At 33.0% G+C, this 71,565-nt stretch overlaps 7 protein-coding genes across 19 annotated transcripts in view; 5 read left to right on the forward strand and 2 right to left on the reverse strand.

Moving 5' to 3' along the window:
- Eip63e (cyclin dependent kinase Eip63E) overlaps positions 1–250 on the forward strand; it is a 7,401-nt gene extending 7,151 nt beyond the window's left edge. For all 5 annotated transcript variants that reach the window (XM_076894555.1, XM_076894553.1, XM_076894552.1 and 2 more), the window contains one exon: positions 108–250. In XM_076894555.1, the coding sequence (XP_076750670.1) occupies positions 108–199 (92 nt within the window). In that variant the 3' untranslated portion in view covers positions 200–250. The remainder of the gene's footprint in view (positions 1–107) is intronic.
- A 2,316-nt stretch (positions 251–2,566) lies between these two features.
- Positions 2,567–11,403, forward strand: LOC143423302 (RAB11-binding protein RELCH homolog). 2 transcript variants are annotated; one of them, XM_076894530.1, is made up of 16 exons: positions 2,567–2,815; positions 3,105–3,305; positions 3,592–3,750; positions 3,835–4,187; positions 4,888–4,998; positions 5,085–5,329; positions 6,678–6,988; positions 7,070–7,356; positions 7,661–7,979; positions 8,075–8,228; positions 8,328–8,451; positions 8,518–8,788; positions 8,898–9,033; positions 9,378–9,577; positions 9,653–9,914; positions 10,608–11,403. In XM_076894530.1, exons 1-16 carry the CDS (start codon positions 2,764–2,766, stop codon positions 10,753–10,755), a joined length of 3,333 nt encoding a protein of 1,110 aa, XP_076750645.1. In that variant the 5' UTR covers positions 2,567–2,763; the 3' UTR covers positions 10,756–11,403. The 2 variants fall into 2 exon arrangements, with proteins under 2 accessions (XP_076750645.1, XP_076750646.1); XM_076894531.1 differs by lacking the exon at positions 2,567–2,815 and having other exon boundaries at positions 3,170–3,305; positions 3,596–3,750.
- Positions 11,404–13,670: 2,267 nt separating this feature from the next.
- Lpcat (lysophosphatidylcholine acyltransferase) lies at positions 13,671–44,155 on the reverse strand. Of its 2 annotated transcripts, none has more exons than XM_076894559.1 (11): positions 43,998–44,155; positions 28,072–28,217; positions 18,637–18,851; positions 17,150–17,262; positions 16,555–16,709; positions 16,336–16,473; positions 15,758–15,883; positions 15,379–15,526; positions 14,685–14,783; positions 14,469–14,613; positions 13,671–14,116 (listed from the first exon to the last, which is right to left on the reverse strand). In XM_076894559.1, the coding sequence occupies exons 1-11, from the start codon at positions 44,121–44,123 to the stop codon at positions 14,031–14,033; spliced, it is 1,497 nt and encodes a 498-aa protein (XP_076750674.1). In that variant the 5' UTR covers positions 44,124–44,155; the 3' UTR covers positions 13,671–14,030. The 2 variants fall into 2 exon arrangements, with proteins under 2 accessions (XP_076750674.1, XP_076750673.1); XM_076894558.1 differs by lacking the exon at positions 18,637–18,851 and adding an exon at positions 22,121–22,338.
- Positions 44,156–50,256: 6,101 nt separating this feature from the next.
- Positions 50,257–51,468, forward strand: LOC143422907 (uncharacterized). Its single transcript, XM_076893884.1, has 5 exons — positions 50,257–50,459; positions 50,617–50,752; positions 50,957–51,114; positions 51,196–51,308; positions 51,370–51,468. The coding sequence occupies exons 1-5, from the start codon at positions 50,314–50,316 to the stop codon at positions 51,414–51,416; spliced, it is 600 nt and encodes a 199-aa protein (XP_076749999.1). The 5' UTR covers positions 50,257–50,313; the 3' UTR covers positions 51,417–51,468.
- Positions 51,469–52,757: 1,289 nt separating this feature from the next.
- Positions 52,758–60,227, forward strand: LOC143423305 (sodium-dependent neutral amino acid transporter B(0)AT3). 2 transcript variants are annotated; one of them, XM_076894543.1, is made up of 14 exons: positions 52,758–52,811; positions 54,426–54,695; positions 54,914–55,109; positions 55,236–55,351; positions 55,444–55,551; positions 55,701–55,784; positions 55,869–56,030; positions 56,138–56,248; positions 56,697–56,898; positions 56,976–57,178; positions 58,017–58,218; positions 58,293–58,452; positions 59,142–59,405; positions 59,493–60,227. In XM_076894543.1, the coding sequence occupies exons 2-14, from the start codon at positions 54,510–54,512 to the stop codon at positions 59,686–59,688; spliced, it is 2,190 nt and encodes a 729-aa protein (XP_076750658.1). In that variant the 5' UTR covers positions 52,758–52,811; positions 54,426–54,509; the 3' UTR covers positions 59,689–60,227. The 2 variants fall into 2 exon arrangements, with proteins under 2 accessions (XP_076750658.1, XP_076750660.1); XM_076894545.1 differs by lacking the exon at positions 52,758–52,811 and adding an exon at positions 53,055–53,160.
- A 5,797-nt stretch (positions 60,228–66,024) lies between these two features.
- On the forward strand, positions 66,025–69,705 carry Art7 (arginine methyltransferase 7). Of its 3 annotated transcripts, XM_076893827.1 has the most exons (10): positions 66,025–66,084; positions 66,669–66,886; positions 66,966–67,115; positions 67,218–67,439; positions 67,516–67,748; positions 67,837–67,966; positions 68,276–68,502; positions 68,580–69,138; positions 69,213–69,373; positions 69,450–69,705. In XM_076893827.1, exons 2-10 carry the CDS (start codon positions 66,713–66,715, stop codon positions 69,703–69,705), a joined length of 2,112 nt encoding a protein of 703 aa, XP_076749942.1. In that variant the 5' UTR covers positions 66,025–66,084; positions 66,669–66,712. The 3 variants fall into 3 exon arrangements, with proteins under 3 accessions (XP_076749942.1, XP_076749943.1, XP_076749944.1); XM_076893828.1 differs by lacking the exons at positions 66,025–66,084; positions 66,669–66,886 and having other exon boundaries at positions 66,978–67,115; positions 67,206–67,439; XM_076893829.1 differs by lacking the exons at positions 66,025–66,084; positions 66,669–66,886 and having other exon boundaries at positions 67,005–67,115; positions 67,192–67,439.
- On the reverse strand, positions 69,564–71,307 carry Dtwd2 (DTW domain containing 2). 4 transcript variants are annotated; one of them, XM_076893831.1, is made up of 5 exons: positions 71,138–71,307; positions 70,829–70,990; positions 70,573–70,753; positions 70,093–70,295; positions 69,564–70,026 (listed from the first exon to the last, which is right to left on the reverse strand). In XM_076893831.1, exons 1-5 carry the CDS (start codon positions 71,218–71,220, stop codon positions 69,897–69,899), a joined length of 759 nt encoding a protein of 252 aa, XP_076749946.1. In that variant the 5' UTR covers positions 71,221–71,307; the 3' UTR covers positions 69,564–69,896. The 4 variants fall into 4 exon arrangements, with proteins under 4 accessions (XP_076749946.1, XP_076749945.1, XP_076749947.1 ...); XM_076893830.1 differs by having other exon boundaries at positions 70,573–70,768; XM_076893832.1 differs by having other exon boundaries at positions 70,573–70,768; positions 71,142–71,284.
- Positions 71,308–71,565: the final 258 nt, after the last annotated feature.

The following is a 71,565-nucleotide window of genomic DNA, read 5'->3' on the forward strand; positions in this document are numbered from 1 at the left end:
TGACGTCGTCCAGTTAGGTGAATCACCTGATGTTTGAATTTAAAATACATCAATGAATTATAATATATTGTTTACGATTGATTGTTTTTTTTTTTATTTCTTTACAGAAGTATCGATATTTAGTGTTGAAGGTTGTCATTTATATACAAATTCGAGGCACGGGTGTGCAGATTCGCGTCACACAGCTCTTAAGACTTGAGGTTAAAAGTACATATAATGAAGAAAAAAAATAAGTAAATAATAAGTAATTCCCAAATTCACATGTTCAGTGAAGCGTTCTCATATGGATCAAAAATTCACATACAGGGGCAAGAGATTGTCTTAACTAACACTCACGCTACACACTATTTCCACGCGCGTCAGTCGCTCTTTCTCAGGGCTGCTCTACAAATTCCAATCATTCTTCACAACACGTACACGCATCTAGGCATGAACATCTAGACACACGCATATACGCATATGATTACGACATTCGTGTTATTCATTTTTCTTTCTTTTCGTCCCTTCCTTCTTTAAAAGACTAGTATAATACATACACATACGTATCAAATGAACTTACGAAGATAAATTATTAACTGGCGATGAAAATACGAGAGTAAGTTATCTGTGGCTAAATGAAGTAAAAAAACAAAAAAAAAAGACGATTTTATGAGATTCGCACGCTCGATTTAGAAAGCAAAAGCACGCACGACCCATCCTCGCACTTCGTCCAAATACTAGATTTAAATCAATACCAATCAAAAATCGGAAAAAAAGTAATGCACCGCCTTACGTCTCTTGATCCCAGCCTGAATCAAGTCTGGAGATAGGCGGCCGTTGGTTAGAGAAAATATAATAAAATAATTATAACTTGGAAAAATTCTGGAAGACCTGTAATACTTTATATAAATTTTATGATGTTTTTGACTTTACCGTTGGTTGCTGAGACAATTGAATATATTGGTATGTAATGAGAAAGAAATCATTGTTCGAATTAAAACTAGTTGTTAATTATATGACCGTGATGATAGGAAATAAATAGATATCTAAGGAAATAGAATATCAAGTACGGATCGAGTGTCTGTGGCTATAAACACCACGGAACATGGCAGGACTAACGGAAACAATGAAAAAAAGGAGAAAATAAAAAAAAATAAAGGAAAACTTATCGTTGATAGTATCGGCGGTAGTGATCTAGTTGTAAGAATTAATATTAGCATGCTAGCGTCGATCAAAATGATCATTATTGACATTTGCAGAGTAGTATCTATCGATGACAGAAAATCGAAAAAGAAGTAATAATTTTAGATGTAATCAAATCAAATTTGTTCAATCGCTCTATCATTATATTAAACAGTCAATGGTGCTTGAACGAATTGTAGTGGTTAATACGTTAATAATTTTTTAATTAGTTATTTAGAATGAGATCGTTCGGCCCACCTTGTTTCTAAATGGTTTCCCCAGAAACCATTTATATCTAAACGAACCAACTTCAATATTGTTGCAATAGTAGTGTAGGATAATGTAAGAAACGGTGTTACAGTCCTTCCGAGTTTTCTCTAAGCTACGACGATTATTACGGTAAAGAAAATATTACTCCTTTAGTAGTTACATTTATACCGATTTTTCAGCACACTTATAAAAATATGAACGAGGCGAAAGTAAAGAAAAAAGAAATTAAAAAATATTTCGAAAAAATTTGAGACACGTTATTACTACTATTACTACTTATTAAAAAAAAATTATTATTATTATTATTATTATTATTATTATTATTATTATTATTATGACTATTATTATTATTATTATTATTATTATTATTATTGTTATTATTATTATTATTATTATTATTTGACAAAAGATGCGTAGAAGGTAGACTGTATATACAATAGAACAACAGGTTCGTATTATTGATGATGCTGAGACAGCTGAGCTGAGACTAATAAATGTGACTTTGTAATAAATTAAAGCGTAGTTCGGTGCACTTCAGACCCTATTGTCTTTGCTGGATTTTCCACGTGTAACAAATTCACAATAGAGCCGTTTAGCTTTTTAAGCGTAACTTAATGCAAAAGCCACTTGTAATATTTGTTCTGCTTAAGTATTGATTTTATACACATTCATTTCGTTACAGTTACATTTTATTTGTAATTTTTCTAAGAGGTAATTGATATTCCAATCGCTTCGAACTTGTACTGAGAAAGATAAAGAACTATGTTTTTAAATTTATATCTTGTATTATTTAATACAGCATGCAATACTAGAACCTTTTTCTTTCTATAGATACACAAGAATTATAAAGGTATTAACGAAAAGATTCTGTACTTTCTGTACTTTATGCACAGTACCGACAGTATATAATATTAAAATTATATGAAACTAGTTTAATTTAATCTTTTGTATATTCATATACAGTTATTTATATTATTTATTTAAGGAGTAATTTTTCATCAAATTTAATTTAATAGAATGTAATATTAGTTATATAAATATGTAAATGTTTAAACGGTATATAAATTATTACCGTGAACTTTGAAATAATTTTAGTTGGTATTTAGAGTAGCCGTTCGAAAGGCGCGAGACTGACAGTACGGAGGGTAACATGGCTTTGTTTTCATCGTGAATGATGTTCTGTGTCGCTTAGAGTGTGTGGTCAACTGATTTCTATTAATACGCTTAATTAAATTAATGAAAGCATGGCACGCGTTTAAGTGGGTTACTATTTTATTCATCAACCTAGATGGACATGTCATTTTCTGTTAACGTACGAACAAAGTGAAAGCTATGGCTGGTGCTGTACAGGAGGTTAGGGACCCTCTGTCTGTAGACAATAAAGGTAACAATCCCTTTTCAATAATTAATTTCATTGAAAGAAGAACCTACCTATACTTGACTTTTAAATATCTAAATCTGAATCTGTTGCGTAAAATTAATACCCGAGATGAACCGAGATAACCGTTTTAACGAGCACAAATTGTGTCACTAGTAGTTGCACGTAAAAATATATACACGTCATCGACAGTCAAGTTGGAGTGCATAAATTCTCGTAGAATCTCGTATTTTAAACGATATGACATCTTTGTCAGAAGAATATTATAATATAAAATGTTCATCTATTATTTTAGGATATGTTACCGCAAAAACGTCGATATCTTACGAAGAAATCGCTAATAAACTTTTGAACGAAAAGCTTTTGTTAACGGCCTTGGAGTTACATGCAGAATTATGCGAAGCTGGAAAAGAATTATCTATTTTGAAAGAGTTCTTCTCGAATCCAAGTCATTTTGAGAGTCAAAATATTAAACCAGAACCGTATACTCCTATGCGTATGTACAATGTTATAGGACTTATTTATTCTGTCATAGAAATTTATTAACAATGAAAATAATATAATTAAGGAATAGTTAAAACTTGTACCAGCTCAAAAGTGCAGTGTAACTTGGATGGTACAAATTAATTTTTATCACTGTATTAATCGAAACAGATCAAAAAGTATAAAATTCCTGGAAGGACCATATTAGAACATATATATTTCATGCCTTTTTTTATTTTATGCAAGTATATAATGATGAGATATCGCAGAAATTATACATATAAATATTAATTTATTAGCTAGGTCCTCTAGTCAGGCTACTTTAGATTCGCTTGACATGACAAGATATTCAGAAGATGGGGCAGGGGTCGATGAAAGAGTAGCAATCTTAGAATTTGAACTGAGGAAGGCCAGGGAAAGTATTTCTGCGCTCAGAGCAAATCTAACTGTAGTAACAGGTTTCTTGCGCTTTAATTATTGTAACTTGATAATGGAAGTTATGATATATAATATAAATGAATATGTCTTTTTTAACATTTTAGAGTCAGAAGGCACCACACCTGATAAATGTTCTGATAAGCATTTAATTAGCGAATCACCCATAAAACCTCATGAACAAAGAGCTCTAAATTTTCTTGTCAATGAATATTTACTAGCATGTTCTTACAAACTAACATCGATCACATTTAGCGATGAAAATGAGAATCAAGATTTTGAGGATTGGCAGGATGTGGGATTAAATATCTCAAAACCAGCAGAATTGTTACATATTTATAGGGATTATATGAGAGCAAATGGATATGATAAATCATCTTCCGTAAGTGTCGGCGTGCAAACAGATTTATGCGATTTAGAATTGGAGGCAGAATTAGACAAGGACGAATTTAAAGAAATGGTATGTAAAAATTACATGCACAGTAATGCGCCGCTTAATGTCAAAAATATATTTTGGAAAATGCATCGTCCGCCGGCGAGCGCCATAAGATACGACCAGGTGTAATATAACGCGCAACGCAATATGAACTACAATGTAACCTCGTGTATTAGACCTTTCGTCGAACTTGCACGTGCCACGTCACACGAACGAATTGTATTGCATAGCATATTGCAATTATTCGTTCAGACATGCCTATCAAGTGTACTTACATCAGTCTGAACAATCTACTATATAGACACCATTTAAATTACGTGTTATCATTGCCATTACCAATACCACTCATATAGGCAAACGAAATTTACATACACTTTTCAAATAAAATAAAGAGATAAAACACTTAGGAGCAACACCCGGATATAAAATATTTTAACATTTTGTGAACCGACAATGTTTCTAATAGTTTTTATACAATGAATTTCTTACAAAAATCACAGTATAGAGATAGTTTTTCCTTTTTCTCTTTTCCATATAAATAAATACATTGCTATATTGCATTATAAATTCACGATAATATCCATGTCATTAGGTAATGGAGTCCATCGCACATGCGATTTATCCTTAACCAAAACGTCGTTAAGTGACGCATTACTGCATTTGAAACTTATATATGATCCTAGTCAGGAGGATTTGTTACAGATATGGTATTATTATAATATAGGTGAAAAAAGTGGAAGAACTTAAACAACAAGCTGCCCTATTAGAACAGGAAAAATTAGATTTGCAACAGATTATTGCTACAAATGAAAATTTATCAGAAAATCCAATTAAGGTATGATCATTAAAATGATACATACATGTGCGTATATAAAAGAAATTATTTTGTAGATTTCAATAATTGACATATTTTTTATGTAGCAAGGTAGTACTGGAACAATACAAACAATAAATTCAAATTCTACTACCCCAGATAAGTTTGAACTTCTCGAAACTCCAGCACGCGATGCATCGACCGTCACTCAAGAACCTGAAGAAGATGACAGTGTTTCTGTTGTTGTTAGTCTTGGTGAAACAGATCCTGGGGATAAGGAATGGACTAGAATTCAGTTACCCAGGGTAGATGTTACAGAAGGATCGTCTATCCTTCCGAATCCACCATCGAGGTATTGTATTTATTGAGAATATAGTGCATATCCTTCTTGGAAAAAAAATCTTGTATAGAAAATAAAAATAAATTGCGCTGCATAGGAAGGAATCTGTTTATTCAGTAATAAAATGTGTATATTGGTCAATGGGAAAAAGATAATAGTAATGAATTTTATGTTATAAAGTTAAGTTTATTATACAGGGTGATTGGTAACTGGCGGTATAACTGAAAGGGGGGTAATTTTACATGAAAAAATAAGTCAAAAATATAGAATAACAATTTTTCATCTGAGGCTTTGTTTTCGAGAAAATCGACTTTAAATTTTCACCGGGTACGGGTACAATTGATCATGTCTCGTTCAAATAGATCTCACTGTAAATCGTTGTCTTGATGGGACATGTAAATTACGAACACGTAATGAAATAGAATGTTTGAAACAAAGTTTGAAGTTTGTAACAAAGTTTATTCTTACAGAAACTGCTGAAAATGTTGCCCATCCTGCCAAAAACATAATTCTGCCCTTCTGATTAAATTTCTATGAACGCTCTCTAAGGTATTTGGTTGTATTAATGTATGGCTACAATAATCTTTTCTTTCGATTGCTCGCAACTTGTGATTTCTTCAGAATACACAGTTGATTTAATATGACTCCAAAAGTGAAAGTCAAGCGGAGTTAAGTCAGGAGAGCATGGTGGCCAAGCTATTGTTGCAGCACGACCAATCCAATCTTAGTAATGTTGGTTCAAAAAATCTCACGGCTAGGAAAACATTTCCGTGATATTGGAAGTGTTTGTCAACATAATCTAAATCGAGACAATGATCTGCAGTGAGATCTATTATATCGAGACGTGATCAAGTGTACCCGTACCCGGCGAAAATTCAAAGTAGATTTTCTCGAAAACAAAGCCTCAAATGAAAAATTGTTATTCTATATTTTCGACTTGTTTTTTCATGTAGAATTACCCCCCTTTTGATTGTATGACCAGTTACTGATCACCCTGTATAACAACAGTATACAACAACAGTTGAGAAACATTTAAATGGGTATTTCAGAACCAATACCTTAGAGCAACGTAATTGAATGAATAAATAATTTTTCTATTACTATATATATTTGTGTCATTTTATGTTATTATATGTAGTGAAATTGTATCCTGATATCTTAGTATAGGTTTTTAGTGGTTTCTAGTTAATTCTGATTTACATTGCTATGTACAAAAACGTTCACTGATGCTGATTTTTGCATGGACAAGTTCTTTTTGTAAAATGCAGTTTAAAAATGGAAGATAAATATTAATATTTTTGAATAAATACTTTTTATAAAATATTATTGGAATACATAGAAGAAATATATTTTTTTCCAGACATTTGCCATTGAAGTTCAAAATGGAAGTAATAGCGCATTGTTTAGTAAATGTGCCAAGTTCAATAATTTCTACGGTGGAAGATGTTTTCAAGAACGGAGTTACACGTGATACTATCGTACAAATATTAGCTCAAACGTTACCCCGTATTGTACCTAATATTATCCTAAATAAACGCGAAGAAGTAATACCATTAATATTAAGTGCGATTCGACTTCATAAAGACTGTGCAGAGAGGGAAAAACTGTTACAACTGCTATTCAATCTGAAGAAGAGACCACAGGAAGATGAAAGACAACTGATATTAGCTGGTTAATGCATAATTATTACGATTGGTGTAACTGATGTACTTTAAATTGAATAATTTGTTTACCTGGCACTTTTAATGGTAGGTTTCGTTGCTATGGCAAAACTTGAAGATGAACCAATGGAAGGTGAAGAGATACTGACCATTTGTTGGGAACAAAGTCAGCACAAGTACCCTGAAAAAAGATTGTTAGCTGTTGAGTGCTGTTCCGTGTTAGCTCCATATATGTCACTTGGCATAAGAAATTCTTTAATGCTTTCTATGCTCCAACAAATGTTACTTGAGGATAAAGATCCCATAGTTAGAGCTAGCGTGATAAAAAGTCTTGCATTGCTGATTGCTTTAATGGATGATCCTGATAAATACTTTCAGGTACTAAATACAATATAAATATAAATAGTGACACTCTTCATTTCACATGGCATAACATCTATTACATGTACATAAGGTGGTACAAAGTTAAAAAATAAAATTTTTGTATTTGAGACTTCGTTTCGAAGAGAAATAATTTTTGCTAACTATTTTAGAAATCAAGTTAACAGATCTTTGTTTTTCTACTAGTTTTTCAAGGAAAAGAAAGCAAAAATATCTAAGCAAAGCGATATACATTTTTAATACTATATCACTAAAATTATTTGTAAGTGTTACATTTTAAAGATTAAACAATTTTTTTCAGTGCGAAGAATTGGCATTGACAGCACTCCACGATACATCACCAATCGTTGTTGAAGTCGCATCGTCTACGCTTTTGCCGGTCTTAGGTCAGTGGGCACTCACGCTCAAAAGATTGCAGACACATTTATTACCCCGTATAATATCTAAAGTAAAGAGTCACTTGAAGTCGGGACATTCACCTAACAAAGATCACATAGACGAAGGAAGAATAGTATCATCAATTGGTGTATTACAACATTTACTTCCGCATATGGTTGTCTGCATAGCAGACACCGATTCGGTTAAAGCTTACATTGAACACGGAGTATCGTCTAATTTACGTGAGTACACATACACATAATATGAATTTGTAGATAAAGTATTTGTAAACAATCGTAATGTTATTTAACATTTTTACTCGTATGTTATCGTGTAGCCGATGTGTTCCTGAACTTGTGTCACTCGAATATCGTTAATCCAAGAGTATTTTATGATGGCGACATAGACGTAGGCGCTCTACTAAACGCGTTTTTCACGAACACGTGGGAAAATGATTTATGGCCAGAATTAGAGTGGTTTACAAATAAATTGTACTTAATCTTCCTTTTCTTTTTCAATATTTATCGAATATTTTTGACACTTTTCTGTACTTTTTGTGTACTCACCTGCGATTAACTCTCTTCTTGCAGAGCGTTGGATATTTTGGAAATGGTTAAATCCGTTGAAATTGTACAAGAAACCATTTTAAATGCTCTTCTGACCTATATTCATTCATTATGCTTCGGTTTTGGACGATACATCACACAAACGCGGGTAAATAGCTTTAGTTGCACTTCACGCTTAAACCTGCTTAAACTGAGAATATCGTGTGTCTTTTAGATTCAACCAATATTCGCATCTGAAGTAACTGAACTTGAGAAACAATTAACGACATTGTCAATGCATAAAAAAAGTATGAATTTAACGTTAATTCCGGCATATTTAATTATATTGTCTACTTTAAATGGTACAGATGTTTCTAAGTGTTTAAAAGAGTTCCTTGTTGCGTTATCAATGAGCGGTACCAGTATTACTAGTTTACAGGTCGCAATCGTTGTGTTGTGCGCTCAAGAATGTACGCAAGAGTACGTTCTTAGTGGTTTGTGGGATGGTTAGTTCCACTGATATTTTTCAGTACTTGTTGTTGTTGTTTTTCTTTGTTTATCAAAATTATAAATTTTTATTATTTAAAATTATTATATCTCCCTCCCTTTTTATAGGGGTAGTGCATCAAAGACCGATCGTAAGATGCGCAACCGCGACACTATTTGGCTACGTAATAGCTCACGTTTCCGATCAGTTAGTAAGTGCTAAGGTAGTTCCTGCAATTGTAACACTCGTTAGCGATCCCGATATGTAAGATATCTTCGCAAATATTTCATTTATATTTCAAACTTTATTCAGAATTCAAGGATCTACCGATTGAGTTGTCCGTTTTGAAATAACACGTACAACTCGATTATAGCCAAAAGCGCCAGGGTAGATCGTTCAAGGACACTTTCTGTCGCAGTGTGCTTCGGGGATTGTTGGCAGATTTCTGCCAACATACATCTGTACACAATGTAAACATATAGAGCGCATCGATGCTGACAAATTTCTGATTCCCCAAACGCGCAAAAGTAGAAAATGACCTTGACCTTGTCTATATTATCGGTGCCCATTGCTATAGTTTAATTAATACAGTCACCTTTCACTTTTAGTACTGTTCGATCTGCTGCAATTCCTTCGCTTGGCCGTTTAATAACGGAATGTAAAGTAAGAGAGATGCGCGATAAGGCACGTTTAACTTTAGAAACTATTGCTAAAGAACCTCAGGGTGTACCGGCTACGTTGGCACTCCCTTTAGTTTCGACGATGGCGTTTATCGCTCCAAATTGTCCCCAAAATTACATAGAAGATGGTGAGATTTTATCTAAGTATTTATTTTCTATATCATTAACTCTTCTAACTTGCATAAGATTTTTATTTTGTACAGTTATAGCTACACAATTAATGGGAATAACTTCATCCGCGTTACAACAAGGTCGCAAAATCGATCTTCTTGTCGCTTTAGTCGAGGCGTATTCTGTCTTAGTGTATTGCCCGCTAAGTAATCAGTGTGTTTCCGGCGTGTTGCTACCGGGACTGAGATGTCTCGAACAGTTGGTCAATCAATATTTACCTCAACAGAAAGAAGCTGTTCGATCACTCTTAAGAGAAACAGAATCTCGACAAGATCTAACAAAACCAATGGAAAGGTAAATGTATAAAACGATAAGTTTCACTTGGCTTAGTGGTCCTGACTAGCGTTTTGCAATACATATATAAGAGGGAAATAAATTAAAGTCACTGAAATCATCTGTAAAATGGTTGTGGTGGATAGCTAGAGCTCTACAAAGCGTGTAAACTATTTTATGTCGGCTCGATTCCTTGATTCTACGCGTTTAACAATTCTCTAATGATATGGCACACCATACGGCTTCCTTTATTTTACGATCAAATATTCTTTTGCATCGCTGTGAATGTGATGGAACCAGTGTTTGACGATAGCTACTTGGACTAACGAACAATAAATAAATAAACTTGGCTTAATCGATTTCACGAATTGCGATCAACGAAGCAGAACATTAGTAAATAATGAATGAATTTTCTCTATAGCCAACCTTAAAATATAGCTGGTATACGTATTCGTTTAAAAATATTATCTTCTCAGTTGCACAGCGATTAGAAAATGAAGCTTTATCGTAATGATTGAATGTCTGATAAATGACAGGTTAATAAATTCTTCATAATCGGATAGTACCTAACACTGGATAGAATGCATAGCGTAGTTGAAGTCTGTGTAAGAGATAAAATTATGTACAACTTGTAGAGCTCTCTGAATGCCTTGAAAACTGAAAAATTAAATAGAAAAAATCATTAAAAATTATTACTTATTGTTGTTTCTTCAGGTCTTTATCAATGAGCTCTGGTATTTCGTTATCAATGCCTACGGTGAATGTAGGACAAGGTGTAGAAGACATGAGACAAAGAGTGAGCAAAATGTTTCACCAAAAGACTAGTTCACCAAGTATGTCTAATATTTTCCGAAAGAAATAGGATTTCATTTTGCCGAATTTTCGATAGGACAACAATCTGTTTTTATCTTTTGTAAAACATTATATTCTTGCCTTTTTAAAAATTGTTTTTAAATATTGTTTGTTCGTTGTATACTTTTCGTACTTAACATTTGAGTTGTAAGTATTAGGCAATTAACGGTACAAGTGGTGCATAAAATTTATACAAATTAGAATATAATATTGCGTAAGATAGTAAAGCTGTTACGATCGGGATCTATTAGTGCGAAGACAAATATTATTGAACATCACTATAATGGTGTGCCTTTTAAGATGTAATTTTAAATCATACGATTTATGAAATTCAGCTATTCCCGAAATTAAAATCTACACGATTATACAGCACTAAATAATATGTTAATTTCGATTTTTAACTGCACAATTAAGCGTAATATCAAATAATAAGGTTACTCTAACGCTTTATATCATTATTTCTTTTAAGGTGTATTATATAAGAAGTGTTCTCCTTTAAAGTATTATAAAAAGTGTTATTATAGATATAGCTTGTTACTTTATATAATTCTATCAAGTTATAGTATATTTATTAAAATGAATCTCACAATTATCTGTAATGTAGATATTGTTTTTGAATCGTGTAACATCATTGTGCTCTTACTAAAGAAAAGAGAAATTTAAGTACATCCTGCCATAATGTAACTACAATTTAAAGTAAAAGTTCTAAGAGTACACGTGGTATGTCGAAGGGTAATCGGATAGGTACTACACCATTATCTATTCAAAAAATCGGTTGTGATTATTGAGCATTGGATGCCCGCAAAGACAGTTTCGTTTTGTATTACTATTTGATATCACGAAGCAAACAATAATTTTTATTGTTACCTTGTCTAAGGATTTTTGTGTGATACCATAGATCTATTATGATTATCGTACGTGTACATTTGTACTTAAATCAATCGTATAAAATATAAATAGATAATAACGTTCTCTTCACTGTAAGCAAATGAAACGAAATTAATCAAATTTATTTAAAAATAAATTATAATCTTGTAAGAATATTTTATTGTATCCTATATATATATATATATATATTCCCGTACATACATACAGTAGTTACTCGCTCGTTAACACTTCTCCTTCTTGTCTAATTATTATTCTGGTTCCGTTTTTTTTACAACGAACGAATAACTACTGCATATATTGGTATATAATACATATATGTAATTCATGTATGCGTAGATAAATGCACACATATATGCATATACACAGCAATCAATAGTTTTCATTATTATTCGATCATTATCACGATCAACATATCATCACTATTAATTTCACATACACATACATATACATACGCGTGTATATGCGTTTAAGTTTATTAAATATTAAATACTGTAGCATATATTATTACCGTGCGAAGAATAAATGTTATAATATATTTATTCTCTAAATGCATTGTTCTAAACGTGGTTTCGGTTTCCTTAGACAGATTAGAAACTTCGGTCACAGATTTGTATGATGCAGATTTTATATGGTCTAACGTCGGTCAACTAGTCGCATACGTGAAACATTTAATAGCCTTTGAATTAATTAAACCGGTACCCTGAGCGATCTAGACAATAGCTCTAAAACTAATTTTTATGCTTTGATGAACAATTTGTTCGCCACGATTCGTAACCTTTCAACTGGGTATAGAAGAAACATGTTCTGTACGCGCGTATTTTCGTTTTGTTTTTTTTTCTTTTACCACTGAACGTTCCAATGGAAGTCGAGTCGCTTAAAAATGTCCAAATCAAGCGAGGTGCGATTAACGTTAATTGATGATCCGTATTGTATTAGAAATAATTGTCCGAACGAAACGATGCAGGGGCAAGAGAGATATGTATCCTTAAACGTACAACTTTTTATGATGGTTATCATAAAAAATAGATTTAAGATTGTATTTTAATAACACTCCACACATTTAAATACCGAATAACTTTACTGTTTTTAAACTGAGAATGTTTGTTGTACGTTTAATAAAATCTGTATGCCTACCTTGTCGCAATATTTTTACACCTAACGGTACTATTTTTAAGTTTATTAAATAGACGGTATATTATAATGGCATGATTCGACTTGTAGATATTATGGATAACGAAAGTAACATGGTTCTTATAATTGAATTTGAAAAATGGATATAATTCTTTATACGAGCAGATAAGATCGCTGAATGTTCGTAACTGCAAGCCATGAAAGAACTAATTTATTGTTTGAGTACAATAATAAATGTCTATATGGGAGGAGCCCAATGAGTTATTGGAACATTTGGAACAAAAGAATAATAAGGGAGGGAAGGAAACGTGCGTGCAAATTGTTCGTCTACACCGAGCCTAGGAGGGGTAGGGAGGAGGCAGTCTGCGTGTATACGTACATGCATATGTCTAAGAAACTTTTAGTGTAACGCTATTTACATGACTTTAAATTCGTGACACTTTGAAGAGACAGGAAAAAGTTTAAATTTGTTGATAGTAAGCTCTACCTCTACGCGAATAACAACATATAAGACAAGTATATGTCTGTAAACGAAACCACTTGGTGGTACTTCTCTTTTATTATGCGTTGCCATTTTCCGGATGAAAGGAAAGTTATACCACAACAATGATATATGCACGAATTGCGTAACAAATAAATGAAAGAAAGGAAAACAATTGTAGTTGTTCCTTTTTTTCTATGTTTTTAAAGACTACATTCTTATATTTGCACTATGGAATCTCGCATCAGAGAACAACACGATATGTAAATAAAAAAAATCTTCATAAATTAAAGAGTTGTTATATCGTAACAAATAGAAAATGAATAAAAGATATGCATATTAATAAATAATAAACAGGTCTCATTATTTTGTCGTTATCTTCTCTTTCGTTCTTAGGCTTTAACGTGCCTTTCAGAAATTGATTTCGTTCGTGCGAAAAGGAGTTCATTTACTTAACGAAGAAACGTAGGTATCCACGCTATACGAATGCCATAGAGAACAATTCATTCAAGCATACAATTTCCTAACGATTACTATGCGTTATCTTCTCGTTCCAGTTCTATTCTCCTTGATTTTCACGAAGGCGGCACTTATTGCTTTGTCAACGACAATAATACTAAATAAAAATGACTATTTCTATTCGTTGATAGGGTTGTAATAGGTTTCATAGCAAGAATAGAACAAATTTATACAGGACTAGCGGATGTCTGATTGAGGAGCGGTCTGCCACGGACACGATGTGTCCTGTATCTTCGATGAGCATGGAACGAATCAATGAAATAGTCTCAAATATTCTTTTTCCTCGTCTCGGAATTCCCAGCAAATATGTGAGCGTATTCTGCCCTCGCTGCAAGTGCGGCTAGCACGAATTCTGTTCAAACGAGAAAAGAGGAAAACATCTTACATAGAAGTAAATCTATATACAGTTAACCCTCTTATAATGCGATTTATTCGTACCGCGTTATATGGAAAACTATAAGAAACTCAGAAGTAAGTGAAATATTGATGACGGTTTGATTTGTTCTGCGTCATATTCTCATAACTTCAAGTTATGAGGCATACCGTTATTAAATACCGTTATTATATTATTAAATATAAATTAACAAAATCATGATATTGTTTAGTACATATATATAAAAGCATTTAATACTGTATGCCATAATCCAATAACACTATATGTACTTTGTCGATACATTAGCTAGGTTCGAATGCATAAAACTTACCAAAATTTACTGTCATATCGGAAGGATCAATTTTTGAATGCTGAAAGATTTTGTCCGACTCTTCCGCTGGTATGTTTAAAGAAAGTTTTAATGCCTTCCTCAGTTCCATTTTATCGATACACGACAACGACTTTGTACCACATACCTATTAATTACGATGCGAGTAATGTTTATAACAAGTATAGAAATAAAGAGATATTTTTTTCTATTACTTACTTCGAATGCCGTTTCAACTTTGTCTAATTCAGAGTTTGCGTTTGTCGTGACTAATACTGTGAATAAATACTCCTCGAAATCCATTTTACTCTTTCCTTGCTGAAACAGTGGATATATCAATAAATGAAGTATTTTATAATAAGGAAGTATACGTTTGTCAATAAATTATTCCATGAAGCATAATAAATGTTACTACTTCAATACTTTCAGTATTATAAAAATTGTGAATATAATTTCTGTAAATATTATCACGATATTAATGACAAGACTGGGGGGCAGATTGTCCCAATTTGGGGATGAGCAACCTTTTTTTGCAACTGGCCAGCTAGAAATTTAAAAAGGTTTCCCGGGTCGCATGTAAGAAACCTACGAACTCTTTATTAACAAAATAAACCTGCTATAAAAAATTACAAAAATAAAACACTCGTTAATAGAAATACTGTTTAAAAAACGGCGAAAGGTACATGTGGGAAAAGATGACTAATTATAATTTTTGAAAATGATAGCATCATTTCGAAAAATTGAGTTAACACGCCTAGGTACGGTTAGGTTGCGGGATACTGTAGAAATTTTTAAAAGTCAAAATGTAAAATCTTCAAAGGGTCGCGGGTTGCTCATCCTTGTTCCATTTGAAATCTAGATGGAATTATACGTGGTAAATGAATAAATATATAACAAGTGATATAATATAGACCCTATCGTGTATTCGGAACAGTTGTTGAGTAGTAGGTTCTTTTTCGTCTATTCTAAGGATCTGCGCGAATTCGTGCAAGTCAACTTCTTCGTTAAATCGCTCCGTTTTCTTCTGAATTAATTCTTCTTCTGTCTTCGCTGCTACCAAACTATCAAAATAAAAAATTTTGTATTATTCGTATTATTAATTTGTGTATGATTATTATCATTATCATTATATTAGCTTATTCTGCATAAGCAATGTTACTGTTTAGACCGTCATAATTTTACACCAAACATCAATGAAAAAAGTAATATTACTTGTAGAATGAGTTGATATTTATCATGATTACGACTAATCCCATCTATATCCAAGCGTTATCCTGACGTTAAACACGTACCCAAGTTTGTTACGAAGTTTATGGGCTTCCACTATGGTGGATGCTCGTGGCATATGTAATTGGTGGGCCTTGCTAATAATTCGACAATCGTCATAGGTATAATCGGATACTGGTATTTGTAATGCCCTAAAAGATATATAGACGCGTTAAAAATATTAAAGATGATAATGTTGCTAAATTTAATTAAATCGCAAGGACACTAGGTGTGTTTTTGAAACATCTTAATCGGACATGATTAGTTTATGACATCGATCAGATGTTAGGCCGAACATTAGAAAGTTAAACAACAACTCGCAGTCTTCTATTTTTTCCTTCCTATTATTTAAATTGTTTCGTTGCACGTATATTGTTAGAAGAACGCTATTTACAAATCTAACAAGCAGTGTCGGCTCGCGTATAAGAACAGTGGAACTACAGCACAGATAATTAGCAGATAACAGCATAGAACACACATGATAATTAGTATGAACCCTCTTAAGCTTAATATCAGTAGCCATTATCCAGCTTATGAAAAAGTTAGAAATGATATTGATTGAAAATACTGAAATAGTTGTGTATGTTTGAGAAAGCATACTCACTCGGCCATAAGACGTCGCACGTTATTCGCATAAAGCTTGGGATCTGTTCTCTCAGCTTCGCTTGGCTTGTAAACAGGTAGGAACTCTATTTCGCAACTGCTATTCAGTTGGGTCAATGTAAGCCACAATAATTTTAACCTGAAATGATAATTAACTTGATTTATGATACTACGATTGGAACAGTCTGAATGAAAATGTTTATTAAAGTAACGTGCTTACGCTCCAGGACCTTCCCATGTCCACGTGACGGTATCCAATTTGTTGGGATACCTGATGCAGACCGGTTGAACAGGGACGCCGGGATAAAATGCACCTGATTTGAAAGTAATGAGGCACGATCGATTTGTACAAGTACCTTCGGGAAAAATCATCACCTGCAAAATGTATATCATTAGTTTAACTGAATATTTTCTTCTCATAAAATCATAACTATCTCTAAATTTATATTACGAACTACTTATTCGCGATAATCTAAATCCACAGTTTCCCAAAGTGTCTGGTTTATAATTAAAAGTTGGAAAATATTTTTCTTATAGCTATGAAATAAAAGTTGAAAATAACATATAATGTTATCTCGTTTATCTAATATATCTGTGTGTTATCATTTATCATAATTAAGAATTCATATTTACTTTAGTGTTTCTAAAAAATGTTCGAACCTAAAAAGTGTTGCGCGATAAGAAAAATCTGGGAAACATTGGTTTTATCGAATCGAAGAATAATACTCTTTTGAAAGAGGATACATGGTACATGCTTTTAGCTTTTTAGATTTTAACTTTTATTTTTTCTCGTTATTGTGTCTTATTAATCGTACCTGTGGCCAATCCTCTTTCGAAGTAGCCCTTTCGATAATTTCCTTGATTGTATTTTGTCGTGAATTTGGATCCTCCCTCCAAACGTAAACTGGTTGCGTATAGTTGATAAGTTCTGTGACCGCAGCATAAATAAAATGCGCATATAAGAAACAGAGAAATGAGTATCCCTTAAATATAATGGTATTAATTATTCCTATGCTATTCATATCGATTTATGTCGATTGTTAATATGCATGATTTTTTTGGAACGCAATATAATTTGCTTCTGATCGATAATATTATACATACAAAAATATTTTCGAACGCTTTTTATGTGTATATTGGTTTTCAATTATTTCTGTCTTTATTGTAGAGTTTTTGTTTTTTTCATTACGTATAAAAGATTCTTTTAAAATTTCTTATCTTTTTTTGTTTGTACCTGTGAATCATATATGTATGCATATATCTGAACTGCTAAAAGAAAAATGAAATTTTTCTTGTAATCTAAAGCAAAAGTAAAATATATGTGGTGAATGGGACAATCCTTAACGATTATTCTGAAAATTTATCTTTTCGAAATTTCTGTTAGTTTTTAAAAGGTAATACCTTCAATATTGAATGCTACGTTTGCAAATCAGTTTTAAATTGGGTAGCGGCATTTACATGCAATAGTATCGGTAATAATGTTCAGAATAATTGGTATAGTATTCAGAAAAAAACGTATTATAATCGAAAATTGAGGTTTCGATATTTATTTTCATATTTAATAAATACTTGGGCATTCTATTTGTTAAAAGACTTACACTATTCTTTGATTAAGATTGATACAGGTTCCTGAGTGTCAATTTTACCTTTGTGAAGAAAATAATGCAAACGGGGAAAATATTTGAGTAATCGTTAATGTCTAAGGTCTAAAACGAATGAATCGGAAGAAATGATTATACAGAAAGTAGAGAAAAATAAACCAGTGTAACAATTTCATTAAAAATGAAATGGGTATATCTTGAACACTTTCGTGTTCGCGTATCATCGAAAATGACTGATGAAATGAAATATACTACAATATTATATTTTGCCTTTAGATATATTACTATATTTAAGATAATAGAAAATTAGTAAAGATAGACGGAGATGATAGAAGTGTCAAGACAGGATGAATGAAATTTAATTTCAAGCGAAAATAAATATTTATTGTTTCTTTTCGTATACGTAGGAAAACCTTTTACACTGATCAATAAAATAAGAAAAACTACGCTCAAAAACCTCTACCAATTTCATACCTATACCATTTCCACCCTTTACCAACGCGCTTTAAACGTATAATTATTTCTAGTTAGGCTCCATATGATTTCTGCTTTCGTTAGATCTAGTTAGATCCGTCTGATAACCGTAATTACGGAATTGTAGTGACAGGACGGTTAGTATACCGTCTACTAGCAGGTTGGTTGATTGGTTGGTTAATCATGGTAATTCGAGGGTGAAATCGTTTTCAATAATTGGCACATACTTCCGATGAACGGGTTCAGTCCCGATTCTCGCCTTACGATGATCGAAGGAAACCCTGTTATGTAGACAATTCCTCCGTCCATGAATGTCGAATGGGGTGCGACCACTAAGATCGGCGCCTCAGCCCTCGTTGCCTGTCTTCCACGTACAACGATTCTCATTCCTCCCGCTTGGTATGTCAGCCGGCCCATAAAGCACAGCCACGGCACTATTTTGCTGCAGGTTTCAATCGAGCATTGTTAAACGCGTCCGAAATTACATTTAGCGCCTTCCGCCTTAACGTTTCTTCAACTTTACGCGTATCAACCGCGAGAACGCATCGTTTCCTCGCTTTTTTTACGTTCGCTTATCGTGCAATCTTTGAAGTTTACAAGTTTCCGTTACCGATCGTACTAAAATAGATAGCAACTTATTTAACCACACGCACTTATACATAAACTGAAATAACGAGAACAATTTGTTTGCAAATTTAATTGCAATTAGAACTTTTAAATTATACTTTAAAGCAAGTAGTAGACAATTATTTTTAAGCACGTATAAATAAACGAACGACTTCGTCCGCTTTCGTTCTCAATTATTCTCAAATGCTTCTTGGTGATATCTGTCAAGTATAGAAAATTCTGTGTGACATCACTTTCTATACAATTAGAAAACAAATAAATAGCTCACTAATAATCCCGATCTTGTGCGAAACGAGTCAACTAACTTCGTTACTGTTGCAATTTTAAGCGCATGTAGTTAAGTGATAACATGGATCCCTTTGAAAGGTGAACGGTTATACGTCAATAAATTTTTAATTATTTCAATATGAATATCAGAGCCGATTTAACATGGAATACGTATATCTAATTAGAAACACAAAGATTATGGAGAATATTATATCTTGTTATTATTACTTGTCCAGAGGTGGCACGCGTATACGCACTGCGATAGCATTTACTGCGATAGCAGTAGTAGTTCTTTCTTTATACTTGTATATCAATAGCGATCCCCGAGTTTATGAAAAAGATAAAAAAATCTTTGCGTGGTACGCATGTAGGAAACTTTTTTATCAAGTTTCTGAATAAATTTTTTTTTATACAATTTTAAAACAAAGTCTAAAATTAGAAAATAAAGATGCAACATCCCCATTAATTTTAGTCATTTCTAAAAATTGAAGTAACCGTATACTCTTCTTAGTATGTATTCCATATCGTCGGCATAATGTTTAATGATACGATCCAAAGTAAAGATAACAAATATTATTTAAATTATTATTATATATATAATTCAATAATTGAATATCTTTAAGAGGAGAGAGTTGAAATACTTTGGAAGCGAAAATGATTCCATATTAGGGCAACTAGCTCTGTTATTGATTGACTTTAATTTGACATTTCATAGTCTCTCTCCGCTTGTAACATATGTAATAATTGCTCACTGCAACATAAGCGATCCCGAAGTTTCCGTGATTGGTAAGGTTTCGTATAGTTTGGCTTTTTAATTGATTGATGCTTCGAAAAAAGTGAATTACTCGAGACTTACGAGAATTACTCGTTTCTTTTTCTAAGGACACTCTCCCTTTTTCCGTGAAGGAATTTTATCGCACGATAAAATTTCTTAGCAGCCGAGAAACAGTTAGAGAAATGCAATTTTTTAGAGTTTCGCGGTCCAAGAATTGAAATACTAACATTGCCTTAAAGTTTCTGTGAGGCCGGCGCACCTTTCATCTCCCCTATTACAAACGGCAACCTGAAAGGACGCGTGGCTTACACTAGAAATTTCAAGCAGTATTAACGATAGACCGCGCAGCTTGAAAAACTCATTTCTTTTCCTATATTTAAAATTGTCGTGGCACTCGTTCGTCAAAAAACCCTTAACATCGATCAATATCTAAAATATTATATCAACGAAACGTTATACTTATTAAAATGAAATGACAATGGAATTCGAAATCGGTCGATGATTATTTCAGAGCGAACAGAGTTCACTTCATTGATACATATAACTTTACAAGTGTATACTATACGTGCACAGCGATTTACATCACTACAGGCAACATTGTTTAGTACGGTTGGAGCAAAACGAGCAATTTCTTTTCAAGCACGTAGATTCACATGGCCCGTATGGCAGAAAACTTCGCCACCGGTTTGCATTTACACAAGAGTGAAACTTTACTACTTTCAAAGCCACGTGACACTCTAACGAGAAAGTTTATGCAGCCGTGAGTTCGTTACTCGACGAGTATCGACAATTCGCGTGTATTATGCTTTGCAAGACGTAAACTTTAATAAACTGTCTTTTCTTTCCGTCCAAGAAGAAAAAAAGGATGAAAAAAGAAGGTATGAATTTTTACATTGTTTTGTACACGATGAGCAGTTTAATCAAGTTTCATGAATTTCTTTTTTTTTCAAGCGTAAAAAGAAAGGAAGAAAGATTCACAGAATAAAAAAAGGAAAAAAAGAGAAGTAGTAGAAAAGGAGATAAATGAATAGACGAAGCGGTTGATAGCGCTGTCAAGCATTAAAAATGTAATGGTGAAGATGTTCCTTTTAACCTCGTAATGAAAGTAGCTTCAGTTAGTAGCACAGGTATGCCCATTATTTCAGACTTTGTTAGTAACAATATAGTTCCCATTCACCGCATACATACACATTTCTGGTAGCCTATTCGAAATATTGTCACCTCCTTTTCCTATGCGTGTTTTGCAATTTCGAGTTCTATATGGCTTTTCTCTACGTTACTTTGATATTTACTTAATGGCGATAAGAAGGTCTACGCGCTTTGAGAGTACAAATTCGAAGAACAACACAATTGAATAATTTGCTTCGGGAAGATTTATAAAAGCGTAATTAACTTTTAATAGTAAAATAATTGCACGGTAAATATGAGTGATACGATTTCAACTAACTAATTACGGTATAAATGCAACAGGAAATGCAGTTTGTACGATTAAAAGTGGAAAATAATGAAATTTATAATGAAAGTTGATAGAGTCATGTTCCATCCAGTTATCACGGGATCTTTCTTTCCATCATTTCTATTCTCTTCAGAAAAATATGTTTCCTCCGAGTTTAACAATTCTGGTAACACGTTCTGTGCGAACGTTAACGAGTTATTGTCAATAAGTTCTATTTATAAACGGTCGTTGACATCATGCTTGAAATGTTTTGGCACTTGTTTGATATTAGTTATCGAAATGTAACCCCGTGCAATTACCCCGTGCACAACCTCCCATCGTAAATTCAAACCACTTTCGAAAAGGTCCAAGAGCAAGGGCAGAGAGAAGGGTGAGAGCTGAATTAATAAATATTATAAAATAAATAGTATCACAGAAAAAAGATCCTGCTATAAAAAAGAAAAACAATTTCTTCCACAACAAACATGTTTCGTGTGCCTAACTTTTCAAGGGCTGAATGCGTAATTTCAATAATTTTAAAAAAGCAATCCCAAGATGGAACGACGACTCTAGCGGCTTTTACAGATCAAATGTGGGAGAGACCTACTTCCGAAAAAAGGAATGCGACCGGTCTCCGCCTTGGCGACGATGCTTGGTCCGCCGAGGTAAACAACCGGAAGTGCATCGAAGAAGCTTGAATGCGGAGCTAGGGCTAACACGGGAGCATCCTTTGATTCCGCTTTACGACCTTTGACCTTCAGTTGGTGAAATCCTCCGCAGATGAATAATGCTCGCATCATCCAGCAGATCACAATTCGCATGTCTCTGTTTTGTTTTTATTTATTTTCATTTTTTTTTCCAAATACATTTGAGAGAGAGAGAGAGAGAGAGAGAGAGAGAGGATGAGAGACAGAGAGAAAGAGAGAGAGAGAGAGAGAGGATGAGAGACAGAGAGAGAAAGAGAGAGAGAGGGGACGAGAGACAGAGACAGAGAGAAAGAGAGAGAGAGACAGAGACAGAGAGAAAGAGAGAAAGAGAGAGAGACAGAAGGAGAGAGAGAGAGAAAGAGGAAGAGGAAGAGAGAATAGATTTATTTTTATATATCCTAGGTAAACAAATACTACTCGTGCTACATCGTGCGATCGTTATTGGTCGATGTACATATGTACAATACATATTGATTTCTACACATGTTCATTAACCATTTATGCTTAAATTGAGATACTTCAGAGTTTGCGGTTCAATGAAATTAAAAATATACGAATAGGATACAAATAAAATATAATTTCTATTAAAATAATAGCAATTATTAAGTGAATAATATGTCTTCTTACCAAGAATGGACTTGAGCCACTTTCAAAATTAACAACAAGATTTATCATGAAATTTGAAACAGCCCAAGTCCGTTTGATATAATTTAAAATGCTTTAAACTGAGAAAGCAATATTCAATTTATTGCAGAATATATTTGAAGAAGTCATGGTGCTCCAATGGTATGTATTCACCATATCCTCGTATTTCGCTGTTGTAATTTGTCTTATATTTTTATTAAGTAGTGTCAGTACAATATTTTTAAATTTTCAATATTCTCATTCATTGATATCTTATAGAAAATTTTATATGACTCATTTCTCAAAACGATTTTTTAAAAATTTAATCAATTTATTATTTCTCATCTTGATAGAATTGTTTACCCTTTTAAAAATTGCATACTCCAAAAATCTAGTTGATATGAAATCCGTTTGTTTCATTTAAAATAAAGTTATTACTCTTCCGGCACTTGATAATGTTACAAAAGTTTTGAGAGATAAATTAAATTAGTAAATTATTTTCCTTTAATAACATTTCTACAATACCAAAATCGCTGTGAATCGATGAAAACGAATGTCCTGATACTAAAAATTTAACGACAAACAACTGACAAATGGACTCGGGTCACTTTGAAAATAAACATTTTTACCATTCTATTAACCAGCTAACTTTCGTTTTATAAAATCTTACTGAATTTAAATATATTATTTACAATTTCCCTTAAAATGAAAAGATAACGTAGAAATGTAAATATTAAAATATCTAGCTTGATTTTTTTAAAAATGGATTTCGTTCACTTTCAAAATGGACAGCTTAGTTATGGAAAATTTTCAAAATTCTATTAGGTTATAAATTTCTGCTCAATTTAATTATATAAAACATGCATGATCTTCTTTAGAATATCTTCGATAGAATCAATTTGGACAAAAAATTGGGACTACAAGATAATGAATAGAAAATCATTATGAAAAATATATTCGCGTTTAAGCAATATTTATTTATTTTTATCGTACACACACGCACATGGTATGCATGTACATACGTTACGACCGTGACTCAGATATCATTTTCAAGGCAGAAAAAAAGTTGCTAAAGGTTAAACTCAGTGACTGTGCCATGTTACTAGATTATTTATCAAAAGCTACGAAAGACCGTAAGATTGTTAGGCATAAGAGATCGTTTGTATTGATCGTTGTATGTATCAAGGAAACTAATGTGAACACGTGTGCTTCCACTGTTGGCCGTACTTATGCGATGGATATTTACTCGATTCTCTATAAGTGTTTAATATAAAGTATTTATTTATATATAATAAATTATTTTCCAATTAATTTTATTTTAACGTTATTAAGAAAGAAACGTAAAAACGTAATTGAAACATTTTTTCCAAATCAAATATTCCTTATTATTATTATATAGTTGTGTATATTAACAAATTATTATTCTGCGTATACGTATACAATTTAAAAAGTATTCCAAAAAATGAGTAATTGTAAGTAGATATTAGGTATATGTATATGTGTACATAGATACATACATATGTACAGTCAGTCACAAAAGATTACGTGGAGTTTTCAAATTTTATATAATCTTTTTATACAATAACGTATTTGTGAATATCTCTGTAAAAAATGAATCATTTTAAATATTTCAAGGACATTAATTAAATGTAAAAAAATTAATGTAAAAGAAATTGTTAGAACATATTATTTAAAATAATTATTATTTATTTATTGAATAAAATGGTCTTCAATACAGAATTGAATAATATGGAACATAGAATTTTAAAAGACTCAGCATGGTTAATTAAATGATAATTATAGACATGATATGTTCCATTTGTTTACATTTTTCGTTAACAAAGAAATATATTTACGAAAGAATGTCGTATATTTACGAGAAGAATTTTTGAAAATTTGTCCAGTTGTAACTAAACATCGTTACCTCCTAAACATTTTAGTACATAGATTTTTGTGACTAACTCAAAGTATTTGTGTAGTTTAAGGAATAGGTATTTAGAAATCTACTTTGTTATTTAGAGAACGAAAAGGGTTTAAGGTAATAAAACGAAATCGATAACCTACATCTACGTACATCGTGCATGAAGCTGTATACATTTCCAGTTAATAATACATATCGCTAAACCAACACTAAACGTGCGAAGTAGGAGCAGCTGGAGTAATCATTATTGTATGCGAAATACGACTACGTCTGCATGCAAACCAACTTTTGCCGATAATTTTCCTTCTTACGACGCGACGTATTCTCGCAATAGCTTTTATCATTCTAAACAACAATCACCGGTGAAAGTATTAATGAAAGTGCAACACACTTTTCATCGGAGAGTTTCAAACAAATATTCCCGCCATAAACCAACCTTCGTCAAGGTATTGTTATCGGTAATTAAAAAGCGTGAAATGATTATAAATGATAAGCGTTAATGATTATCCTAGCTCTGAGCAGAACTTTTTAATCTAGTATTGGAAAACCCTATCCCGTTTTTGCGAGAAACTCGTACTGTTCAACCAAAATTACAAAGATTAAAGGTATCATTCGTAGCTCAACCGTAGCGTGGTACTTGTCGCGATTAAAATGTCATGTAATCATCGAAATCACGGCGCGCACGATCAACGAAAACAGCCCGGGAAAGCGTATTGTAAATTCCATCGGCTCTATGCCCATACCAGAGACGGATGCGAACTACTTGTCCGACGCATACTTTCTCCCGTTACTTATTCTTTTTATCGTGTCCTAACTCGTTTCTTCGCCCCGGTCATTCACGTTCCCTCCCCACTGGACATCTTCAATCGTTTCAAGTATGCCTCTATGAAATCAAATTTCTCGACGGATTTCCGCAATTTATCTTTTCCGTTTCATCTGTACCATAATCTTTAGTAGGATCTCTCTGTCTGTCTGTCTGTCTGTCTCTGTCTCTCTCTCTCTCTCTCTTCTCTCTCTCTCTCTCTCTCTCTCTCTCTCTCTCTCTCTCTCTCTCTGTGCCCTCTCTGTGACATGTACTTCATCAGAGAGAGATTTAGTACTTGACAAGAACTTAAAAAGGAAAAGAATTACGCCCACCGATGAAAATATTAGGATTCGCATTCGTTTGATCGGGATAAATGTTTGAAAAACGTAATGAGTTTTATTAAATGCTCTATGTCAGGGATAAGCAATCCACGGCCTGCCACACTTTCTCGTGTGGTTCTTCAAAGATTTTACATTTTGACTTTTAAAAATTCCTACAGTGTCTCGCAGCCTCATTGTAGCCTAGGCCTGTTAATATCGTTTAATATTAAATAAATTTTTTATTTCTGTTGTTTTTTATACCACGTTTATTTTGCTAATAAAGAAATAATTTCAGTTTATCATTCAGTGTTTGTATCATCGCAAGTTTCTTGCGCACATTTTTAAATTTGTAGCTGGCTCATTGTTAAAAAAGGTTGCTCATACCTGCTGTACCATGTATCTTGTTTCATGTCCTCTACCACGAGTTTCATTAAATATTACGTGCGTGTTTTGTGTGCTGCGAAAGAATATATTCGACCAGTAATTTAGCTAATATCGTACAGCAATAATTTCAATAATTGTATTCGTAAGAACTGATTTCAATGAAATGATACATTATATTTTATATATAGATACGATATACAGGTATCCCTCGAATAACGTGGTTAATTGATTCCGCATTATTCAAAACTGTACAATTCGTGCATTTCGTTCTAAAGATTAATTAACACTGAAAGTAAGAACAAAAAATTTCAGTTAGAAAAATGACATAAAATTCGTTCAATTTAGAAAAATGGAAATTAAAAATGTACCAATTGTTTAATTATGTATATTTAATCACTGTTATTCTTCAAGGATTGATTTGTTTTTCCTTGAACGGATAGAGAGATTTTTCTTATCAATTGAAATTTGATGATAAATCTCGCGACCTCCTGCAATTCAAGTAGCTTGCTATTCGAGGAATACCTGTATTGTATACACATGTTGGCGGTACTTTCGTGTATATTGCACTGTGATTTAAAATGTTTAAATAGCTCTAAAAAAGAAACAAAATTGTGCGAAATTATGAATTGCTCATAAAATGAAGGAAACCGCGATCAAATTTGAACGGAAATATATTTAGCAAATAACGTTCTTTAATTAATCAATGAACTTTTGTATTTAACATTTAAACAAACGGGAAAAACCGCAATAGCTTTTTTTAGAATCAGTTAAGTCTTAAATTAAAAAGCCTTTTATGTAATCTTTAATAAAAGTTGATGTTTTTATTGCTTTTTTATTCATTGTTTCAATCAACGTCATGGTTAAATATTGATCATTGTCGCAGTTAAATTACTTTAGAAGTGTTAGACAATTTTGCGACACATACTTGCCATTTACTGTGTACTATTATAACTGTCTACTAAAAAAGTATACATTTTAAGGTTTCTATTACTTAGTATTTAATTAATGGAAACAGGAAAACTATAATGTTATTTTTTACATACAGTTTAGAAATAAACGTGATTACGTGACCACGTAACAAATGTTCGTTATTCATTCCTGGCAGTAAAGTTATTCGCAACCTTGTTTCAACCTTATACAATTCAGATTTGTAATTAAAATATTCCAGTAATTTTCACATAATATAATATATACAAACTATTCTCTTTATTTTCTATACCATTCAATAAACGAAATTGAACGTAGTATACTGTTTTAGCATAGAAATATTTACTTTCTACTGCCTATTTTCTACTTAAATATCAACGAACGTACTAAGCATATTTAAACTGTTATTATCCCTAATTTTTGTTTTTTTTAAACACGATGTGACACTATTCGGGTACAAGCGTGAACGTAACTTGCGATGCGTTGCTTGCACAACGCGAACGAAAGTTAATACGAATAGTAAATAATGCAACGCGATTAACAAGGCAAAACGTACGGAGAACACAAGCGAAAAATAAAAGTGCGTACGATTTAACACAGATGAGACGACTGACGGTCAGAAACAGAGTTAGAAAGCGAAGGGTGATGAGAGTTTCACGTGTGTGTCATGCGCAGAAAAGAAAGAAAAGAAAAGAGATAAAAACAGAAGAGAAAGAAAAAGGAAAGCAACAGAATTCGCGATTCATGCTTGCGGGTATAGTTGTCGTGTATAGTTTGAAGTCAGAAAAGTCAATAATAGGAATGAAGGAAACTAGCAGACGAAAAAGAACGCGAGGTATAAGAGGGTAATGATCAGTTGATGTACATTACCGTCTCCACCCTGTGAGAGGGGCTCGGCGTAGATCTTCCTCGGACAATCCAAGGAGACCGACACAAGCCAGAAGCCAAGCCATGATCACCAGAGCCGTAATTGCAGCCAGTCTGAATGGTAGGAGGGCCACCGTCAGGAATGCCGTCTGAAACACGAAGCACTTCCGGCTAAACAGCTGCTCACGTCTGTTTCTATCGCTTACGCGATACAGAAAAGAAGAACTGCACCGGAACGACTAGAAATTTGTTCAACCTTGAAACAGACATTCTTGTTGTCGTTTCTCTTGCCGATTCTCCGTAACAGTCTCCGGTTTTTTTCGAATTTTCGTGCTTCGGATTTAACTTGAGTTTAAACGATGTAATTGTTTATGAAATAACGCATGCAATTTCATGTACGGCGACACGTGTTTCGATCCACGTGTTGTATATGGCAAGCAACTTGATGACACTGTTTGTGCGACCTGTTACAGCGTGAAATAATACCATCACGGATATTATTGTGTTTCACTGTTCTGGTGGAATGGCTGATTCAATAATCATGAATAAAGGTAATAAAAGAAAACGGAAGGGCCGAATTAATAAACACTTTGAAAACAAATAACTGAATGAAAAATCTTATCGATAAGATAACAAATTATAGTCAGTATTTAAGTATATTTTCGGTCAGTATTTATAATAAATCATGTTTTGGTCGGTACTTTATTATCAAGCAGGTCGGTATAAATAAAAATCGGCCAGTATGGAATTGATTACTGGTTAGTATCACTACGGTCGGTATAAAATTAATGAACAGACAAAGCACAGTATTAAATTCTATTATAGATTCTATATTAGACATTCTATTATATGAGATTCTATATTAGACATTCTATTATAGACTAACTGTGAGTCGAAAAATAATTACGTTTTTGATCCGTTTAATTGCCAGTGGAGACTTCACATATTTTCAAAGGATACTGACCCTCCGTATATATAAATACTGATAGAAAGGGATTAAAATACTGACTCTACATATGTAAATACTGACGAAAACTTTGAAAATAAGGACATAAATTGTTTACGTACTTTGAGTTGTAAAATGTCAGTTGTAGGAAAATTCATAACATAAAATTCATTCGATTTAGGAAAGCGAAACTTAAAAATGTAAAAGGTAAAATTTGATAAACGTAATCATTTTTTAATTACATATGTTCAATCACTGTCACTCTCCAAGGATTGATTTCTTTTTCCCTGAATAGATAGAGAGATTTTTGTTGCGGGATACCTGTACTGACAAAAGTGATTAAAATACTGACATATAAAATAAAAGCTTATCTATTGTTATATTTGTACGAATGTTTAGGTTATTATTATTTGCAGTAATTTCACGACAAACGTATTAATTTCACCATCAAACCGTGATCAATGATCTAACGTCAAATATTTAACCATCATATGAAAACGATAAATGGTTACATACCGACAACAGCGACAGATATTTGCATTCCTCGTTTGTTCGTTTGTATCGTAATTAACTTTCTGCAACATTATTCTAAACGGTTCACCGTATATTTTGCAAGCGGTCTGAGTAAGCATTATTATATATTTTTATCCCTTTGTTTAAGTTTAAATTGCGACCAATTTGCGTCCAATTTCTTCTTGAATTTCTTCGTTCGAATCAGTGACGATACTTGGACGCAAAATACTCGATTCATTTGCGATTTCGTCCTCGGGTAACTCGCCTATTAGCTTCAATCAGTTGCTTAACGCGTTCAACGTTGACATCGTCTCTGTAGTTGACTGCCCTCCCTCCCAGTAAACGTCTTCAATATTCGTACGGCCATTCTCGAACAAAATGCATCATTTTCCACTTTCCTAACTTGACAAGATCGACGACACGGGATCGTGTTGGGATCATAAATGTTACACAACCGGCGATAAGCAGTATAAGATCACTCTTTTGCTCGCGAAAGATATTTTTAAAGCATAAAATGTTCGTAAGTAATGGTAATTAAATATAATATAATTCTTTCTCACGAACACATAAAATTCGATTTGTTTACAAAAGGTTAACTTAATTATCGACAGTTGTACGACCTTACAATGATCGTCTTACATGCGTGTCACTTAATGCAGCGGTTTCTAAACTGTGGTTTGCGGAACAATTTTAACATTAACTTTACATCTTCCAACTTTTCGCTCTTATTCAAATAACTCATTTAATAAAAATTCCAAATGATCAAGACTTTTTACAATTAATTTTATTCAATTGTAAATACGGAAATATAAATAAAACAATGCATCGCGGTTTTGGTTTTAAGAAAATAACTGCACCTATCTCATTAAGTATTCTGAAGAACCAAGAAATGTTTGTATGTGTTGAATGTACTATGATTTGCAACTTTTTTCGTTCTTTTTACTACTATTTTTATTCAGTTTATGTTTTTTATTCTATATCCAAATAAAAATGCTCATCTCTATAAATGACGCAAGACTATTTATTAGAATAACCAACGATACATTTTTACCATTATATTTATTATAAAACATAAAGTGCCTATGAGATTATTCAAATTATTGAGATAATAAGTCTTAAGAATGACGTAAAGTTCCTAGGGTTGGGAGGGGGTCCGCAAAAAAGAAGTTGTTCAAGAGGGAGTCCATGGAATACATAAGTTTAAGCATCTCTAGCTTATTGCATCAGAGACTTTTAAAATCAAATATAAAATATTATCAAACATTTTTAATAAAATTCGGCATTGAGCCGACGGAATTCTAAAAGTGGCGACACGTTGGAACTAGGTCATTTACTAAATTGAATCTCAAAAAAAGTGTTGGCCTACATCAAGGAGGAGCGATTCACGGCTTCGTTATTTGGTCGCTAGTTGAAGATGTTTCGCGTCACTTCTAGTCGCTATTAAGGGTGACTTAAAGTGAGGGGATCGAATTTTTCGCCGATAAGACTAGCGGAGCCTTGATCAGCAAGATTTACACCTTCCTCCGTGGACAATGAATGGCGCATACCAACGTTTTTGATAGCAATCGATAGCTACTTTCGACAGACAAGTACTGGATAATAACTTTTCGTGCTGATTGTTTATTTCAAATTTATTTTGTCTCCTTTCGATCGATCTGCACAGTTCTCTTTCATAACTAAACATACTAAACACGTATCTGATGTACTATTGATACTTGTCGTAGTGACACGCATTAAATTCCTGATTTATTAATACTGACACTATCAATGATTGGAGCATCCTAATTTAATAAAATAAAGCCAGAACGATGGATGTTCTGAAAAAGCTCGTATGAAGACAAGATATACATATATCTAAATACATATTTCTAATGAAAAATTTGAGAAGATTACAAGAATTGTCTGATTAATATCCTCATTGCCAATTTTTTATGTTTTGGACTTTAATCAATTGAAAATTTCACCCCTATTACAAATTGTATTGTAACTTTAACCGTGCTTTCAAAATTTGCGGCACAAAAAACTAAGAAACTTATACTTTATTTCTCTTAATTTTTGAATTACTTAATAATTAGAAGAATACTTCTATTTTTATCCTGATATTAACCAGTGCTAACTGCGTCCGACGTGTACACATGTCGTGGAAAATAAAAAAATATCATTCGATATAAAAACTCAGAGAATGTCAGTAATATGGAACATTGATATGATATAAATTTAAAAAGGAAATAGGTTCAATTCTTTGGTATAGAAGTTACTTTTTACATTTTACCTTTTTACTTTTTATCTCGTATTGTTCTATTTATTTTATTGTGTATCCGATTCCCCAATAATAATCACAATAATATAAATAAATTACGCGAACAAAGATGACCTTTGTTGCAGTAACATGACGCTAATAAGGCTTAACAACATTTTTATTATTATGAGACCATTTGTATTGCTGTCGACGTGTATACACGGTATCGCTCGATTTTAATTACGCACCAGATGAAGCAATTGGTTAAATTGCATAAAATCTGGAAATATAAAAAAAAAGAAACCATTGAATGATCATTTAGTTAATTCAGGATCATCGAATAAATCCTTTTTTTTCTCTCGGTCAAAACAGAAACTAGTTGTTCGTTTCTTTGGTCAGTGGGCCAAGGTTACGGTTATAGAGGAGGCTCAGGATGCTGATCAGTCGACGGATAAAAAAGTGTGGAACGGGAAGGTACGGGAAGGTAGAAGAGGGAGAGGGAAAAAAGGAGAAACGTGTACCGTTCAGCCGTTCCGTTAGACTCCATCACCTGTTAACTTCATTTTATATACGCACATCGGTTCCACACATATGTGCGAGCGCGTATTTTATGTAACACTCGTACACGAGCATTTCAAGATCGAGGTCACGACCGAGTAATCCTTTCGATGCCCCGAATTCCTCATAGATGAACCACCATTTTTCATCTTCATTTTTTTCGGACTGAACGAATATCGTAGTCTAGCACAGATTGCATATTGTCATCCTGAACAATTTTGTTTAAATATTAATTACGTTTTAACTGTTTACGTATAGATATATCGAGCCAAGTCAATCTTTTCTTATATTCAGATAATTAACGGTTTGCGTTTGAATCAATTTAAAAATATTGGTAAACGTTCATCAATTCGGATGTTTTCAACACTATAAACCTGTTCAATTTTATGCAATAGTAATTAATAAAAGTGTTAAAGAAGAAAACGATCTTTTTAGCTACAAATGGGCTTATACCATTTTCAATAATAATAAATTACGAACAATCAAATTCAAACAGGAGCAAATTTAATAGCATAATTAAAATGAAGACATGTTGTAACGCGAATAATGGTGCATATTAAGAGTTAATCTCACTTATATTATAAAGGAATATGTAAATGAACAAGTGTAAAAAGTAAATTACTTCGTTAAGATAACTAAAAATAATGAATTTACATTTATGTATATTTAAAACTTATTTCTCCTTTATATTAAGCCCAATGAAGTATTTGCAGTAAACTGGAGGTACAAAGACAGTCAACACATTATATCACCATATTAAATTTATTTCTTGTTATAGGTCTTCAAGTTTTATACATGGTGTAACATGGTAATTTTACTGAAATTTTTGAGCTTTCCTTATTTCCCAAAAAAAAGCAAATAAGTTTGAATTCGGCGCATTTTCTTCCATACAGGTTTTGTAAAAAATTTTACGCACTTCATTCCTTCAATTCATTACTTAGCATATTTTCACCCAATTTATAATTTCTCCATCGGTATTTGTTTTCCTACTTGATATTGTCTCTCCTAAAGATTGATTTAGACAAAATATTCTCGTTCTTCATTATATATAGAAAAGGAATCTATTTCTTTTTCTTTTTTCGGTAATTATATATTCGGTATTATATTACTAGTGGATTTATTTGATTTTCAAAAATGACATTTTTACGTTAACATTTTGCAACAGCTAAAATTCTTTTGATTAATTTATGAAGAAATCGTGCTCCGTTCAATGTGTATCACTAAAACTAACATTGAACTCAATGTTTTTCAAAAGTAGGGACTTGTATAATTTAATAAACGTTTAATAACGGTTTATCATCTTGGTAGAATTACCGTTTCATAAAATTCAATATTTTTAATTAAAAGAGAATTTAATTGTCGATAACATTTTCATTTTTATTGTATATAATACCCATAATATAAATTTTATTTATCTTTGTCTAAAATCCTTCGATATATATTATGCTCTCTACCCAACCCTTTTATTCTGTCTAAGCAATGTTATCATACAAGTTTAGATATTTATAATTGAAACATTTCGTAATAGTGATACATGTATAGAAGATGAACTTGTAAGACGTCGTTTTTAGACAGAGTATATTCATTTAAACATTTTAAATAACTTTAAAGAATAAAGTCATAATTTTATCTACTATAAGCATGTATATTCTATTAGGGCTTAATGATCTATTGCGTTTAATTTTCTGTTTATTCTTAACGATCATGCATAATTAATATGTCATGTATATAATTTTGATATAAATGTATTAGAAATTTAGCGTTGTTAATATTCATCCACGCGTATACATGTATTGTATAATAAAATAAGTATACGCACCTGAATACGCAATAAATATGTATTTAATAATTATATACGTCATAAATGACATTTAATATCAAATAATACCTTTTGTATACTTCGACACAGTCTTGTCATACATTTTCGTTCATTTTGAGCGAAAGTAAAACATATGTGGTTATATTACTTTTGTGTAATTGTATGCAGAAGTAATGTCGCAGGATTATAAGTTACAGATTTAAAGGAATTACTTGTGCATTATAAGAACAACGCCTTTAAAATGATTGCATCTAGGTAAGTTCTACTAGGTAAGGTTACTATTCTTTCATATTTCACTATGTATCCGCAAAGAAAGTTTGACAATTTAATTTCCGGTATAAATATTTATATAGACATGTCGTTTTAGAATGAAATTGTCGCAACTGATATTTTCTAGCTGGGCGCAGATTTTATTAAGCTGTAAATGTTCTAACAATTGTTTCTACAGTGTTTAGTGTATTTCAACTTTACTTGAAAGTTATACCGTTTTACATACTTTATAGAAAAAGATTTTTACGTGAACATTTACGAGTAAAAATGGTTAGAAAGTAGTACAAAGTGCGTGCCTTTTTTCACAATTTAGTTCTTGCCTTCCGTTTCGTAAGATATAATAATATGTATAGTAAAACGAGTTTCGTTGGGGAAAGTGAACAATATAAACTTTTACCTATATGAATAAAACCGATAGCTATAAACTATGTAGCAACTCTCGCATTTTACTGTCAGAAATTTCTTAGGCCTTATTTGCCCAAACAGCAAATAATGCTAATAATAGGAGTTATCACATAGAACGAGTAACGGAGGTATTTAGACAATTTCGACGAGCTATATTTTAATTAAGTGCAACGTTAAGTATAACGAAAATGTACTACATTAGGTAACAATGTGTATAGAATATATAAACATAAAAATTAAAATGAAAGAAGTGAAAATTTTGATGTTGACAAAAATAAATATTCGGGACTACGATAACAATGTTTGGCCAAAGTGTAGATAGTGTTTAAACTAATTAATTCCTTGTAAAGAATAGTTTCGTCTCAGTCGTCTAAAGTTGTTTAAGATATTTACCAAAGACAACTAATTTCAAATACACGGCAAGATGATGAGATATAAATTTTGTCAACTATCATGCTTTAAAAATTGAATCACCAATTAACTGTATTCCTAATCCTGTAACTTTTTCACAGAGCATAAATTCAAATGTTCGCACCTCTTTAAGTAAAACTTGTACAAACAGTTTTGTTTTTCATTCATTAAAAGAAATATTTGACCATTGTGCATCTTGAAAATAATCATCAATTTCAATTTTTCTTGTTTTCTTTTTAAAGAGTCAGTGATTATGGGTTTCCGAACATATTATCTATTCTTTTACCAACTCAGAAGCGCTCTCACCACTTTCTAATTTCTGATGTATTTTTTATTTCGTTCTAATAATTACCAGTATATGTTGCCATTTTGATATCATTGTATATGCTATGTAAACGTGCCCAACGTCAATGAACAATGAAATTTTATTACCAGTGATGTTGTAGGCGTCTGTTTGCATTGCTACGAGTAGAAAGTTCGGATAATGGAGATACTACTGTACTCGGATTGTTATTCTTCAATAATTATCAATTCAATAACTGTATCTTGCATTAAAAATACATTGGATTATTTTAATGTGGTTTTCGGAAAGTTCTTCAAAATTTGCTGCAACATGTGATCATTAAACTGAAAACATTGACATTTTTTAAATGAAATAAATAATATCTATGATTATATTGTACTGTAACTTTTCTTTAGCCTTTATTTCTTGACTTTTATTACAACGATTCGTAAAGAACTCGAACGTCATTTAAGTTTTGTGACTTAATATTTAGTTGTCCCCTAATATTTATACAACAATATGTAAATACACAGTCAGCAACGTTTTAGTTTTTTTAGAAGGTAAAATTAGGGAAATTTAATTATCTTGTTCCTTCTTTTCTATTTATATATATGCTTATGGTTCAATGAAAAGTCGTAAAAATATTATGACTTGCAATTGTATGAAATCGACTGACCTTAAAGAGGATATCTCTCCTACGAATAAATGTTTGAAAAAAACTGAAAGAACCGAAACATTATCAACTATTTGGATTAAACGAAAATATGAGACAGGTTGCGTGACGTGTTTCTTAAAACACGATTAGTATTCGTGAAGAATGATAGCGGCTCGTATGTAAGTCTTCGTTCAGAAACTTCCAATGAACTCTACAATGTTCCGTGCTGAAGTGTTTGTATAAAACGTAGAAGGTCGTTCATTGAACATCGCCAATGCAGCATATATGTACGTGCATTTGTATACGCTGTAATGAGACAGAGAACCGGTGAACGAGACATGAATTTAATCTAGACCGTGTAATATTATGACGTGAATTAATGAACTCGTAGCTGTTTGAGTTGACAATCAGAAACTGTGTCAAGGTTCTTAAAGATGAGGAGAAAGAGAAGGGTACGTGTTATAAAAAATGTGAAAATTTCGAACTCCGTGTATATTAACAAGCAGCTTCCTGCATTCTATGTGTGTGCGCGTCAATCTTCTACAGATAACTATATAAATCTCATAAAACATAAGATTACTTCTGTACGAACACGAAAAATTATTTTCAAAATTACGAATAAAACATAATACTTTTAATTCTAATTACATACTTCGATATGATGGTGTCTGAAGCTTTCTAATAAATCATTTACTGTAAATATACGCGTATGTAACATTTCATTTTCTCGCAAACAAAATTTTAATAAAATGGACTCTACTCTGTAGTATAGTAGTGGTAGTGGTAGTGGTAGTAGTAAAAATCGCTTACAGTAAGTAGAACGAGTCCAAGAATGTAAGTTTATCTTGAAACCTTCTACTCGAGTGACATTGTTACAATCTATGTATTTCCGTTAATTATTCAATTGCATTAAAATTTTGTCTGTAAACAGATTTGATATAATATATATGCGCGTGTGCCTGTGTAAATAATAGAAACTTAAATTTACAAATCTAATAAAACTATTATTCATTAATTATGTAATTTCAACAAACTCTTTTTATAAAAAATAAAAGTACGAATATACTTATGAGCTTCGTTGCATATGCGTATACACATAAATGAACAATATCTGTATCATTATGAGTGGGTATCATTATAAATATTTAACGAAACAGCCAAAGATACTTTTATTTAGAAATGTATAACTCTTTAATTGTGCAGAGTAAAGGAGCAATTATTCAGTTTAATGAGAAGCAAAAAAAGGTCCATCTTCTACTAAAAAAAAATCTAATTCGGTAAAAGTCGTTTAAAAGAATTCGTTGCATACTAAAAGATTAGCTTCTCTGTATTATGTATAATTACCTTGTAAGTGCTGTACCTCCTATGAAATGACAAAAAGTTTCTAAAATTTTCTATCGCCTCGAAAAACGAAATTTTCCTACTGCACCAAAATATTCACAATAATGTATGTATATTCAGCTTTTACATAAACTCAACACGTTCCATAACATTTCGCGAATGAACAATTATAAAAATATAATTGATTGGTTTGACCATTATCGCTAAGCTGTTCTTCATTGGTAGATGCTTTCAAATTAAAATAGAAAGAAAAAAAAAAGAAAAAATTCTGCCTTCTCTCCTTTTTCGTTCTTTGTGGAGAATACGTTTCGTGGAGTAAGATTTTCTACGTACTTGTGACCCACATTTAGCGTAGGCGAAAGACTTGCTCTTCTTCCAATGAAAATTGACGAGAATTGTTTTTCTAGTCGTTTCACGTCGCTCGTTCCCTTCCTCGTTGTCGTGGAACTCCCGTGTTTTTGCATAACCAACGAAAATTTGCCAACGCACGTTGTGCATCGATAATAAGACCGTCTGCTCGGTTTTTGCACACGGGTGAAAGTCTAAACTTTGGTAAAAATTCTTTTAGACGTTCCTTCTTAGTAAGAATTAAGCGACTTGATAGGAAAAGGCATTGAAAATCGTGGTATGGTTTTACCCGTGTTTCCGCTTATTTCTTAGAACACAGTTCTCTAAACTGCGTTCCGCAAATGATCATTAAGTATTCATACGAAAAATTTTCAAAGCAATGTAGAGAACAACGAAACACCGTCTGGTTTATTATTAAAAATTGATAAACGTTCCTTTTATAGGTGTAATGTAAAAATTGTTATCATTTATTATAGCTAAAAACTCAACTTCACTTTAGCGTTCCTAAAAAATTGTCAAATTCAAAATGTGTTCCGCGATGAGGAAAGTTTGGGAAACACAGAGTTGCAACAATCATTTCGAACAGTAGTTATTATTATCACTGCTGTTCCTAATGCAATTTAACTATTACATCGGATCTTAGATGGCACAATTAAGATCGTTAGAGTAATAATTACAAGCCGGATCATCAGCTCGAATCTTGATGCATGTAGTTAAGGGAAATAGATACAGTTATTTTTAACTAATTGTTTGAAAATACTAAGTTACATTGGTAGGTATGCGAATGCTTTATTAAACGGTATCGAAAAATTTTATTCCAAATAATTGAAACTACTAGTGCTCGTTATTTTCTCTTGCTATTATTATATGGCAGAAAAAAACTGTTTTAAGGAAGTAAAATGAAATCCCTCGTGAAACGCGATCACGATGAATCACTGGTAGAATTAAAAATATAATATGAAGGATAATAAAATTATCTTTATTAATAGTTAATCAATAATTAAGATATCAAATGTTATATGTGGAGTATTCTATAATACATTATAATCAAGGAGTACCCGGAATTTTTCATTTGAACGAACCGCGTTTGAGATGTTTTTTAAGCGTACTTTTTTCACTTTTAAGCGCAATGTGAGTTCAAGATAGTTTGTACATAATAGCTTTGTAAACAAGTTATTGTTTGGTGTAGTCTGGGCATTTCGCTATGCCGAATGTAATGGAACAAAGAGTTTGCACGAAATTTTATGTTTCCAACAAAATGTCACGTGCGAAAGCGTTGAGAATGTTGGTGACAGTCTAAGGGGACTCGATAATGTCGGAAACATAAGTATACGGGTGGTAGAAAGAGTTTGAAGCGGGCCGTACTGTGGTTGATGATTTGCAGATAACAGTCGATCTTGGTGTCTCGTTCGGATCGATTCGCATTAGATGAATTGAAGCGCATTTGTACGCTACTATTTGACCAAAAATCTCCGTATTCACCTGACATGATCCCGTATTACTTTTTCCTGTTCCGATCATTCAACTTATCATTTCGTGGAAATTGTTTTGAGACGATTTAAGCAATAAAGGAGGAATTCGCAGAAGGAGCTAAAGGCGATTCCGAAATCGGCCTATGAAAAGTGTTTTGAAGAGTGAAAGAACCGTTGGAATATGTATATTGCTTGCAATGGAGATTACTTTTAAGGGAATAAAATAAATATCGATGAACAATTGAACCGTTTCCGTTTTACTGACAAATTCCAGGTACTTTTTGATCAGAATGTATATAATAATAGAATGCGAGTGAGGGCGAATGTGCGGAATGGATGAATTTTTTAAAACGACGAGTCAGTTGTTCATCATTCGTGTTTAGAATAACGTATCCGTTTAAAAGAACTATCTAATGATTTATAAAATCTTGCGATTCTCTTTAATTATTAAATATCCTACAAATATATAACGTATTTATTAATTTAAAGTTTTCATATTACATAATGTTTTTAAAAGCAAGTTTTACAGATACGAATATATTCACGTGTATTACAAAAATGTAAGTATATATTAGTTTCTAACCTACGCGTTGTTCAAAGGTTTGGTACCTACCTAAAGAGATTATCTTTACAACCGGTAAGATAGTTGAAGGCTTCAAAAGTCAATACCGCCTAGATACGTGCTGTATGGATGTTTCTTGCTATTCTTTTAATACATTGTCGATTCTGTGCGATATTGAAAATGTGTACCTTGGTTAAATAGTCTTTTGTGCGTACCTAACACTTAAACAACTATCTTTATAAAAAAGTTTACAACATAACTAATAAATCGTTTATCCTATCGTTGCTTCCTCTTTCATTTATTTTCATATGATAATAAATGTCAATATAACAAATAACATACTTAGTGAATCGGTACATCAATTTAGAGCTATTTGCAATGTTGATTAAACGTCAAAAAATTGAAAACTAACGTTCAAAACTATTCAGACTAATTTTTTTAATTTCGTTGGCTATTTAAACAGACAAACATTTTATTAAGATAAGATACATCTAAATATATGTTGCAATATTCGCGAGTAACATTGTATGGCGAGTCGTTTTTAAAACTGCCGTAATCGCAGTAATTCTTTTGTCTTTCATGGAAAAGTTCTAAAAAGAAACTTACGAAAAGAACTTGTACATGGAGTTGATGCAATAACCTTCCATTGCAATATCATTTTTTCTTCCTATCATGTTCCCGTTACATAATGCTGCAATTGTTCATGCATCAAATGAATATCACAGAGTATTTGTACAGAGATGCAACTTATTAAAATCCATGTTTTTTTTTCTTTCATAACGCACTGTTCCAAGTTGCACCAGATCCGGTGTGTCCAGGTCAAACAGAGAAGATTCGACTTATACGCATTACATACGCATATCTATCACTTAAAAGGGAGCTGTTATAAAATGGTGTCAACAATAAAAATTTTCCATTAAAACAGCATACCATACTGTAATTTTTATTATTTCGGGGATAAGAAACATATTTTATCGCATCTTCATCCGATTGTGCTTTGTGTATGAAATATACGTATTTTTGATGATAAAAAATAATGTATTGTAATTTAATAGGTGGAATTGTTTTCAACTAGTCTCGCGTTATCAAATTTTTCATTCAGCCCAATAATCTCGTTATTCATGATTAAATCGTGAATAAAGAATGTGTTTGACGAAACAAATAATGATTCTAGCAAGGTTCTTAATTCGACTGAAATATTTTCCACTAATTGAAACTTTATCACGGAACTACAAAAATTATAATTTGAATAGAATGAAAGAAAAGAAAAACAGCATTTCTTTATGCAAATATCAATGTTCAACAGCTTATTAATATACGTACTGTCGGTCACCAGGCTTTATTATAATAGACTTGGAAAAGTATTTTCTACGTGTAACTGTAATTGGCAAATAAAATAACACTTAAAATTTTGGAAGTACATATCGATTAACTATAAGTATCGTGCAAGTATCAGCTTTATTGCTTCAATATCGTTGTTCACGTATCATAATCATTACTTCCTATTCTTATATTTTTTATATCTTATTAACATGATGCAAACCGTCACGTATTTTGAGATAGTTACTATTACGTGCAACGTTACCAACAATGATCTTACGAAACACGAATGTATATATTGCGTGGTTAGTTTAATAATAAGTTTTACAGTTGCAACATTTTATATAAAGTATAATAATATATATTTACACACACAATGTGTTCAATAAAGTTATAAACTTTTGTTCTTATATCGAATTGTGGCATCAATCCTTGTTCCGAGCATCAAGTTTGTCCGCGAAATTTTCGTCATCTTGCCTTTAGATTATTGTGGAGTAATATATGCTTTTTCCATACATAATAAATGTGCTAATTTAATGAGTACGAGATGCAATTTTTCTTAACACACGCGTTAGATCTAACGGTATCTAAGCAGACAGATCGAAGGGTGCTGTTAAGATGATTAGAATGTAAATGTGTAACATGTGTGTCGCTTCAGATATTTTTTACGTTTCAAACACAGGATACAGGGTTATATATAGATAACTCAAGGTAATCTACGTGGTCTATAAATATTCTTTTAGTAATGATTTTAGTTATGAATCAAGGTATATCGTATTCTGCATTCAATTTAAAAGAATTTACGTTTTATCAACGCTGTTTGTTATAAAACGTCAAAATGTACGTTAATGACATCTATATGTCAAGAACAGTCCAACCAAAGGTGTTTTAAAACCCTACGACATTTATTATGTCGTGCAAATTATGAACGGACAAACGTGTTTATACACGATATAATTCGATACAATTAATGTCGTTTGGTATCAAGTGTATTCGAAAAATTGAATAATAACTGAATTTTGATATTTTGGTTTTTTATTTAGACATAAAGATGAATTTGAGCTTTTGTACTATAATATGTAATATTTGACCGTTTTGCTTTTCGAAAGAGATGTTTAAAATTTAACTAGCCCTTGAAATACTGACCATTACATTCTATACAAGTACGCAGACGATAAATAAGAGAAAGAGAGAATTGCACGCTCCACCTGATATAAATAACTTTTATTTAAAACGTTTTCTAGCGTATTGTAAAATTTTAACGCACTCGATAGATTTAAAAAGATGGATAGGAAGCAAGAGACCAGTGGAACGTCTGACAAAAAGGGAACGTGATCTTTTAACTTGTTCCATCTCTGACAATCACGAAATACGTGCGGTCGACGATGCAGAGAGGAATGATGCGCGCATCAAATATAATGCAGCACGCTTTCGAGCCTTTTCAAATCAACGGATGCATTTTGTGGCGTGTTTAAAGTCATGCGTCCACACGTACCGCTATAGAATATACGGTTCATACGCGCGTTAATTGGCACACTTGTATCGGTCAAAAAAAATTGTACTATTAATTACATTCGTCTATCAAACGAAATCGATGACATCATTGATTAATAATTGGATACCCGCGTGTCTTGTTACGCACTTTGCACATAGAATAGTGTAAGCATTTCTTGAGAGTTTTGTATATATGTACGCGGTATCGCGTTTTAATCTACCTTTCTAATATGCTCGAGATTGAATAATTTTTTTGTGTTTATAGCCAAACTGTATCACTGAAACATTAATAATTCGTATAGTGTTAAGAAACATCAAAACTATTTGCATGTGACGAACACATTTTTACAATACCTAGTTTTTATATAAAATCGCCAGAAATATTCACGTTCGGTGTTCGAAAACATTTCCTCGTGAAACTCTAATCTAATCGAATACTTTCTGCGAAGATGCCATCTAATCTTAAGATGCATACAATTCGCAGATATTGATTGACGTAAAACACGTGAATTGTTCAAGGTTTGAGAGTGTACACGCGTTTGCAATTAACCAAATATTCGTTGAAGTGAATAACAAGTTGCATGGTATTTAGCCGTATTCGTATTCGGATGTTCCATGTTTACAATCGGTAACGCCTTAACGTAGCCACTAATACTGTTGCGGCAGCACATCTCAAACGAAAAAGATAAATAATAGGTACAATGAATTTCAATGAAATCGGGTGACCATAGCTGAAAATTTCTGAATCTGCAACCAATACCTATATTACAATCACGATTCCAACTTTATGTAACTATCCATGATAATTAACCCCTTACTCCCTTTCTCCGCATCGCTGAACAAAATCCGCATGAGATCGAACGGTCGCAGATCCGTAGTACGGGAAAGTGCGACGCACCGGCAAAAATTCGTCCTATATTTATGGGACGACAACATTGTTGAAATTTGTTTCCAGAGAAAAGAACAACGCGTGTGGTGACCAAAAAGAAGCAGACGTGCTTGCAGATGAAACGGATTAATTCCCTGCCCCACCCTTGATATCTCCAAAAAACAATAAGGAACAGCCAATTATTTGCTGCTGATACGTCTGTACAAATTTAATCAGATAAAACGAACAATTTTTATGTGTGCGGAGCAATTTGTTAAAAGATGGTACGCGATTCCGGCATGCGCTACACGAAATAATAACAATAAAAGAAAGCAAAGTTGTTCAACAATGCTCTAAAATGTTTAGGTCTTTGTGATCCTCCAGTGAAGATATTCGCGTGCAGAAAGATTTGTCAAAGTACTGACCTTGAGCTTGTCGTAGGTTGTGTCAAGCTCCAAACGATGCACGAAAGGGTTCAGGATGTCAGTGCCAAGGGTTGCAGCATCCACGTCCTCGTGTTTGCTGCGCATTTTTCCGTTGGCTTCATCCATGTCTTTCCGTTTGAACACGAACGTACAAAATTTTCAAAATGTATATATATATATATATATATATATATATATATATATATATATATATATATATATATAATATGTATATACCTATAATATGTATATATACGCATATAATATGTATATACCTATAATATGTATATATATGCATGTACGGAGGGTTAAAGCGAGACGCGGCTTAATAGCTCTCGACGTGTTACACACTGCAAGCCGCGAAACGTCGATACGTATCGGCAGGTGCGAGACGTTACCGCGGGGTAATATGTTAAGGTTTCTTTGTACTGTTTATAACAAGATATTAACTGAGACAGAGAATAAGATAAAACAAAACGACGAAGACAAAAAAAAATTTAGGGACCGTCCAATCAGTCGCAACGAAACATGATTAGACACAGTAGGGTTGTCGGCCGACGATCTACTGTGCTCGTGGTCGACTCGACAGAACAAACCGGCCAAACACTATCCGACCTTTACCGGAACCTACCGAAGACGGGGGATACTGTCGGTTGCGTGCGCAACATATCGCTCATAGTCGAACGTTCGTTCGGGCATTTCCGACGGACTGCCCCTGCCAAAGCAAAGTAGCATGAGGAAGCGATGCCAGGGCCGACTGTGTGCAACACTGGGTGCCTCTTCCTTTCGAAACTACAAAATATAGAACTCCGTCTAAATGTCTATGTACTAATTTTTAGTTTGTTAAATTTTACAATTCTATACATTTTCAATTTCTATAACTTCCTGAAATAAAATATTTTTCTTGCATTTTGTATGGATTTCTAATTATCTATTATTCTGACCTTTTTAGTATACGATTAGAAAATTTAAAAATTTCAACAAACAAGAAATCTCATCATTGTAGGTAAAAACAGAACAAAATTTTCAAATTTAAAAGATAAGTAGTCAACTATTTGTCATAAGTATTTAAATAAATAATTATAACTTGTCTTTACAAAAATGCTTGTTACAGAGATGTAAAAATAATTTATTTTTGAAATAGGTATGTTTATTTCGATTAAATCCGTTAATAAATGTTAAAAATTTATATGTGCAATATATATGAAACATCATATAGTTGAAATATTTCCAAACAACGTATGCATTAAGAATAAAGTTCGATGTTTACTTTCAAGAAATTGAACGATTTCTTATCTAACCAGTGACTTCTGGACAATGACAATTATGGTAGCATAATTATCAGAATATAACGTATACATTGTTGAAACTAACTTATTTCGCATTTACTGTACAAAATATTCGAATCATTTTTTTTGTAAGCAATATTCAAATATTTTCAGATTATTTTTAAATTTGAGAATCAGGGATATGATTTACAATACATATCGCGGAATGGAAACATATTTTTACAGTCTTAGTAAACTCAAAAATGTATTTCAAATTATTTAATTTGCTATTAAACAAAAAATTATCAAGTGACTGTAATACTTTCCTAAATAATATTTTACAATTTTTTCGGATTAAATATATATAATTATTCAATGTATGAAAATATTACTTTTGAAATAAAGACTGCATTAATTCGATGAATGGCATGATTCTATGAAATAATTAAGCATTTCTTTATATTTTGTTCTTTAAATATCATAATTTTTTAACATTAATAAATGGAGTAAAGGAGGGGGGAGGTGGGTGAAAGATTCTACAGATCAAATATATTATCCGTATATCGAGAAAACGTGATTCTGAATCCAGCTAAAATGATAAATATTAAAATTTTCAAAAACTGTGTATGTGTATATGTGTGTGTGTGAATACACAAACCTAACGAAAAAATAAAAAAATGAATGAAAAGAAAGAAATAATTTAAACATTAGAGAAATTTAATCTCCTTTTTTTAAAACTTAGTAACATTTAACATTTCACTATTTAAAATGTACATATTTCAATAATTGAAAAATAAAATAAAATAAAAAGTTGCATTATTTACCCAGACAGCACAAGATAAGATGGTAGCGACACCATACCGGCACTGTAGCGACACTTCCGAGAAGTGTCAGCAGATCCGTAGTCATCTACGTCCGCACTTGTTAGCTAAAATGCCGGCACGCAGTGGCAGCACGCTCTAGTCACCAGCGTAGCACGCGTGCGAATGACACTGCGCCAGCACCAGCGTGACACGCGTGTCATCGTTCCATTAAAAAATTTTTTCTGCATTGGCGTAGACGTCACATTTGTTAATGGGGATCCACCTGTTATTCCGTACAAATTAAATACGTCAGAGTTTAGATATCTGCATACGAATACTGACAGACGTTTTGGTAGTTCTTTGCCAACATTTATAGTTACTGAGAGAGCCATATATATTTTTTCAATTCGTTAGGAAAATTCATGCCAATAGAGAGCATTAAATACGATGGCAGCATATAGTTTAAGGAAATGTAATAAATGATACATTTACTTATAAAATGTTGAACTAATTAAGTTACGTTTACTTTGCTAGCGTATCACAATTTTCAGGTGAAAATATTGAACGTAATTATTTCTTTTCCTTTGGTACATGGTTTTATTGTTTGTAAGGATTATTAAAAATAATATAACCCTTTGTTGCATGAATTTTTAACGATGAGTTGAAAAAAATATTTATAAAATAAGTGTATGTTTTTTTACGATAAAGTAATTAACGACTTTACTGAAAAAATCGCTGTATTAAGTTATAGTTTATAGAAAATAATAAAAAGAAGTTTTTCTATCTTTCTTTCGTGTCAGTGTATCTACCCGGACAACACAAGATAAGATGGTGGCGACACCATACCGGCACTGTAGCGACACTTCCGAGGAGTGTCAGCAGATCCGTAGTCATCTGCGTCCGCATTCGTTAGCTAAAATGCCGGCACGCAGTGGCAGCACGTTCTAGTCACCAGCGTAGTACGCGTGCGAATGATACTGCGCCAGCACCGGCGTGACACGCGTGTGATCGTTCCATTCAGAAATTTTTTCTGCATTGGCGTAGGCGTCACATTTGTTAATGGGGAACCACCTGTTATTCCGTACAAATTAAATACAACAGAGTTTAGTTATCCGCATACAAGTACTGACAGACGTTTTGGTAGTTGTTTGCCAACATTTATAGTTACTGAGAGAGCCATATATATTTTTTCAATTCGTCAGGAAAATTCATGCCAATAGAGAGTATTAAATACGATGGCAGCATATTGTTTAAGGAAATGTAATAAATGATACATTTACTTATAAAATGTTGAACTAATTAAGTTACGTTTACTTTACTAGCGTATCACAATTTTCAGGTGAAAATATTGAACGTAATTATTTGTTTTCCTTTGGTACATATATTCTTGTTGTTCCGTCCTCGAAACATATGGTCGAACCAAGTTTATGCTACGGTCGCATATTATTAGTTGTTTTTGAAGAGCCCCAATTTCTATTTATTACTTTCTCTCATTAACTTCTTAACCGGGATTAAGGCATTAAAAGGTTGCTAGAAAACTTAGTTTACCTCTTCGTGTTTTTCTTCAATAGCTATTGACGTATCATAAACCCAAAAATCCCAATCACGGGTCCCGTTAGGTCAAATAGCCTCGAATAGGTTACCCTAACGGTTGTGCTCCGTGGCCCTACCCCCACCGGAAGGTAGCGACCACCCCCTCGCGGAATCAAGCAGCTCGCCGATTGGCTGACTGCTGAACTCCGAACCTCTGTATATATGTACATTTTGTAAAATAAACTGAGTCTGAAATTTACCAGCAAAAAAGTCGTCCGAGATATTCTATCCGAGCAAGTAAGCGAGGAGAAATTAAGGACGCAACACTTGTGGTAAATGGTTTTATCGTTTGTAAGGATTATTAAATATAAAATATACCTTTGTTACATGAATTTTTAACGATGAGTTGAAAAAAATATTTATAAAATAAGTGTATGTATTTTTACGATAAAGTAATTAACGAGTTTTCTGAAAAAATCGCTGTATTAAGTTATAGTTTATAGAAAATAATAAAAAGAAGTTTTTATATCTTTCTTTCGTGTCAGTGTATCTATTTTCGAATCGAAATAAATAAATTGCTTAGTTTAGTCATTTTTAATATTCGTTTATAATTTTTATGCAAACAGCTTCTTCATTAGTATATATTAGCCTACGCCACTGCCACGCGTGTCACTATGGTAAGCTGATAGTGTCATTGGCACGCCGTGTTGCCCCTGTGCTATATTGCCGTGCTTTGATAGTGCCGTGACACGCAGTGTCGCTTCAGTGCTAGCCCTGTGCTGTTACGAGAACTGAGAGGCAGCACCGTGCTAGCACAGTGCTTAGAGTTCCACCCGGTGTCATTGGCGCTACGATCGCTGGTTGTCTGGGTATTTTCGAATCGAAATAAATAAATTGCTTAATTTAGTCATTTTTAATATTCGTTTATAATTTTTATGTAAACAGCTTCTTCATTGGTATATACCCAGACAACCAGCGATTGTAGCGCCAATAGCACCGGATGGAACTCTAAGCACTGTGCTAGCACGGTGCTGCCTCTCAGTTCTCGTAACAGCACAGGGCTAGCACTGGAGCGACACTGCGTGTCATGGCACTATCAAGGCACGGCGATATAGCACAGGGGCGACACAGCGTGCCAATGACACTATCAGCTCACCATAGTGACACGCGTGCCAGTGGCGTAGGCTAATATATACCAATGAAGAAGCTGTTTGCATAAAAATTATAAACGAATATTAAAAATGACTAAACTAACCAATTTATTTATTTCTATTCGAAAATAGATACACTGACACGAAAGAAAGATAGAAAAACTTTTTTGTATTATTTTCTATAAACTATAACTTAATACAGCGATTTTTTCAGAAAACTCGTTAATTACTTTATCGTAAAAATACATACACTTATTTTATAAATATTTTTTTCAACTCATCGTTAAAAATTCATCTAACAAAGGTATATTTTATATTTAATAATCCTTACAAACGATAAAACCATTTACCACAAGAATATATGTACCAAAGGAAAACAAATAATTACGTTCAATATTTTCACCTGAAAATTGTGATACGCTAGTAAAGTAAACGTAACTTAATTAGTTCAACATTTTATAAGTAAATGTATCATTTATTACATTTCCTTAAACAATATGCTGCCATCGTATTTAATACTCTCTATTGGCATGAATTTTCCTGACGAATTGAAAAAATATATATGGCTCTCTCAGTAACTATAAATGTTGGCAAAGAACTATCAAAACGTCTGTCAGTACTCGTATGCGGATATCTAAACTCTGACGTATTTAATTTGTACGGAATAACAGGTGGTTCTCCATTAACAAATGTGACGCCTACGCCAATGCAGAAAAAATTTTTGAATGGAACGATGACACGCGTGTCACGCTGGTGCTGGCGCAGTGTCATTCGCACGCGTGCTACGCTGGTGACTAGAACGTGCTGCCACTGCGTGCCGGCATTTGAACTAACAAGTGCGGACGTAGATGACTACGGATCTGCTGACACTCCTCGGAAGTGTCGCTACAGTGCCGGTATGGTGTCGCCACCATCTTATCTTGTGTTGTCTGGGTAGTAGCCCACGCCACTGGCACGCGTGTCACTATGGTGAGCTGATAGTGTCATTGGCACGCCGTGTCGGCCTTCTGTTATATCGCCGTGCTTTGATAGTGCCGCGACACACAGTGTCGTTCCAGTGCTAGCCCTGTGCTGTTACGAGAACTGAGAGGCAGCACCGTGCTGGCACAGTGCTTAGAGTTCCACCCGGTGCCATTGGCGCTACAATCGCTGGTTGTCTGGGATAAGTATTATTTCTTACAAATAGTAGTTTAAAAGTATTTTATTACACGTATTAGTGGGACGTGTAATATCCTTTTTGTTAGGTGATTAAAGGTAGTATACCGAGGTGCATTTGAAAAATGGGGAATCGTAAAAAATAACATTGTAAATAAAAATATTTTATATAATAATTATTGTAATATTTTGTAATTCTTCAGTGAAATACTAGATTTTAGCATAATTCTAGTTCCTTTCTTTTCTTCATTTGAATCCATAATTATATCCTCAAATTTACATGTAAACATTAATAAATAAGTGTTCCTTTGCAATGAGAATATTCGTATGCTAACCAGCGCTCTCTACATTTCCTATATCAGAACATGTTTTACACGAGTGATACGAAAATTAACCTATAAACGCCATGGCAAAGGAACTACATAAATGTTTAATTACTTATTTTTCACAGTTGGAAAAGTTAGATGGCGAATGGAAAGAGTTATCTCAAGAAGCTGAACGACCTTTACACGCTTTAAAAAATCAATCAGAGCAAATTCGGCTTGTCATAAGGTAATATCAATCTTTTACATTTTTTGTCACTGTTTCGGTTCAGGTGTTACATGTGCAGTTGTCAGAGTGGAAACTCAATGCACAATTTTGAGTAGTACCAAAAGTTGATCGGAATCCAGTTTTCATTGATCTACAGGCAGATGTCACTTTATTGCAGTAAGGAGGCCAATGATGCAGAGCTCTGTAAAATGGACGAGCTATACGAAAGATTGATTTTTAAAATCCTTTTGGGAATCGATAATGAACTTGCGCTACTGTTGGACATTCTAGCACGGTTCAACGGTATTAATCAAGTAAATTGAATAATAATACGTATATCAATTAAATACTAGTAAATGTTTTCGTTCATTAATAATAAGAAGTTGGGCATAGGAGTATCTTTTAAATGAAAAATTTGTCAATATTATTTTAATGAATATAGTACAGAAAACTATTCCAAAACAATTAAATTAAATCATTGGACTTACGCAATAAAATTATTACTGAAATTATTATAGGATTTAAAAAATCGGTTAAAAAATCTAGAGGATACGCGAAGCAAAATTTCGTCAAAAGACGGAACAATGACGGAGTTAAAGAATGGTACACCTTATAGACCACGATTAAATTTACTTCTAGAATGGGCTATCGATGCTTTCAATTATTACCGCGAACTGTATCCTTCAGCTGCAAATATATCATAGATTGAGATCTTATTTCATTAATTAGAGAACTTTCAAACTTACAACATCTTTAGATATTTTTTCATTAATGAAAGCATAAAACGAGTCGATTATAAAGACGCGGAGACGATAGAAAATTTAATGAAGTCTTTTGTCGAAGACCGGTTCAAAAGAGTACGGGTCGATAGTAAGTACCTGTTTTCAATTAGCATCTTAATTAATTAGTAATTTTGCATTATTTAATCCAGGAATCCTCGGTTTCACGCAATTCTTGAGAACAGAAACTGTCCCATAACAATTTTCATTTATTCCATTCAAATATTATAAATTTTTAATAAATATTTTTAGACTACGAACATGCACTTTTGTACGTAAATCTATCAAATAAAAATATACGTTCACTATTATCTCTATTCATTCCTATTCATCTTCCTGGAAAATTTGAACCTTTTTTTTACATACCTATTTATTGAATACAATAAAAAAATTATTTCGCTGTATTTATAAAGACGCTATAATATTTTCAGACATCGTTTAATTTTTTCCTGTAAAACATAAACAAATACCGTGCCACGTGAAATAATAGAAACTATGACTCTACAATCCACGATTAAATAAACATTGCAAGTATATAATTTAAACTGTTATCAATTCGATGAATACCACAATCTTGTTAACAAGTACTGATGATCAATTTCAGGGTCTGATGAAGTACCGTATAGTATTGTATCAGTATTGTACATAGAATAAATTTGAATTAAATTGCCAATGTATCATAAGACCATCAAAGTAAGAAAATATTCAAATGTGTGCGGAACTTGATATTTTTGAATTAACGTAGAAATAGAACATTTAAGCATTATACTGTGTAAGAAAGCGTTAATCTGTACTCCTTGTTTTTGCTAGCAAATTCCTACGTTGTTCATTGGGAGCAGTACATACCCTTTAATTGGAATGAGCGTTAGCTCGAAACAATATTAACAGCGAGTGCATTACTGTCGTTGGGGTTTGCCCCCTTTACGTTACTTGTCCAGAGTACGACCAGCTGATAATTAAAGGAAACAAACAACTATTTAGTAAGGTATAAATAATTTGTGAGCTTTTACATTTGGGCACTTCTTATTGCACACATATAAAACGTAAGAATACTTGTTACTTGTTACTTGTTATTGATTCGGGTTCCTCAAAAGTCAAACGCTTCTACCTGCAAATAAAATTCGATGCATCCTATAGACTTGATACGTGTACGAAACTGATTAAACCGCATTAACAGTCGTAAAATTTTGATTGACTTAAATTATTAAATGTTTCTAATTACTTCCAACTGTTTCTGCTGTTTGATTAAATTAATAACGATAATGATAACATAAGTAAAGTGACAAATTTTCCGCTCGACAGTTCGAAATTCCGATAAATTTAAATCGTTTCAAGTAGTGATATTCGAGATTTTTCGTTTGCAAGGTTCCTGTGACCGGTTCGCCGACCATCGACCGACCTCCTGACAAAAAGGGTTGACGCGTATCACGGTCTGTAGGACACGGAGGCATTGGGGCGCCGGCGCCTGCTATTGATTCCGTTGGATATCGTGATTTCAAAAGCAGTTACCATCATAGTAGAGGGTGCCACAGTAGCTATCCGCTCCTCGTACTATAAGGAGGCCCTCGCGCTTTTCCTTATCTCACCCCAACAGGTCAGTGACAAATTTTCAACGTTATTTACTGACTAGAAAGCATTTTTTCATTTAAATGATCTGGTTGCAAATTTACGTATGTACATTGTGTTAAATGGTGGTTACGTGAAATTCCTTTGTGAAAACAGTAGAACTAGTGCATTTATCTTTGAATCATCTATTTGAATCGTCGAATGGAAAGACGTTCAATTAAATTACCTCCCCAACGATTGTTTCGAATAAACGAATAGAATTTTCGGAATGTTTATAAAATATTTTTTTAAGCTATTCTCAATTGGAAAAATTGTGTAGGACGAAAAATGTCATTTGATTTGTGCGTCTATGACGTCAATGGAAAACGATAGTTATAGTACATGTCACTCACATAAAATTGCCGCCCAATATGTTATCGAATATCTATTGCGAAGACGCCAAAGTTTCCTTCAAGTTTTCCGAATCACGAGTGAAGAATTAACGTGTACTTTTCATCGAGGTAAATTTTTATTCATCGAATCGGCCTCCTGGGGGGATTCAACGAGGAAACTGTAAGAATTCATGCAATTAAATTTGTCAAATGTTTAGCGATTCGTAATTTATTGTAAAAACTTCTTATATATTGAGGTCAGGGTCGTGGTAAAAAAGAAGAAAGGCAAACAAATATCCATCCCTTCTCAGCGTCATATCGACGTGAAACAGGACGTGTGGCAGATCCTTCGAATAAAATTATAAAGGCATTTTTTTACTGACTTAATATAAAGACTTTCTTTTAAAGGCGAAAATAAGGAAATCGCCTAAGTAAGATCTCCTACACGTCGCCACTTCATCTATTGTTTACATTCAACCCTCTCATCATCCTATACAATTTAGACATATTTCATGTTATACAGTAAATTCAACTTCATATAATCAATTCCAATAAGTTGGCTGAACCCTTTTCAGAATATTCATTGGATATTTCAACTCTCCCTCCTATCAAGCGCAGAAAGAAATTTCCTGTTTTGTTAAGCTATTTTTACAGATGAGTACAACTTCGATTGGCGAGCACGTGAAACGAGTGGGATATGCAAACTTTCTAATGTCGAGTTCGGGGAATATATCTCGAAGAAAAACTACAGCTACAGTCTTTGTTCTTATCTAGAAAGAATTATTATTAAAAAAGGAATTAGGAAGTTAGTTGAACACTTATTCTCGTAAATCAAACTTTAGCTGAACGAAGGCACTATTTTCTTTTGTATTTTTTTTCTCTTTGTTTTACGACTTTCTCGTAATTGTGGACAGTAAAAACTGGTTAATAAAAGTATTGATATATTATAGAAATACCGGAACAGGGAGTTGACAAATATCCCATGTACAAACTGAATTTAATTGAATGTAATATGTATTATTATTATCGACAAAAGAGTTGAGCAGTTAATCATTTTGAATTCCATAACAAAGTAGTCACTCGTCTTGAACAACCAATTAAATCTCACTACAAAATTCCGTATTAAAAATAAATGTCACATTTAATTATTTATCAAAATATCCAATTATTAAGCGTTTGAAATCGATTCAAATGTTACACCATCTCCTCTGTTCCTCATTAATCGTACGCATAAGGAGGAGAATGATTACATTAAGTTTTATTCCTAGCAGGATGGAGTCCATAGGCGCGCGTGATATTTCTGTTTGATCTCTCGAAAGATAGAGAAAACCGTGGCTGTGCAATAGACAAAAAGAATGGCGAACACGGCCCATCTCGTTCGCCGACAAAGTTCGCGCGATTTGAAGCCCCAGAAAAGTGTCGATAAACTTGAGATGAAGGAAATGAGGGGAAGATTAGTGGTGGATAATAGAAAGGCCAACACCACTGCCAATTATGGGGCCACGAACGCAGCCTTTGAGGACTCCAGTCCTAACACAAAGGTAATAAGAATTAAATATTGTAGTAACAATAATTAATAAAGCCTTAATTAATCCTTTCAACAGTCTGCAACGGAAAATGTACAATATGATACATTGCTTCCGTTACATAATTTATGATTTCAGGATATTAGAACAACGCTAGTTTATTTTGCTAATTGAGAATACTTCGTTTCAAATCAAATAGGTGATTTGATAAGGATTACCGTCTATCGTTGCAGCATAAAACGGGTAACGGAGGTGGGAATAGCAAGCTTGGAAGTAATGAAGGGAAAACGATCTTCCGACCGGAAGCAGGGGAGGATGAAAGAGAGAATTGGGATAGCAAGCTCACTTTTCTATTAGCAACCGTCGGATATGCCGTAGGGCTTGGAAACGTATGGAGATTTCCGTACCTCGCTCAAAAGAATGGTGGAGGTGCGTTGCTTTTTCTCAGAAAAAAAGAAACACTTTATACTTTTTCTCGATATTTTACTATCAACATGTGTGGCAATTGTCAAAGATTAACTCTTTTGTAACTGTTTGTTTATACTTTTAAAATAGGTGCATTCTTAATCCCTTACTTTGTAATGTTGGCCATCGAAGGTATTCCCATATTTTACTTGGAATTAGCAATTGGCCAGAGATTACGGAAGGGTGCTATCGGCGTATGGAATCAGGTGATTGTTGCACAATGTACAGAATAAAATCTGTTAAAATAATCTTTGCAAACACTCTTCATAAGTAATATCTTTCAACCTTTTCCCGAAAGGTTTCTCCATATATGGGTGGTATTGGTGTAAGCAGTGCTGTAGTTTCCTTTAACGTAGCTCTTTATTATAACACTATTATCGCTTGGTGCCTCTTTTACTTCGTTCAAGTGAGTATTCATATTTTTCTGTAAAAATAGTTTTCTTTATCTTGGCACGTTGCCGATTTAAATGCATGTTATCATTATAAATGCATTCCCCGTTAGGTAAATCAACGAATATTTATTCAAATTAACAATTATTCGATATCTTTTTCTAGAGTTTCCAATCAAAGTTACCATGGGCAGAATGTCCCAACATATATTTTCAAAACGGATCATACGCTCCTGAACCAGAATGTGTGGTACGAATTAATACTTCTAATACCTTTATATCAAATTGAAATGTTTGCACTGCAATTATAATAATACTTGTTATATACACTCAGGTTAGCAGTCCCACGCAATACTTTTGGTATCGGACAACTTTAATGATCTCCGAGGATATAAATACCCCCGAAGTATTCAACTGGAAAATTGCCTTAGCATTGGTCATAGCCTGGATTTTAGTTTATATGTGCATGATCAAAGGAATTGCGTCTTCGGGGAAGGTATTCTTGTAAACTGTTCAGTGTTGATTGCTTCGTTTTCTATGTCCACATGTGAAACTACGTATATTATTTTTGAACAACTTTATAAATTGGAATGTCTTTTATAGGTCGTGTACGTGACCGCTACATTTCCGTATATCGTTTTGATCATTTTCTTCTTTCGTGGCGTCACATTGACGGGGATGTCTGACGGTTTACGTCATCTTTTCACTCCAAAGGTATATTATGTACAATGCCAGAAATTATCGCCAGTGCAGTGTACTTATTTTTGTAATCATGTTTACATGCGTTTTAACTAAGTACGCTAGTAAACCACAGTTCTATAGAGTCATCTGTTTGAACTGTGGCCTATTTTTTGATTAAACGACTGGTTCTTTTCAAAAATTAAAGAATGCATTAAAATGAGAAAAATTTACTGGTGCAGCCTGTGGCTAACATAATATTGGTATTTCAGAAAACAAATCAGAGAGAGTCAGTTCAATGACTATTGTATTAATATCGTCCGACTCGTTCGATAATGTATAACTCTGAAAATTTGTTTAGTGTACTTTTATGGAACAATATAGATTTGATACCGCGAGATACTTTCCTATACTAACATTATTTTAATAGTATTGCATTTTTTTCTAGTAATAAAAATTATTTTTTATTTGTTCATGCCCTCAGTGGTGGAAATTAACGGACCCGGTGGTCTGGCTGGAAGCAGGCACGCAGATATTTTTCTCCCTTGGTTTGGCATTCGGCGGCCTAATAGCGTTTTCTTCTTACAATCCAGTAAACAACAACTGTTATCGAGATGCTATTATGGTTAGTTTGACGAATTGTTTTACCTCCATGTTCGCGGGGATCGTTGTGTTTTCCATCATTGGTAATTAATTTTTTCATTATTCAACTTTAACTGACAAACACATTGGTAGATATTTATGTGTATTTACGGTAATACAGGTTTTAAGGCTACTATGGTTTACGAGCATTGCTTGGCGGAAAGAAACAACACTCTCGCCAACATTTTTGGCCAGATAGACAAAATACCGAATGAAATACCAGCAAGTGGTACACTTTTAAATATCACCACAGGAAATGGAACGTTAAACAGCTTAATCATGCCGGAACTACCTGAATGTGATCTCGAAAAAGAGCTAGATAACGTAAGGCAATTTTATTTCTGTTTTTTATAATTTATAACATCGTTACTAATAGTCGGATTTACATTCTGATCAAAAAGTACCTGGAATTTGTCAGTAAAACGGAAACGGTTCAATTGTTCATCGATATTTATTTTATTCCCTTAAAAGTAATCTCCATTGCAAGCAATATACATATTCCAACGGTTCTTTCACTCTTCAAAACACTTTTCATAGGCCGATTTCGGAATCGCCTTTAGCTCCTTCTGCGAATTCCTCCTTTATTGCTTAAATCGTCTCAAAACAATTTCCACGAAATGATAAGTTGAATGATCGGAACAGGAAAAAGTAATACGGGATCATGTCAGGTGAATACGGAGATTTTTGGTCAAATAGTAGCGTACAAATGCGCTTCAATTCATCTAATGCGAATCGATCCGAACGAGACACCAAGATCGACTGTTATCTGCAAATCATCAACCACAGTACGGCCCGCTTCAAACTCTTTCTACCACCCGTATACTTATGTTTCCGACATTATCGAGTCCCCTTAGACTGTCACCAACATTCTCAACGCTTTCGCACGTGACATTTTGTTGGAAACATAAAATTTCGTGCAAACTCTTTGTTCCATTATATTCGGCATAGCGAAATGCCCAGACTACACCAAACAATAACTTGTTTACAAAGCTATTATGTACAAACTATCTTGAACTTAGATTGCGCTTAAAAGTGAAAAAGTACGCTTAAAAAACAATATCTCAAACGCGGTTCGTTCAAATAATAAATTCCGGGTACTTTTTGACCCTAATGTATGTATAATATGTATTTCCATAATTCGAAGGATTGTATATGATTTTAGTCAGCATCGGGCACAGGCTTGGCGTTTATTATTTTCACGGAAGCGATCAATCAATTCCCTGGAGCTCAGTTCTGGTCTGTATTGTTCTTCCTTATGCTGTTCACGCTGGGAATCGATTCTCAATTTGGCACCCTCGAAGGAGTTGTAACAAGTATCGTGGACATGAAACTGTTTCCAAACTTGCGGAAAGAAATACTGACAGGTTGATGATAATTCCGTTCGTGTCACTTCATTCCCTTCATTCACTTGACAAATTTGTTTTTATGCTTGAATTAGGTGGCATTTGCTTAGTGTGCTGTGCGATATCAATGGCCTTCGCTCACGGTGCTGGTAGCTATGTCTTCGTATTATTCGATAATTTCACTGGAAACTTCCCTCTTCTGATTATTGCCTTTTTCGAATGTGTCGCAGTATCATACGTATATGGTTTGAAAAGGTATTTAATGATGTTGTATTTATTTATTTATTTATTTATTTATTTATAGTACTTTCAATTTAAAAGTTTACACGGATTAGTTGTGACTATGACTAATGAGTCATTTGCTAACTCAAACAAATCTCCTTTCATAAAACGGAATACGTATAATATACGTATATTAGGTGATTGCAGAAGTTCGTACCCGATTTAAAACTAAATTAAATATACACATTATCATGGGAAATAATATCTATTAATCAATAATGTACTCTCCATCATTTTCTATAATTGTCTCCTAAGGTTTTACAAGTATTTTCCTTCGAAAAAAAGTCGTAAAGTAGCTTTTGGAGAACGAAACAGATAGAAATCTGAAGGGATAAGGTCAGGGAAATACAACGAGTGTTGGACGATTTCACATTTTAACTCCCTATGTTTTTGCAGTATTTGATGAGCGACATGTAAACGTGACACGGTTCAGTATGTTCCGTTCTATTAAAATGATGTTCGAAGTATAGATTAGATTGAAGTCACCATTTTGAAACTATTTTTATATGATCACAAAAGAAACATCAGATGGCAAATCAAGAGTGGTTTTGCCATTTCTGGAAATCAGTATAATGCTCGATTTTTAAATGAGAGAACGGAATATAATGAGAGATTTAGATCTTTCAACATCGTTGGAATTGGTGGTATTATTTAATTCGTAGATTTGCCGACGATATTGAACTGATGACTGGCAACCGTCCAGGCCTATATTGGCTAATCTGTTGGAAATATCTTAGCCCGATGGCTATGCTGAGCATTTTAGTCGCCTCGATCGTCGAGATCATTGTCGATGGAAGTGGTTATCCAGCTTGGGTTGCCAGTAAAGGTATTACAGAGAAACACGAATGGCCGTTCTGGGCGTTAATTCTTATCGGTGTTCTCATTCTCGCTTCCGTTCTTTGGATTCCCACGGTTGCTATTTGCAGGTAACAGTCATATGTCTTCGCAATTTGCTTCATTAGCATTATTAGAAAATTGAGAATTTAAAAAATTTTTCCTTTTGTTACTTGTAGACTTTTCGGAATACTTATAATCGAGGATAACGAGAAAGCCTGGTTTCCTGCGGCTGATCTGAAAGAATTTCACGGGATCATGCCGCACGAAGTTACGCCAGCCGAGACGCTGTTGTTTTGTATAAGAGGCGACGGATCCGAAGGGCTATGTTGCCCAACCGGTGGCTCCAGCGACGACGACGAGGATCTTACCTAGGAATGGTTATTCTCATACATGTTTGATTAACATGTGTTTAAATGGTTCATAGACCGAGAAACGGCATTTTTTAACTTAACTTTAACGTTTCGAATTGCGATGATTCGTTTAAACGTAACTATGCATTACACCGTTCAGTCTTCGTTTCGATCAGAAATTGGTATTCATTTGACACTTTTTTACTATTATTATTAGCACGTATCGTAAGAGTGCATCCTGTCAATTATTATCAAAATGACATTTATATTTGGATCATGATTTTATAATGGACTCTTGTTTTGGAGGACGATGGAGGGAAGGATCGTAGAGTTGGAGGGAATTCCGACAGGGAAATTCGAAAGTACAAATCTAACGTAACAATTGAAACATGGACAATGTTCTTTTTCATTTATAGATGTGTCTCTCTGCCGTTTCTCAAGTCTCTGAATCATCGATGATTACGGAATCGACGCGAATGTCAATATCAATTGGAAAGGTAAATATTAATGATGTTCTGGGAAAGTATATTTCCATTGAAATGTGGAAAAGTACACACTAAAGCCCTGTTAAGAGTAAAATTAAATAAGAAACTACAAGTTCTATCCTCAAGAAACTGAACTTGCAGTTTCTTTGGCTAACGGATATATGATATATCTAAACTTAAAATTGTCTAAAACTGATTTTGATGATGCAAAAGAAAATTTCACTTTTAAAACAATTAAATATAACCACAAAAGAAACGAAGAATAATTAAAAGAGGAAAAGTGAAACATCATTGGAAATTAAATTTTCGATTATTATAAATGGTAACATTTTTATGGGATACCATTTCATAATCCAAACTATATTTATATTTTGTTATTATTTGTTGGATGTATCATATATCTAAAGATTATTTAGCATGTAAAGCGTCATTTTAGCATTTGCAATACACATTCGTATAAAAGACAAGTTAAAGTACTACGACAGATTGCAGATCATAACTAATAGGATGATAATAATATTAGACTTGAGACAAATTTTATCGCTTAGCAAACTGCAAATAATGTGAGATCTAAGATTAGTGTAGGAACCGTCCAACATGCGTAAAGAAAAAAAGGGACGTTCCCAAACCATTCAAATTCATTTCTGTCCTTGATAAAGCATTAATCAGTGTTTTCTTGCTGATTGATTCTCCGTTATACTCCTACAATTGGTATGTTTTTTTCTTAAACCGATGTTACATTACAAAGTTAATGTTAATAATTGTAATGTATCAGAAAATTGCCGACGTATATGTCGAAAGAAAGAAAAGAAGTAAGAGAAAGAAAGATGTCACTAAGTGTGACACATTCGAATAGTTGATATTCCATATTGTAGTCCTCTTATTAACGAATATCAATTACATTAGCTGTACTTTTACATACATATCTCGCGTATCGAATTTATGAAATTTATTTCTAAGTACAACAGAAAGAAGAGGAGGAAGAAGAAGAAGAAGAAGAATTGATCGGTATATATCATGTCGAAGCTATCCCTACAGGGATAGAGAAAGAGAGGAATCAGACGATCGCATATCGAAAACGAGTACGCGTCAAATGTAAAAATTTCGTTGCGATTTTAGCGTGTGTTCGCCGACGAATTTGTCGAAACGGCGAACGTTCTAACGTATAAGGACAATAAGAAATTTCTTAAGACTCGATCGACGAGGGATCGTACGACAATAATAACATTCGATTAATCGAAATTTTAATCGACGAGGAATCCGACAATAAGATGAATGCACGCACTGCACTTGTTGCACGTTACACGAGGCCTAGGAAATTTATCGCTGATATATCGATCGAAGGAATATAGAGGGTATCGTTCCCATTCATATATTTTCCTAAACCGTTAAATCAACGTTTATATTGTGTTGCAATATCATGTTTGTATCGTGCAATTAAGACTTGTCGCATACTTTTTAGAATACACTTTTTCGATCTGTCAACAGGTCGGAAAAGTGGAAATTTATCGTGGACATTACAATCCTGAAAAACATTTTTGAAGTTGGTACTCTATAAGAATAAGAAACGAATCTATTCCTTCGGTAATAGAAGTTCGTTCACTAGCTGAGACTAGAGTATAGTAGCCAGAACGCGTTCTATCCGCGTCTATTTGTACTTCTGATCTTTCTATTTTGTATCTGCGTTTTTGAGTATGATCATAACTCTTTTCGACGAATAGTTTATCGTAAACTTGATTCTAACTGAAGCAGCTTGAACGACAAGAGACTTGCTGTAGAGTTCGAACGCAGTGTGGAGAACAGATTTGATTTATCGTCATCCGTAAGAAAAAGAGAGTTCTCCTTTCCTCCGACAATTTAATGGTAACGGATACTTTTCATTTCGAATTATTACACGGACATATATATATTTTATTATGCCCGTGTAATATTTCGAAATGAAAAGTGTATATATATACACACGTAAACAAAGCCATTTATAATAATTGTTAAGATTCTGTTCTCGACTTGATAACGACCCTGATAATTAATTACATTGCTTTTGAACCGATTAGTGATTTACTTATATATTTGCACATTATATTATGATTATGGTCGTGCAATGTAGTTCAACTGTAAATAATTGTTAAAGTGTCTTTTGAACAGTAAATTGACAATATCTTGTGGGACAAGGAGCTACCGCGTGAAATACGATGAATCTCCTCTTCGATAAATAATAGTACAAACATTTCTTTAATCGTCATTCATTTCGTACACGTTCTTTCAGCATAGAAGACATATCATATATACCAGACAATAATTCGTTCAATTATATTTATTTTCATATTGATGGCATTCAACTTTATACTAACAAGCGGTGTTCAATTTTTAAATAATTTTAACAAATTTTCGTAAATATTTTAGCGATCAATTGAACGTAACGTAATAAAAGGAGTACTTGAATAACTGACACCAACGTAAAGTAAATATTATTTATCTGAACAAGACAATAATCAATGGACAATAATTAGGAGATTAACATTTTTTTTGTACGTAACGTATAATTTATACACACAGCGCACTTTGTATACGTATACACTGATTCGTGTCACATTAAATCCATTTTCGCCTGCTCGAGAATAAAGCCAAGAACGTTATTGCATGTCGATGTCAGTATACTGAGTGAAAAATTTCAATGAAACGTATTAATTTACGAGTAAAAATAAATGCGATATAAATTAACAATTGAAAAATTGATTATCCATTTTCTACATTTTTTTTATTATTAGACTACTATTTTCCAAATTTCAACTTTATAGGGTTTTGTTCATCATTTCTCGACATATCCTATTAGGTTTTGTGGATTGTAGGAAATCGTGCTCATCTATACTTAAAAACATGTCATTTAAGTGTGAAACAAGACGGTTGTGTATTATCCGAGGAAACACAAGCGTAGGCTATAAAGTTAGTTTTCGAAGTTTGTTCAGGTTCTTAAAGTTTTATTAACGATACACCGTATCAGGTAACTAATGTCGATGTAGCTTGCGCAATAATAAATAAGATATATAAGTGCGATCGGTAGCTAATGTTATAATTATATATACATATATATACACACCGATATTACGTATACGTATAAACTGTACATATATATATTGTTGTCAGTTGAATGTTAAAATAAATACCGTGCGTGAACGTGGAATTTTTTATTATATCAATTTCCTTATCTTCCCAACGAGAGCCCGATGGATTATATATATATGAGTAGAATTCGAAAGTAAACACAAACTTTTTAGTTGTGTATGTGAATGATGTGAAGTTCAAGAGTTGGAAAATATAATATTTGAATTTACGTTACACCGAAATTAATTGGAAATTTATGTCACAAATTAATGCAACATGTTCTAACAGCTATATATTTTCACTTCTTTTTTTTCTTTAATACTTTAACCGTGCAAACACCGTTTATTTAACTTAAACATCATTGGCGTGTAGCTAATGGAAGATGTGGAGACTTCGCTTCCCTTGTATTTTCTAAAATATAAATAATAAATACATATTGTGCGATTACATTTCTCGGAATATTTATGTATCTTTTTATACTTTTTGGTATCTGTATATAATTTTTATAGAAACACAACTTTCCTATCAACAAATGTCATTGCACGTCATTGTTAAAAATGAAAATTTAAATCAAACATGGAAAGAAACGCCACGATGGCTTGGATCTGTCTACGAAAAATTTGGATTTCGTGACTGAAAGCTGAAATGTGATTGGTTACAAATTCTGAGGAATTTTGTCACATTATGGACCCCATAAGAATTATTGCAAACGAGTATATCAAAAATTTTTGTTTTCTTATATACCCAGACAACACAAGATAAGATGGTGGCGACACCATACCGGCACTGTAGCGACACTTCCGAGGAGTGTCAGCAGATCCGTAGTCATCTACGTCCGCACTGGTTAGCTAAAATGCCGGCACGCAGTGGCAGCACGTTCTAGTTATCAGCGTAACACGCGTGCGAATGACACTGCGCCAGCACCAGCGTGACACGCGTGTCATCGTTCCATTCAAAAATTTTTTCTGCATTGGCGTAGGCGTCACATTTGTTAATGGGGAATCACGTTATTCCGTACAAATTAAATACGTCAGAGACTGACAGACGTCAGTACTGACAGACGTTTTGGTAGTTCTTTGCCAACATTTATAGTTACTGAGAGAGCCATATATATTTTTTCAATTCGTCAGGAAAATTCATGCCAATAGAGAGTATTAAATACGATGGCAGCATATTGTTTAAGGAAATGTAATAAATGATACATTTACTTATAAAATGTTGAACTAATTAAGTTACGTTTACTTTACTAGCGTATCACAATTTTCAGGTGAAAATATTGAACGTAATTATTTGTTTTCCTTTGGTACATATATTCTTGTGGTAAATGGTTTTATCGTTTATAAGGATTATTAAATATAAAATATATCCAGACAACCAGCGATTGTAGCGCCAATGGCACCGGGTGGAATTCTAAGCACTGTGCTAGCACGGTGCTGCCTCTCAGTTCTCGTAACAGCACAGGGCTAGCACTGGAGCGACACTGCGTGTCACGGCACTATCAAAGCACGGCGATATAGCAGAAGGCCGACACGGCGTGCCAATGACACTATCAGCTCACCACAGTGACACGCAGAAAAAATTTTTGAATGGAACGATGACATGCGTGTCACGCTGGTGGTGGCGCAGTGTCATTCGCACGCGTGCTACGCTGGTGACTAGAACGTGCTGCCACTGCGTGCCGGCATTTTAGCTAACAAGTACGGACGTAGATGACTACGGATCTGCTGACACTCCTCGGAAGTGTCGCTACAGTGCCGGTATGTTGACGCCACCATCTTATCTTGTGTTGTCTTTGTTACATGAATTTTTAACGATGAGTTGAAAAAAATATTTATGAAATAAGTGTATATATTTTTACGATAAAGTAATTAACGACTTTTCTGAAAAAATTGCTGTATTAAGTTATAGTTTATAGAAAATAATAAAAAGAAGTTTTTCTATCTTTCTTTCGTGTCAGTGTATCTATTTTCGAATCGAAATAAATAAATTGCTTAATTTAGTCATTTTTAATATTCGTTTATAATTTTTATGCAAACAGCTTCTTCATTGGTATATATTAGCCCACGCCACTGGCACGCGTGTCACTATGGTGAGCTGATAGTGTCATTGGCACGCTGTGTCGCCCTTGTGCTATATCGCCGTGCTTTGATAGTGCCGTGACACGCAGTGGTGCTCCAGTGCTAGCCCTCTGCTGTTACGAGAACTGAGAGGCAGCACCGTGCTAGCACAGTGCTTAGAGTTCCACCCGGTGCCATTGGCGCTACAATCGCTGGTTGTCTGGGTATATTTCTTATGAAAAATTACAGAATCATTTTTGTTGCAAATTTAAATTATATCTATTTCTTTCTCGAACATTTACAGTTCGTTAAGTGCAATTTAATTACCACGCACAGAAGATTGTTATTTCCGAAAGTACAAAAAAAAAGATGAAATCAATCGAAATAATTCGTGCAACGCGAATAGTTGGTTATGATTGGTCAAGTTTAAATGAGAATATTTTGAGGAGAGGTAGTACCAACTTCTTCTAATAAAAAATCTAAGAAGTTGTCATAAAATTTTCATTGTAGATATTTTTAAATAGAAATTAAAAATATAGTAGATAATAATATATTGTTATACGTGATTATAATTACAGTTAATAAATTTAATCTGAAAGAATAAAATTGCAGCAAAACATTCTATCCGGTTATTTGCTTTGATTTTATTTTCAAAATTTCTGTAGGTTATTCAATATTAAAACATTTAAAATTAGCAAAGTGAAAGGAATAAAAACTGATTAAGTGCACAAGCACTTATATATCTCGTCATATTACGAACACACGACGCACATGGTAATATTATCAGACATATATATTTCATAGACAAGATATAGGCATAGACGAGAAGAAAAACAATGTTTGTATGAAATTCGTATCGCAGTTTTCTTACTTTAATATAAAACAAAGTATAGGTCATTTTTATGTGAAAAGCAAAATTTTCTGTTTTCAATTAAATAAAATTAGGATATAAATATTGTTAACTCTATAGAAGTAATAGTATATAAACGCGTTAAATGTCCCTTCATATACATTTTCGCGTAACATAACATACATTCGCTGTAGTTAACACGTGTATATGTAGTTTGCTTGTTACAATAGAAATAATCAATAAATTAGTAAATATTTTATTTTTTATTTTTTTGTGAAATTACTGATTTCCTTTTGTTTATTCTATCTTATTATTTCAATATTCATAATTTATACTTTATCGTAGTCATGTTCAATCTTTTTATATACTTTTGATAACATTTAAGCTTGAATTTAATGCCTATATTAAATATATTGATAAATGGAACTATAATTAAAGAGTTTGTAATCAGGACTTATTATGTTTTATATTTCTTTTTCTTTTAACAAGGAATTGTATTCACTAATAGGCATTGGGCATTTGTAATTCAAGGAATTAATTGATAAAGAATATATGCTCAGATTTTATTTCACTCGATTAATTCGAAAGCAAAATATGAGTATTTTTACTCAGTGTTTGAACCCTTTAACTGGAACTATTACGTGGGAAGAAAAAGATGAAAATTATGATTACCATCAAGAAGTTGCTAGATCAGCGTTTGCTGACATGTTGCATGATCATGAAAGAGTTAGTGCATCCATCCTATAATATTATTTTAATATAGTTTTATACGTATACAATTTACAAAATTTTGTTATTATTATAGAATCAAAAATATTACATAGCTCTTAAAAATGCTATTGAAAGAAAACATCGAAACGGGGAGGAAGCTAACGTACTTGATATTGGAACAGGTACTGGTTTGTTGTCGATGATGGCTGCTAAATGTGGAGCAGACAGCATAACAGCTTGTGAGGTGAATAATTCTTTTTCCTATAATTATTATGAATGTATTCATAAATTACTCGTATAAATATTTGTATTTTTACAAGTTGGAAATCTTAAGGGTATTCTTTAGGCTTTCACCCCAATGGCTAAATGTGCAATTAAAATAATAGAAGAAAATGGTTTAGAGAATAAAATTAAATTAATACACAAGCGATCGACTAAGATAACCATTGGGAAAGATGGTGATATGGTAAAGCGAGCAAACATCCTTGTTACCGAAGTATTTGATACCGAACTTATAGGAGAGGGAGCACTTTCTACATTTCGCCATGCTCATAAATATCTTCTTCAAGTACAGAACATAGAATTTTAGCTTATCCAATTTTATGCTACACATCACTTAATACATGTATACTTCTTTATGATAGGAAAATAGCATAGTGGTTCCGCATAGTGCCACAATTTGGGCTCAAGTAATAGAAAGTTCCTCTATATGTGCATGGAACACTGTACACCCAATTCGAAGTAAAAACAAACATTTATTGAATACATCACATTGCGTCAAATCTTGTTCCGGAGCAGCTGCTGTACACGATATCCAATTAACACAGTTCCCTTATAATGCATTTAAACCATTATTATCACCTCAACCTATATTTAGGTAAATGTACGACATATGTTCGTATAAATCGTTTGAGAATTAAGTAAATCGTATAAAAGAATCATGAAATATAAAATGGACATTTTAGGTTTGATTTATCTGGTAAATCACCTTTGTTATATGATGAAAAAAGATGTTTGCATGTGAAACCAATTGCAAGTGGTATTGCACATGCTATTTTTATGTGGTGGGATTTAGTTATGGATGTAGATAATAAGGTATATAGTACAGCTGAGTGGAAAAAGAATAAAATTTCAAATATATAAATAATAATAACTAAGTAATTGACTTTTATCTTGCTTTTCCAAAATATACTTATTATTAGTACGATAATTGTTTAATAAATAAGATTTTTAATACAATTTATAATTTGAACAACAAAATACGTTTCTGTATTTTTTGCTCTGAATATTATATTTTTTTAAAAATTGGTATATGTGAAATATTATGCTTTTTTTAGTCAACCATTCAATTATCATTTGCACTAGAGTTTTAGAACTTATTGTTAATTATTTTTTTTTATATAGATTTTGTTGAGTTGTGCTCCAGTGTGGGAGCATCCTGATACAAAACTATTGCAAGACAAAGGTTTCAGTCTGGAAGGGATAGCAGATTTGATACCCTGGAGGGATCATTGGATGCAAGCTATTTACTATTTACCTGTTGAAACTCCAGTCACGGTTAACAATGAAATTAGTTTGATTGGATATCATGATGAATATTCATTATGGTTCCAGTTAATAAATGAGTCAATGTAAGTTGCCTTTAAGTACATTACGTTATCTTTTTACTAGTTTATCGAGATGTCTAATAAACACTTTTTGTTTGTAGAAAAGAAATACCAGACTGTGAAAGGCCTATTTGTACTTGCAATGTTCATGTAGCTTATTGTAGAACTCGTATAGGACAGTTAAATGATTACACGCGAAATGAGAAGTACATTAGAGCTTTAGAAAAAAAAGTTACACCAGATACAGTATGTTTGTGTCTTTCAGACGGTTGTTTATTAGGTCTTACAGCTGTTAAATTAGGGGCCAAAAAAATGTTCATTTTAGAGACGAATTTTTTATCCAGAAAATGTATTGAAATGTTTGTTAAAACTAATGGACTTTCTGAAAAAGTAGAAATTGTTGAGTCCACAGATGATTTACCTCCTGAAAATGCGATTAATTTAATTTTCGGTGAACCATATTTTATTACTTCGATTGTATTGTGGGAAAATCTTTACTTTTGGTATTTGGCTTCAAGGTATTCACATAAAATACAAAGGATCCCAATAGCAGCAGTAATAATGGGTGTCATAGTTGAATTTAAAGATTTGCACAAAATACGAGCACCGCTTGGAATTTGTGAAGGCTTCGACTTATCTAGTTTCGACAAGCTTATACAAGTACAGCAATATAAGTTAGAGTATATGACGAGAGAGTTAAGTTTTTGTGGTGTATTTATATATATTCATTATAGGCATCGAGTGATAAAAGCGACAGTCCTATAGAAGCTCAGCCATTGTGGGAATATCCTGTTAAAGCATTAAGTTTACCGTTTGCAATTCAGGAATTTGATCTAACGCAAAATGTGAATGAACGCGGAAATATAAACAGTTCACAAACTGTGCCTATTTTAACGTAAGGTTTCGTTTTAGTTCTTACAATAATAATTGTAGATTAGTATTTTTATATCTTAAACATTTTTACAATTTAGAAGTGGAATGTGCAATGGTGTAGCCTTGTGGGTGGATTGGCAATTGGATTCTGAAATTTCTGTATCGTCGGGACCTATTGACGAGGTACAACCTGGAAAGCGAATATCATGGGATCCATTTACAAGACAAGGTGTACATTTATTCAAAGATATAACACATGTCACACAACAAAGTATTGTTTTGTGGTCATTTCGTTTTGTACCACAATGTGGAAATATCAAATTTGATTTTCGTATATTGTCAAGAAATACGTAATAACATGACATAATATGTATTTTATAAAAATATCCTATTAACTAAAAAATTTTATTGTTAATTTATCCTGTTCATCATCTCGTAATTCTTAAAATCTGTTTATAAAAATTACATATTTATTGTAGAACAAGATTTTTGTATGTAATATGTATTATTTGGTTTATTGCTTTGAACTATTAATCAAGAAAACGTTATGTTGATTCTTCTGGCACCATACGTAATTGTTTAGCCAGTCTTCTGCCTATGAGTTTCGGATAAGCTTTCTGTTTAATTAGAAATTCTTTACTTTGATGAGTCACAGCACCATTTTCTAATTGAAATCTAAAATTTTCAGAAATATCATTTTTGTAAAATGCAATTTTATTCTGTGCTTTATTAAAAACTTACCTACAAAGATAATGTAAAGGTCCAAGCATCTTATTTTTCAGTTCTGGGTCACCTTCTAAAATAGAGAGGGCAAATGCACCAGTTTCAAGAGTAGACAAACAGCCCTCGGTTGGTTGTGTTCTAATAACGTATTCACTTGTTGGAACTCCAACTAATTTACATGCTCTTAAAACACATAGCGGTGGACTTGAATGATATATTGCCTGAAGGGAATAATTTCCTATTTATCTATTTTATTACATTGATTACTTTGGTTATGACTGTCAGTTATTTCCTTTGTATAAAATTCGTGAATGTGTAATCTTTTCAATAAATCATAGTACAGTACACATAGAATATAAGACGTGATCAGAGAACTGTTAAAATCAAAATCTACTGGACATTAATATCCACTTAAGAGTTCAATTTGATTATAAAACATTGTTTTCTCAAAAATTGAATTTACACATTCGTGGTTCTGATATAAAGAGGCGATATTACCTTTGCTTGTGGCCAAGTTCCATCTAATAAAATAAGATTATATGGTTTCTGTCCATTAACTCCAACAGGATTTAATTTATCAAGTGCTATAGCACCTGGTGATGGATATAATAGTATAGTATTTTTATCAGTTAAAATTTCTGACAAGCCTTCGTGCTTAGAAAGTGGAAATTTTTTCCCTCTAAAATAGAAAATACTACACTCAAATTGGCTTCAACTTTAAATATTACAATTTTCATTGTCTTAAATAAAATACCTGTAAATTAGGCATTTTTCAGGTTCTAAACCTAAAGCCAGCATAGGTGCAGTTCGCAAGCAACGTTTTGCTTCAGCTGGATGTTGTAATATTATTATCCTTGAAGCAGGATTCACGGGATGCTTTGGCAATCCTGGACACCAACATACTGGCACTGGTCTCCTATGTTATTGTAATATTAATTTTTCTGAACATAATTTAAAGTAATATAATGTTACCGATTGTCTTGGCTTTTCCCATTTTTATCAGTGGAAGTACGCATAAGGTAGAAGATCACTTGAACTTAACCTAATACATATATGCACATACTTGCATTTTAAGCATTTATCTCTTGTTTCTGGGGGATCAGCAAATATTTCTGATAATTCTTGCCATACGGTTTCTTCATTCATTCTAAATAGAAATAACAAAAATAAAAAAGGACTATCGAACAACTATATAACTGACGCAAATATATATGTATGTATAACAAAATGTGATACATACTATTGACACTACAAAAATGATATGTATGTATGTATGTATGTATGTATCAATATTATACACGACAATTAGATATAATTATTCATTCATTTATTAAATGTTCTCTTAAACAATCGATATTCACATTTTGCGCCTATATATAAAATTAAATTATTTATAACTGAATTGATGACTGAAATTGAGTAATCCAGAGTGCGTAATTTATTAATAATATTACGCGGAACTCTGTATGTTAATTAAGGATTAGAAAAAAA

Source organism: Xylocopa sonorina, chromosome 4 (genome assembly GCF_050948175.1).
Source record: "Xylocopa sonorina isolate GNS202 chromosome 4, iyXylSono1_principal, whole genome shotgun sequence".
Classification (NCBI taxonomy): Eukaryota; Metazoa; Arthropoda; class Insecta; order Hymenoptera; family Apidae; genus Xylocopa; species Xylocopa sonorina.

Excerpts from the sequence above, each read along its gene's own strand:
- LOC143423305 (XM_076894543.1), top strand. The coding sequence starts at position 54,510 with ATGGCGAACACGGCCCATCTCGTTCGCCGACAAAGTTCGCGCGATTTG. Across the intron at positions 55,785-55,868 it reads CTCCTGAACCAGAATGTGTG|GTTAGCAGTCCCACGCAATA; the intron begins GTACGAATTAAT and ends ATATACACTCAG. Across the intron at positions 57,179-58,016 it reads TCGAAAAAGAGCTAGATAAC|TCAGCATCGGGCACAGGCTT; the intron begins GTAAGGCAATTT and ends ATATGATTTTAG.
- Dtwd2 (XM_076893830.1), bottom strand. The coding sequence starts at position 71,220 with ATGAATGAAGAAACCGTATGGCAAGAATTATCAGAAATATTTGCTGAT. Across the intron at positions 70,769-70,828 it reads GAAAAATGCCTAATTTACAG|TATTTTCTATTTTAGAGGGA; the intron begins GTATTTTATTTA and ends ATTTGAGTGTAG. Across the intron at positions 70,027-70,092 it reads CCTTTACATTATCTTTGTAG|ATTTCAATTAGAAAATGGTG; the intron begins GTAAGTTTTTAA and ends TGAAAATTTTAG.
- Lpcat (XM_076894558.1), bottom strand. The coding sequence starts at position 44,123 with ATGGATGAAGCCAACGGAAAAATGCGCAGCAAACACGAGGACGTGGAT. Across the intron at positions 16,710-17,149 it reads CGAAAGAGGATTGGCCACAG|GTGATGATTTTTCCCGAAGG; the intron begins GTACGATTAATA and ends TACATTTTGCAG. Across the intron at positions 15,527-15,757 it reads AAACTTCGTAACAAACTTGG|TTTGGTAGCAGCGAAGACAG; the intron begins GTACGTGTTTAA and ends TTATTTTGATAG.
- LOC143423302 (XM_076894530.1), top strand. The coding sequence starts at position 2,764 with ATGGCTGGTGCTGTACAGGAGGTTAGGGACCCTCTGTCTGTAGACAAT. Across the intron at positions 8,229-8,327 it reads GAGTGGTTTACAAATAAATT|AGCGTTGGATATTTTGGAAA; the intron begins GTACTTAATCTT and ends CTCTTCTTGCAG. Across the intron at positions 8,789-8,897 it reads TCTTAGTGGTTTGTGGGATG|GGGTAGTGCATCAAAGACCG; the intron begins GTTAGTTCCACT and ends CCCTTTTTATAG.
- LOC143422907 (XM_076893884.1), top strand. The coding sequence starts at position 50,314 with ATGGCAAAGGAACTACATAAATGTTTAATTACTTATTTTTCACAGTTG. Across the intron at positions 51,115-51,195 it reads TTCAATTATTACCGCGAACT|ATATTTTTTCATTAATGAAA; the intron begins GTATCCTTCAGC and ends CAACATCTTTAG. Across the intron at positions 51,309-51,369 it reads CAAAAGAGTACGGGTCGATA|GAATCCTCGGTTTCACGCAA; the intron begins GTAAGTACCTGT and ends TATTTAATCCAG.
- Art7 (XM_076893827.1), top strand. The coding sequence starts at position 66,713 with ATGCTCAGATTTTATTTCACTCGATTAATTCGAAAGCAAAATATGAGT. Across the intron at positions 67,967-68,275 it reads TTATGGATGTAGATAATAAG|ATTTTGTTGAGTTGTGCTCC; the intron begins GTATATAGTACA and ends TTTTTTATATAG. Across the intron at positions 69,139-69,212 it reads GTTTCGACAAGCTTATACAA|GCATCGAGTGATAAAAGCGA; the intron begins GTACAGCAATAT and ends TATTCATTATAG.